The following is a 72,089-nucleotide window of genomic DNA, read 5'->3' on the forward strand; positions in this document are numbered from 1 at the left end:
AAGATGATCAGAGGATTGGATAGGGTGGACAGTGAAAGCCTTTTTCCTCAGATGGTGATGTCTAACACGAGGGGACATACCTTTAAATTGAGGGGAGATAGATATAAGACAGATGTCAGAGGTAGGTTCTTTACTCAGAGAGTAGTAAGGGCGTGGAATGCCCTGCCTGCAACAGTAGTGGACTCGCCAACACTAAGGACATTCAAATGGTCATTGGATAGACATATGGACAAAAAGGGAATAGTGTAGATGGGCTTTCGAGTGGTTTCACAGGTCGGCGCAACATCGAGGGCCGAAGGGCCTGTACTGCGCTGTAATGTTCTATGTTCTATAAACAGCAATGTGATAATGACCAAATAAACAATCTTTTTTTATGGTTATTGAGGAACAAATATCGACCAGGACACAGGAGATGACTCCCGTTTGGAATACTCATTTGAAATAGTGCCATGGGACCTCTTTTGACCACCTGAAAGACATCTCATCTGAAAGATGGCACCTCTGGCAGTGCAGCACTCCTTCAGTGCTGGGCTGGTATGTCTGCCTTGAATTCTGTGTTCAGGTCCGAGCGTGTAACTTGAATCCACAGCCAACTGACTTAAAGAAGGAGTGCTCCCAAGTCAACCATGGTTAACACACCACTTTTTAATCCTGTGATAAAAACAGAACATGCTGGAAAATCTCAGCAGGTCTGGCAGCATTGGTGGAGAGAGTCAATTCTGTTGATCCACCCGAAAAATGACAAGTGTAATTTTGGGCGGGTTTGGCAGGATGATTCAGGTTGGCTTTTTTGGTGATATCGCAGCCTCTATTCGCTTGCACTTCACGCATTTAAGCCCCCAAATGAATCTTGCCATGCACGACTCCCTTGCCGTCTGATTCACCTGACTCACGCCTCAGCTGCTCACCTCACCACTCACTCCCAGTCACTAATGACGACAGCATCACAGAGACCTGCGCCTCACTTTGGTGATGCGAATCTGGCCAGGCTTCTCGATGCTGTGGATGAGAGGCTGGATTGAGAGGCGGGACACCCTGTTGTCATGTTCTGCAGACTGGCCGATATGAATGATGCACTACAGAACATCTAATTTAAATAATTTATCAAGAAACAACTGCGTGGTAAAGATAACTGGAATAAATAAATAACAAACTACTAACACTAGCTAACTATTATGGAGCTACTGCAAAATACATCTATCCTCCGACACGACTTACTCCAGTTGGAGTAAGAGTATTGGAGGCAGCTGAAAGGGTTTGGTGAGTGGTGGTGGTGGAGGGTTAGGGTGAGAATGGAGGCAAAGGCAAAGGAAAATGAGTTCAATATCGTGCCGAACCTGAAATCCATTGAGGTGAGGTCATATGGGGTAAATCTGAGCCTTTTGCTGAACACAGATTGATCAGCGCAAGCAAAGGAATCAGAAAGAAAGGGAAAATAGTTCTAAAGAAGATTCCAACTGTATTTGAAAAATTGGGCCCGATTTCTCCACACGTTGCGCCCACCACCGGATGTTATGCCGGATGAATAGGATAGGCTGCAGCGTTTCTTCCTCCCTGACAATGCCTGTAGGGCACTGGATAACTCTATTAGACTAAGAGACAGCTGGAGTGGCCTCCAGAGGACTTTGAGTCATCTGGCTCTACAGTCCTGGAGGCACCATAATGTCAACAGGCTCAGTGATGGTCCTCAGTGAATCAGCCACGCACTGGAGTGTCACAGCAATCTCCACTTGTGTCTATGTCCTTCATTGACTGGTGCCGAGTGGTGTCCCGCAGAGTTCAGTGTTGGGGCCACAGCTGTTCTCTTTATATATTAACAATCTAGATGACGGGACTGAGGGCATTCTGGCTAAGTTTGCCGATGATACAAAGATAGGTGGAGGGGCAGGTAGTATGGAGGAGGTGGGGAGGCTGCAGAAAGATTTAGACAGTTTAGGAGAGTGGTTCAAGAAATGGCTGATGAAATTCAACGTGGGCAAGTGCGAGGTCTTGCACTTTGGAAAAAAGAATAGAGGCGTGGACTATTTTCTAAACGGTGACAAAATTCATAATGCTGAAGTGCAAAGGGACTTGGGAGTCCTAGTCCAGGATTCTCCAAAGGTAAACTTGCAGGTTGAGTCCGTAATTAAGAAAGCAAATGCAATGTTGTCATTCATCTCAAGAGGCTTGGAATATAAAAGCAGGGATGTACTTCTGAAGCTTTATAAAGCATTAGTTAGGCCCCATTTAGAATACTGTGAGCAATTTTGGGCCCCACACCTCAGGAAGGACATACTGGCACTGGAGCGGGTCCAGCGGAGATTCACACGGATGATCCCAGGAATGGTAGGCCTAACATACGATGAACGTCTGAGGATCCTGGGATTATATTCATTGGAGTTTAGGACGTTGAGGGGAGATCTAATAGAAACTTACAAGATAATGATTGGCTTAGATAGGGTGGACGTAGGGAAGTTGTTTCCATTAGCAGGGGAGACTAGGACCCGGGGGCACAGCCTTAGAATAAAAGGGAGTCACTTTAGAACAGAGATGAAGAGACATTTCTTCAGCCAGAAAGTGGTGGGTCTGTGGAATGCATTGCCACAGAGGGCGGTGGAGGACGGGACGTTGAGTGTCTTTAAGACAGAAGTTGATAAATTCTTGATTTCTCGAGGAATTAAGGGCTATGGAGAGAGAGCGGGTAAATGGAGTTGAAATCAGCCATGATTAAATGGTGGAGTGGACTCGATGGGCTGAATGGCCTTACCTCCGCTCCTATGCCTTATGGTCTTATGGACCCCACCCTCTGGCCTCTTCCCGGCTCTTGGTCTTTCCATTGGGAACTGTCAGTGCCACATTAGCCATCTTAATTTCTCTGCTCTTCGCATCCACTCTCAGGTGTATCCCTCTAGCCTGGTTGGATTCCATCCTCTCATATCTAACTATGAGTTTATTATCAGATTTGCTGACAAGGTTAGTACTGTTGTTGTCTGACATACTGACCTCCACTTTGTAGAGGCTGGGCACCAACACTTGGACACATCTTCCTACCTCTTCCTGGGCCATGACCCCACTACCAAACGTGAAGCCATGGTTTCCAGGTCTTCACTGACCTCATCCCGTCTGGAGAATTTGTGTCCACAGTTTCCCACCTTATACACCCCAACTTGAATAGCTTATTTCTACCTCCTTCCCAAAATCCGCAAACTGGACACTCTTTGTAGACCCATTTTTTCAGCTCATTCCTATCCACTGAACTTATTTTGTCCTGTATTCTACCTTTGAACAGTGTTTTCCAACCTACATTTGTGATTCTTCTGATGCCCTTCATCATTTCAACATTTTCCAGTTTCCTAGCCCAAACCACATTATATTCACATTGAACATCCAATCCCTCTACACTTCCATTTCTCATCAAGACAATCAGAGGTGTTAATATCCTAGCCCATACCAAACTGTGAGGAAATAATACTTCACCCCAGCAGTAATGACTGACCAATAAGTATCTTTTATGTCAAAACAAACTTTAATTTAAACACAGAATTAACCACATTGACATCAAAGAATATAGTTTATAATTATCAGTTGAGCAATTCTTAGACACTATCTCCTTGCCATTAACTCCAAGTAAAAAACCCCAATATAGTTCAAATGCCAATTATAAATAAAATTACCAAATAGATTACCTGCTTATGTGTGTGGAAACTTTTTGGAGGGAGATCCTTTCAAGAACAACCTGAAAATCCTTTTGTCTTATCAGAAGCTCCTGCTGAACCTGACAGCATTTGGAAAAACTGCTGGTCAACTTAAAAACTTCTAGCAGACTGCAAAACTACAGACAGACCTGGCTCCTCCCAGTAATTTCATCATCTGTATCCAAATGTGATGTTCCATCACCTGCTTAGCTAGGACTACAGAAAATCCCTCATAAATGATCTACTATCCAGGGAATCTCCAGCAACCATGAATGCAATGCGACATGAAACGGTTGAGGCCGTACTCATGTATGGGACCTTGGATTCATGATTCATTGCTTTCACGCCCCACCATCTGGCCTGGGCTTGCGAAATCCTACCAACTGTCCTGGATTGAGACAATTCACACCACTTTAACCTGTGATTATCCCTCTCTTCAGTCGCTCCGCCTGGCCCTGTAAAGACTTAATTACCTACAAAGACTCGCATTCAAAGTATCATCTTGCATCTTTGACTTTGTCGATGTATATGTTTCTGGAACCCACACCTTCATTCACCTGAGGAAGGAGCTGCGCTCCGAAAGCTAGTGATTCGAAACAAACCTGTTGGACTTTAATCTGATGTTGTAAGACTTCTTACTGTGCCAACCCCAGTCCAACGCCGGCATCTCCACATCATGGCTACCCTTTATCTGTAACCAGGTAAGTGGTTGGATTCAAACATGACCTCAGCTTTTACAACTCTTAATTACAATATTAGCTGACATATAATTTGGATACCTTAACCAAGGTTCTTTGATAATATTAATGCAAAAAATATATACCTTAACCTAGGCTTTTAATAACATGACTGCTCCAAACATAAAATATAATGAGCGGAATTATGCCCCTTGCAATGCCACAAACACGAACCACGATTGGGCAGAGAATTGGGCGATCGGCCAAAATCAAGGTTTGTGCCTAAGACCATAAGACCATAAGACATAGGAGCGGAAGTAAGGCCATTCGGCCCATCGAGTCCACTCCACCATTCAATCATGGCAGATTTCAACTCCATTTACCCGCTCGCTCTCCATAGACCTTAATTCCTCGAGAAATCAAGAATTTATCAACTTCTGTCTTAAAGACACTCAACGTCCCGGCCTCCACCGCCCTCTGTGGCAATGAATTCCACAGACCCACCACTCTCTGGCTGAAGATATTTCTCCTCATCTCTGTTCTAAAGTGACTCCCTTTTATTCGAAGGCTGTGCCCCCGGGTCCTAGTCTCCCCTGCTAATGGAAACAACTTCCTTACATCCACCCTATCTAAGCCATTCATTATCTTGTAAGTTTCTATTAGATCTCCCCTCAACCTCCTAAACTCCAATGAATATAATCCCAGGATCCTCAGACGTTCATCGTATGTTAGGCCTACCATTCCTGGGATCATCCGTGTGCATCTCCGCTGGACCCGCTCCAGTGCCAGTATGTCCTTCCTGAGGTGTGGGGCCCAAAATTGCTCACAGTATTCTAAATGGGGCCTAACTAATGCTTTATAAAGCTTCAGAAGTACATCCCTGCTTTTATATTCCAAGCCTCTTGAGATGAATGACAACATTGCATTTGCTTTCTTAATTACGGACTCAACCTGCAAGTTTACCTTTAGAGAATCTTGGACTAGGACTCCCAAGTCCCTTTGCACTTCAGCATTATGAATTTTGTCACCGTTTAGAAAATAGTCCATGCCTCTATTCTTTTTTCCAAAGTGCAAGACCTCGCACTTGCCTACGTTGAATTTCATCAGCAATTTCTTGGACCACTCTCCTAAACTGTCTAAATCTTTCTGCAGCCTCCCCACCTCCTCCATACTACCTGCCCCTCCACCTATCTTTGTATCATCGGCAAACTTAGCCAGAATGCCCCCAGTCCCGTCATCTAGATCGTTAATATATAAAGAGAACAGCTGTGGCCCCAACACTGAACCCTGCGGGACACCACTCGTCACCGGTTGCCATTCCGAAAAAGAACCTTTTATCCCAACTCTCTGCCTTCTGCCTGACAGCCAATCGTCAATCCATGTTAGTACCTTGCCTCCAATACCATGGGCCCTTATTTTACTCAGCAGTCTCCCGTGAGGCACCTTATCAAAGGCCTTTTGGAAGTCAAGATAGATAACATCCATTGGCTCTCCTTGGTCTAACCTATTTGTTATCTCTTCAAAGAACTCTAACAGGTTTGTCAGGCACGACCTCCCCTTACTAAATCCATGCTGACTTGTCCTAATCTGACCCTGCACTTCCAAGAATTTAGAAATCTCATCCTTAACAATGGATTCTAGAATCTTGACAACAACCGAGGTTAGGCTAATTGGCCTATAATTTTCCATCTTTTTCCTTGTTCCCTTCTTGAACAGGAGGGTTACAACAGCGATTTTCCAATCCTCTGGGACTTTCCCGGACTCCAGTGACTTTTGAAAGATCATAACTAACGCCTCCACTATTTCTTCCGCTATCTCCTTGAGAACTCTAGGATGTAGTCCATCTGGGCCCGGAGATTTATCAATTTTTAGACCTCTTAGTTTCTCTCGCACTTTCTCCTTTGTGATGGCTACCATATTCAACTCTGCCCCCTGACTCTCCTGAATTGTTGGGATATTACTCATGTCTTCTACTGTGAAGACTGACGCAAAGTACTTATTTAGTTCCTCAGCTATTTCCTTGTCTCCCATCACAAAATTACCAGCGTCATTTGGAGCGGCCCAAAGTCAACTTTTGCCTCCCGTTTGTTTTTAATGTATTTAAAGAAACTTTTACTATCATTCCTAATGTTACTGGCTAGCCTACCTTCATATTTGATCCTCTCTTTCCTTATTTCTCTCTTTGTTATCCTCTGTTTGTTTTTGTAGACTTCCCAATCTTCTGACTTCCCACTACTCTTTGCCACATTATAGGCTTTCTCTTTTGCTTTGATGCATTCCCTAACTTCCTTTGTCAGCCATAGCTGCCTAATCTCCCCTCTGATAACCTTTCTTTTCTTTGGGATGAACCTATGTACTGTGCTCAATTACTCCCAGAAACTCCTGCCATTGCTGTTCTACTGTCTTTCCCACTAGGCTCTGCTCCCAGTCGATTTTCGTCAGTTCCTCCCTCATGCCCCTGTAGTTACTTTTATTTAACTGTAACACCTTTACATCTGATTCTACCTTCTTTCTTTCAAATTGGAGATTGAATTCTACCATATTATGATCACTGCCTCCTCAGTGCTCCCTTACTTTAAGATCTTTAATCAAGTCTGGCTCATTACATAACACTAAGTCCAGAATGGCCTGTTCCTTCGTGGGCTCCATCACAAGCTGTTCCAAAAAGCCCTCCTGTAAACATTCAATGAATTCCCTTTCCTTGGGTCCACTGGCAGCATTATTTACCCAGTCCACCTGCATATTGAAGTCCCCCATGATCACTGTGACCTTGCCTTTCTGACATGCACTTTCTATTTTGTGGTACATTTTGTGCCCCCGGTCCTGACCACTGTTAGGAGGCCTGTCCGTAACTCCCATTATGGTTTTTTTGCCTTTGTGGTTCCTCAACTCTACCCACACAGACTCCACATCATCTGACCCTATGTCATTTAGTGCTATTGATTTAATTTCATTCCTAATTAACAAGGCAACCCCGCCCCCTCTGCCCACCTCCCTGTCTTTTCGATAGGTTGGGAATCCCTGGATGTTTAAATGCCAGTCCTGAACCCCCTGCAACCACGTCTCTGTGATGCCTACCACATCATACCTGCCAGTCACAATCTGGGCCACAAGCTCATCTACCTTGTTCCGTACACTGCGGGCATTTAAATATAGCACCTTTAATTCACTATTGACCGTCCCTTTTTGTTTTCTTAGTGTGGTGGACCTTGGTTTACTGAGCCTTTCCATACACTGTGTCATATTTTGTGGGATGGGGACTATCGTAACCTCTCCTGAGTTTTGTCTTTTCGTGCTTTTTTGTATTCCTAAGCAGCTACGCTTCCCACTGATTACTTCACCTCTTGGTTCCCTGACTTTCCCTTTCCCTGATGCCAATTTGGGCACAATGGTCCGGCCCCTCACTGGTGGCAATAACGACGTTTGCACCCTGTGCCGGTGGCAGCATGCAAAACCGGTACTTGCATGCATTTCAATATGAGTAGCAGGTTCGACACAGTATGCTCTGCCCTTCCGCATTACTCTGCTCCTCACAGACAGAAGTCTCGCGACGTGAATAACTACAAGTATTGACAAACGTGGACTGGGTGCCATGGTAGCAGAGGAGGAGTGGGAATCATGGAATCATAGAATTTACAGTGCAGTAAGAGGCCATTTGGCCATCGAGCCTGCCTGGCCCTTGGAAAGAGCACCCCATCTAAGCCCACACCTCCACCCTATCCCCATAACCCAGTAACCCCACCGAACCTTATTGGACACTAAGGGCAATTTATCACGGCCAGTCCACCTAACCTGCACATCTTTGGACTGCGGGAGGAAACTGGAGCACCCGGAGGAAACTCAATCAGGCACAGGGAGAACGTGCAGACTCCACACAGACAGGGACCCAAGCCGTGAATTGAACCTGTAAACCTGGAGCTGTGAAGCAACTGTGCTAACCACTGTGCTGCCGTGCTGACCCAATGCTAAAACAACACTGAAAAAACCATTGAAAACTGCTGGGCTTGCTGAGGGATGGCTGCCAGGTGCGGGGCGGTAGCGGGTAGTCACTTGGTGCCAAGTCTGTGGGCTTGGGGTATTCTCCTCGCGATAGCCTGGCTCAGACCACCATTATTGCAGTCTGTCTTTGAAACACAACCCTTTGATGCTATTTACAAGCTCCTGGTAGCTGACAATGCTGAGTGTTGCCTGTGTCCTTAAATGCTCAGAAGGCCTCTGGTCATCTGGGAGCCCATGCAGGCTGCCCCTCTGGCCACGCTCATACCCAAGCTGTATCGTGAAGGGATAAGCACAATCAGGAGCCCACCAGGTGTTTGCACTACTACTCACCTGTGACCCCCACCCCTCCAGCTCATCAGCTGTCTCCTCCTGGTGAGACTGCCAGAGCTGAATGCCTCTTCCACCACCTCCCAGGCAGTCTTCAGGAGGGCAGGCTTGAGTCTGTAGTCCACCCTGGGGAAGAGGGTGCCCCTCTGCTCCTCACTGGCACGGAGCTGTTGCTCCACAATGGAGTCCAGAACTCAGGGGGGCAGGTCTTCTCTGAGCTTTCTTGGTGGCTACAGTGCGTGTGTGGTAAGTGGAGCACTTAAACACAGCTCCAGCTTTGAGGCCTTTTGAGCTGACTCTGGCTCCAGAGGTTAGAATGCCTGCTGGTCCGGGAATTGCTCAGAATTCACGCCAGCGGTGTGCTGACCTATTAGCATGTCCTGAGTTGCTCCCGAATAGTGGGCATGATTCTCCACTCCCACGCCAGTTGGGAGAATCGCCTGGGCCGCCAAAATTTCCGGGGACTCCGGTCCGACGCCCTCCCGCAATTCTCCCAAGCGGCAGGAACGGCCCGGTCGGGTTTCGCGGGCCACAGGATGGAGAATCGCCGGAGACACCCAAAATGGCGATTCTCCGGCACCCCCGCTATTCTCAGGCCCAGATGGGCCGAGCGGCCAGGCCAAAACGGCGGGTTCCCCCCGGTGCCGTCCACACCTGGTCGCTGCAGTCGTGGGCGGTGTGTGAACGCTGGGGGAGCGGCCTGTGGGGGGGCGACGGGGGCTCCTGCACCGGGCTTCACCTGGAATGTGGGGTGGCCCGTGATCGGTGCCCACCGATCATCGGGCTGTCCTCTCTGAAGGAGGACCTCCTTCCTTCCGCGGCCCCGAAAGATCCGTCCCCCATCTTTTTGCGGGGCGGACTTAGAGAGGACGGCAACCACGCATGTGCGCATCCCTTCATGATACAGCTTGGGTATGAGCGTGGCGCGTGTAGATGACGCGGCCCCGATACTGGCCCATTGTTAGGAGAATCCCGCCCAGTGTTTTCAATGGGAACGCAAACCACATGCAATTCAATCCCGACGTCAACACTTAGGGCGGGATTCTCCACTCCCACGCCGAAGTGGCCGCGCCGTCGTGAACGCCGTCGAGGTTCACGACGGCGCGGAACGGCCCCAGTCCCGACCGATTCAGGCCCTGACAATGGGCCAGTATCGGGGCCGCGTCATCTACACGCGTCAGGCCTTGTCACCCGCGTAAAAGCGGCGCCGCATAGATGACGCGGCCGGCGCCGCATAACGGACGTTATCCGCGCATGCGCAGGTTGGCCGGCGCCAACCCGCGCATGTGTGGTTGCCGTCCTCTCTAAGTCCGCCCCGCAAGAAGGTGGGGGACGGATCTTGCGGGGCCGCGGAAGGAAGGAGGTCCTCCTTCAGAGAGGATGGTCCGACAATCAGTGGGCACGGATCGCGGGCCACCCCACATTCCAGGTGAAGCCCGGTGCAGGATCCCCCCTCGCCCCCCCACAGGCCGCCCCACCAGCATTCATGCACTGCCCACGACTGCAGCGACCAGGTGTGGACGGCGCCGGGGGGAACCCGCCGATTTGACCTGGCCGCTCGGCCCACCCGGGCCTCAGAATAGCGGGGGTGCCGGAGAATCGCCATTTTGGGTGTCTCCAGCGATTCTCCGGCCTGCGGCCTGCAAAACTCGACCGGGCCGTTCCCGCTGCTTGGGAGAATCGCGGGAGGGCGTTGGACCGGCGTTCCCGCAAATTTTGGCGGCCCAGGCGATTCTCCCAACTGGCGTGGGAGTGGAGAATCGCGCCCTTAGTCTCCCAAATGGAGAACATTGCTGAATATATAACAATCTCTACATTCATCACAGAGGGCTCCCTGCTTCTTCCTAGAATGGAGGCCAGGACAGTGCGCATTTACCACCATTCCGCAACCTGGCAGAACTTGTTCTCTCATAGAACAATTTCTCTTTTAACTTGTCTCACTTCCTCCAAGTGAAAGGTGTGGTTATGTGGTCCCACAAGGGCCTGAGTTACACCTGTCTTTTTGTTAGGTATGTGGAGCATTCCTTGTTTCAGTCTCAGGCCTCCTAACACAACTATTTTTACAATTCATTGGTGACTATATTGGTGCAAATTCCTGTTGCCATCTGGAACTGGAACAATTCATCAATTTTGCTTCCAAATTCCACCCTTCTCTCATCTTAACAAGGTCCCCCTGCCTTCCCTTCCCTTCCTTGACTACCCTGTTTCCATTTTTGAGAATAGACTGTCTACTAATTTTCATTGCATTGCAAGCCCACCAACTCAGGCAGTTATCTCGCCTATACTTCCCCATACCCTGCTTGCTATAAGGACTCCATTCCATTCTGCCAGTTTCTCAGTCTCCATCGTATCTGCTCTGATGATGTGACATTTCACAACGCCACTTATGCCATTTCTTCCTTTTCCCTCAACTGAAGATTTGCCCCACTGAGTTCACAGAGTTCTCAATTGTGTCTGACCAATTTCCCACACTTCTGCCCACACCCCTTTTTCTCCCAGAACCATGATAGGGTCCCTCTTGTCCTGACCTTCCACCTCACCAGCCTCCATATTCAAAGGGTCATCCTCCACCACCACCCCGACCTCCATCATGATGCTAGTTCTGAAGAAGCGTCATTTTGGACTCAAAACTGTTTCTCTCTCCACAGATGCTACCAGACCTGTTGACTTTTCCTAGCTCTTTCTGTTTTTATTTCATACCTCCAGTGTCCACAGTATTTTGCTTTTCTTATTTTATTACGTATGGCAAGATCTACTTCATTGATGCACTAAAACAAATGTAGTGAATATTTAGAATTTAACACTGAAAGAAAACACAAAATTAATCTAAGATGTGGCTTTTCTAAGTCCGAACATTCGAGCTTGTAGAAAACTTGGGGCTGGCTTTAAAGGTCCCCACTTCTCCCCCACCAGGTAAAAAAGCTGGGATGAGCTCGTCCATGGTCCTGACTGTCCTGCAGACACTTAACAGCCAATTGATACTGCAGCGTGGCCTACAGGAAGATGCTCTGTTCGGGAGCCCAGACCAGAGGTAGGTCTGGGTCTAGAATCCTTAGAATTCCTTTAGTGCAGCGACCATTAGGCCCATCGGCCGGGATTCTCTGATCCCGCCCCGGTTCGGACAATCGGCGGGGGGGGGTGGGGGGGGAGGCGAGAATCGTGCCACGCTGCTCCAACGCCAGTCCGCCGATTCTCTGGCGCCGATTCTCAGGCGCCCTCAGGATCACCGCCGCACCGGTCAGGGGCCGTTGAAAGCGCCCCCCCCCCCCCCGGCGATTCTCTGTGCCTCGACGGTCCGAGTGCCCGCCAAGTTCGGCCGAGTCATGCCGGCGTGGGTTACATATGGTCCCACCCGGTGTGACCTCAGATTTCTGGCTGCGGGGGTCGTCCTGGTTGGGGGGTGGGGGGGGGGGGGGGGGGGGGGAGGGGTGGGGGGGGGGGGTTGGGGCAGGGAACCGACTCTGGGAGGGCCTCCACGGTTGTCTGGTCCGCGATCGGGGCCTGCCGATCGGTGGGAGGGCTAGTTACGTGGGGGACCTATGTTCTTCCACGCCAGGCCCCTGTAGGGGTGCGCCATATTGCCCAGGAGCCAGCGCGGCGAGGGGAACCCACGTGCACGCGTGGACTCGTGCCGGCCGTGGTGCACCGGCTTTCGAGCGCCGGAGCAGCAGACAGCACTCTGTCGCCGTACTAGCCCCATAGGAAGGGGTGGATACCTGGGCCTGGAAGCCCGTTGACGCCGGAGTGGCTCGCGCCGCTTTTAATGCCGGTGTCAGAACTTGGCCGTGGGATCGGAGAATCCCAGCCATCGAGTCTGCATCGACTCTCTGAAAAAGCATCCTGCCCAGGCCCATTTTCCCACCCTTTCCCCTTCACCCCACCTATCCTGTAAATCTTTGGACTGTGGGAGGAAACCGGAGCACCCAGAGGAAACTCACACAGGCATGGGGAGAACATGTAATATTCACTCAGTCACCCAAGGCCAGAATTGAACCCGGGTTCCTGCCGCTCTGAGGCAGCAGTGCTAACCACTGTGCCACTGTGCCGCCCTAAGCTGGCAGGCCCCGTGAGGGAGATGAGAGCCTTTTGAAGAAAGGCCCCTGGGGTGTTAAATGGATCCAAGACAGGTGGTGAAGCATGAGAGAGGACAAAGATAACTTTCTTGTTAGTAGGATTATCCTCAAGATGCCATTGTAAATCTCTTCCACCTAACTATTAACTCAGTGGACCAGCTTAATCTCTTTAAATGTGTTCTCAATCCTTGATCAACAATGCTCATCAACTGTGTACCACTAACAACATAATCAACCATTCATTAATAGAGGGGAGGGAGGAGGGGAACTTTCATGTGGGAAATTAGACCTCGCTGGGGCCTCTTCAATGGACAAGTGACCACTTCCTCTTCTTACTCCCAGCTCGAGGAGGGAAATTTGCCTGTCTGGATGCTCAGGCTGGGCCTCTCCCACTGCTGGTTAAATGCCAGCAGTGATGAGAAAATGCCCTTATGTGAACATTGATTGACCAACTTAAGGCCTTCAATTAGCTCACGGGCAGATGGGGCACCCAACGTGCCCACCCTGCTGCTTGTAAGATTGCGGTGGGGCAGGGGAAGATAGGCAGGTGACAGGTTTGGAGCCCACTGGATTGTACATGTGGCCACAGCATTCATGCGCCTACGTGTATCAATAGGGGAGACAAACATTTCAGGTTCTGAACGCATTTGAATTTTACCAACAGGCTTCAGGTATTGAATAGCCCCTCTGTTGTAGCCACCCAGCTTGCTTCTGTGAAAAATCAGCCTCCTTTTATGTGGAGCCAATCATCAGGTAGGGAGGGGAGTGAATTCTTGTGGGGGTGGAAGAGGGATGAGAATGTGCCTACAACAGATCTCTGTGGGCTCCGGAAGAGCATGGATGTGCTCCATGGAGATGGAAGATTTTTCTGTCTGGATAGTAAATTTAAATAACCTCAGCGCAAAGTGCTTGAGGAATTGGATCTCAACTTGGCTTCTGGTCCATCTACATCAAAGTTATGAGAAAACTTCCAGCAATAGCTATGTGAAAATTGTGATAGCGGTAATTAATTTAGTTTGGCTTGAGTTGTACTCCCAATTGAGGAAGTTAAGGGATGAGCTGATTGAAGTATTTAAGATTCTGAGAATTTACAGGGGCAGAGAACATTTCCAACTGTTTACAGGGGAATCCAGGGCACAATATTAAAAGTAGAACTGAACTGCTTTCGAATAAAACCCGGAAAAAAAGGAGTTGCAAGCATGTGAAAAACATTTCTGCCCCAGAAGTTTACTTGGGATGAAAAAGTAAGTAAATTAAAAAATGTTCATTCTTGACTTCAAATTTCTGCATTGCCTCACCTTACACTAGCTTATCACCTTCACACTCTGAGCCCCTCCTAAATCAGTTACTGCAGTTGCAAAGGCAAGCACTGGAATATCAGGAAGGGAAGACAATTGTCTTCCTCAGTTTGCAACACATGATTAAGGAGTCCTTTCGCCTTCTTTCTGAGGTGATTGTGCCATCATGCCAATGCACCGGGGCTCAACTCAAGTAGGATGACATCAGCCATAGAGACCTTGGACCAGGGCATTGGTTCTGCACTGCTGCAAGAGATGTACTTCATTGGTGTAGACATTGATGGCATTCGGTGTCAACACGAGAAGGATGCTGTACACCTCGGTCTCACTCCGGCTGCCTCTTCTCCTCAACGAATCATCCAATGGCCTTTACTCACCCATAGGGAGGATTAGGCCCTCCAGAGGATACCAACCAAAGTCAACACAGACAACAGGGAGTAGCAGTCAGCAGGTTGCCTCCGCCTCTGCTGCGAATGTGAATGGGGAAGCACCTGAATGTAGCAGTAGGATTAGAGAATCAATAAAATAATATCAGAACAACAATGTCATCATTGCTCACATCATTTATCTAATGTTCACAACTGCAAATAGAATCACATCTATTCCACATCGCATGTGTTTGCCTCCGTGTTATGATGAGCTGTGTTGCAATCACTCAGGTGACATACCATTGTCCCTTCTCTTATTTATTTTGTATGTCACCATTATATCACCATTTTACCAGTGTGTGACTGTTCCAGATCAATGCCAAAATCAGTGATTCCTCGGCCTTACTTTTAAGTGTGCATATGGGAAGGCACGTCATCCACATGCATTTCTGGGTCCTGTCATGTTCACTGCTGGCTGTGTAACATAGAAAGGAGTCTGACAACACCAGGTTAAAGTCCAACAGGTTTGTTTCGAATCACTAGCTGTCGGAGCACTGCTCCTTCCTCAGGTGAATGAGGAAGGAGCAATGCAAGGAACAGTCCATGCATTTTTCAGTTGCATGGACCATTCACCTGAGGAAGGGGCAGCGCTCCGAAAGCTAGTGATTCGAAACAAACCTGTTGGACTTTAACCTGGTGTTGTAAGACTTCTTACTGTGCTCACCCCAGTCCAACGCCGGCATCTCCACATCATGTGTAACATAGAGGCATAGATGTTGTCCCATCTTGTCTCCATGTTTGAAAGATGAAGGTTTAATGTAAAGAACGGATGTGATAACGCATGGAGAATGGTCATATATCTGGAAATTCTATGTACCCTCTGTCATCTGCCAAGGCCTCCATGCTATGTCGCATACTCAAAGCTCATGTGCGTTCCTGTCTGACAAATGCATTTGCAACTTTCCACGTGTACATCTACTCAGCTCACCAACAAGTCCAAGCACCTTGCCACCGCAAGGTGATAGAAATTAACCACTCTTGCCTGAATTTGTGTTCTGGCCGTGAACGCCTCTCCCCTGTTGTTGTCTGTATCGCAGGCACAATACCTTTGTCATAAAATAGGAGTGCAGAACTGTGTGTCCCCTCGCATGTATGCTGGCTGAGATGAGTGATTGCAATTTCAAATGCTCATTCTGGTGGGCAGTGGAGCCTTTGAACATGCTCTGGACGCACACATCATTGCTTCAATAATAATAATAACCTTTTATTGTCACAAGTATGAAGTTACTGTGAAAAGCCCCGAGTCGCCACATTCCGGCATCTGTTCGGGTAAGCTGGTACGGATATTGAACCCGTGCTGCTGGCCTTGTTCTGCATCACAGACCAGCTATCTAGCCCACTGAGCTAAACCAGCCTAAACGAGCAATGCCGAGGGGAGCAATGGGATAAGAGCAAGGATGAAGTGAAGTTAAAGTGTGCTCCCCATTAGATACGATGCATGACCTTGGGAGCCTCTTGGTGTCTAAGCATTTTCAGTCGCATGGACCAGGGCTGGCTATGAGGGCACTATGTCTGTGTTAAAGAGGAGGCATTTTAATATCTGGCAGCCAACTGGTTGAACATAGTCATCCTCAGGTGATGCACATACATATTAAGGTGAGGATAAATGTCGGCCAGCATCCCATCCTCCTCTTGAACTCTCGTGGCCATGAGGCCCTCACTAGCATACCTGCCTCATCCGGCTCCGGCCCATGATACATTTTCTTTTGCATCCAGAGCATGTTCAAAGGCTCCACTGCCCACCAGAATGAGCATTTGGAATTGCAATCACTCATCTCAGCCAGCATACATGCGAGGGGACACACAGTTCTGCACTCCTATTTTATGACAAGGGTATTGTGCCTGCAGCCTCAGATTCCTCAACCTCATCGCCCTCATCCCCTTCAAGGTTCTCCTCCTTAGCTGCTCCACCATGTTGGCATCCCATTGTTTTTGTGGTGGATATCTGTTTGGTATTCCCTGAGCATTCTGAGGTGGAGGTGCCAATGACCCCTCCCCATCCTGAAGCCAATTGCACAGTTAAACATGTGCCCCACTCACACACACACACACACACACACGCTGGGATAATCCCCCTTCCCCAGTCTAGCTCTAGTGCTGGAGCACATCAAAATTCTTCCCCCTGGCCTGTGAGATCCCCTGAAAGTGACATGGTGCTGTCTGAGGCATCTGGTGCTGATGATCATAAATGCTGCACGAAGCTCGAACATGGGCAAAATGCAGGTTCCCAAGTGCATTCCACTTCTATACCATTTGTGAGGCATGTCAGTGTAACTGACTTAAAGATTCAGCACGGTGGTGGGGGTGATGATTCCAGCATGCAGGGCTTAAAATGGGATGGAAATGTATTACAATGATGTTCCCAATGTGCCATGGTGGGAAACGCAGCCAACCATTGACGAGTGGAGCAGCCAATCACAAGCTGGTTTTATGCCAATTATTGCGATCGCACCATATTTTCTGCCTGCCATGAATGAGGGTGGAAAATCCCAGTCTAAACCTCTCCCCGAAGCCTCCCATCTATCAAAACATTCTCAAAACCCACCTTTAAAGCAATAACCCAGTCACCCCCAATCTCTTCCTCTATAACTTGGCAACTTTTTCCTACTCCAATATTTTTTCTCTTCTCTTGTGTTAAGCTCTGTTCGAGATGAGAGTTTGGATCACCCCACGTTCTCCTGGGGACTGTAAAATAAGCCTGAAAAAAACTGCGACTCCCACCTCATTTGTTGCCATGTTAAAAACGAACTATGCAAATGCAAATTATTGCTACAAGGTATATTAAAAAATGGGCATGTTGGAAGAGTTGGCACAGCTAACCTCGATTCTGAGGAACAGCAATAAAATGGCTGAACCTCTTCATAATGTCTTTGACTATCATTGTTTCATTATAGATGAGTGTTCCTGAATGATTTATAGTTTAAACAGAGGAAGGTGCTACTGACAACACCAAATGATGTTTCGCCTAACAAACCCTTGCTGAAAAAGCTACCGGCTGGATTCTCCCATCCCTCAGCCACATGTTACTCGGCAGCGGGAGGCGGCGCGCTGTTATCTGGGGCCCTGGCGCTGTGAAGCAACAGTGCTAACCACATGCCGCCCATAATATTCATAAAAATTTGATGCCAGTGGAATAAAGGATTTCTTTTCCTAACCTTTGTGCAGTCCATGTGCTTAAATTGCATTTAACACTGAATTATAAAAAAGAATTCACTGTCCCTCATTTATGCCATATTTGGTGGTATATAGAAATAACTGGATAACTGCTTTTCTGTAATATATTTGCAGTTAGGACTACTTGAGTTATTGTTAATCTAATAACAATTTACCCTCATGGACCCTTGAAATTTACCTCAAAGCCACTAAAAATAGATTGCATTTTTTCTGCTCGTCTATAAAGTTTTACTTTTAACGTTTCACAGAATTTTACACACTTCAGTAAACTTGTCCCAGCAATAAACTAGTCTAATAAGGTAAAATGAGAATTTCGATCGCCTCATATTCTCCAGAGGATTGTAAAATCTGCCTGAAGATTTCATTAGCGGCTGGTGATATAAAACTGTAGCTTAAACCTCAGTCTTTTCACCCTCAAATTTTATTTCCACCTAGTGAGTTGATATTCAATCACATCCCCATTTTTAATTTTAAACACGCGATTTGCTACATGGCTTTATTTACCCTGTCAAGCCAGATTAAATACTGGAATAAATTTAAATAAATCCTATCTCTTATAGCTGCCATAATATCTCTCTGCACTAATGCCTCCTATAATTTTACACAGCGTGCATGACAGAAATTCAGTGAAATTACATACACGTGGACAAAGTGCAGAGGTCAATTGAATACAATCATAATTGGTACTTTGGTGACGTTAGTCCAGACACTGCACTCATTTAAACTTGTCTTCCTTTTCACAGCATTGCTATGGTATCACTGTGTTGGCAGTAACCAGTGGAAAAAAAATGCAGTGATTTGTGCAGATTGGTTATGATTGTTCCTGTGGAAGGGAGAAATGTTGGTGGCTGGAGCAATAAAAGGTGAGTCAAACCAGTCAGATTAGGCTTCGCTTGTTTGTTGAAAAGGAGAGAACACCTTCCGTTATTGTTGCTTTAATGGTAGTAAGGGGCATCTTGACAAATACATGAATAGGATGGGAATAAAGGGGTATGGACCACGGAAGTGTAGAAGATTTTAGCTTAGACGGGCGGCATGCTCGGCGCAGGCTTGGAGGGCCGAAGGGCCTGTTCCTGCGCTGTACTTTTCTTTGTTCTTTGTTAATGTTATCCTGAAACAATCCAAATTAGCAGGAACTGATGTAATGTTTGCATGCACAGAAGTATAAATATTACAGCCAGTCTATTCAGTAATGTCATCTTTTAGTCTTGATGGTGACATCCTGAGTCAACTTTGATCCACTATCGAGAGTTCCCTCATTCACATTGCATGCGATTTAAGTAAAAAAATATAGAGTACATTCTGGGCGGGAATCGAGGGATCACCGGCACATATGTGACCAGGAACAACCCCGCTATCTTACAGCACCTGACTACATACCAGCAGGGCATCCCCTGGAGTGGGCAAAATGCCAGCTTGGCACCTTAGCACTTTCAGCCTGGCAGTGGCCCTGCCAGTCTGGCAGTGCCAAATGGACAGCCTGGCAGTGCCAAGGTGGCACCCGGGAGCCAATGCAATGGTGCCAGGATGACACTTCCAGGGTGCTAGGCTGGCAGGGCTAAGGTGCCCGGGTGGCACCAGAGTGTCAAGTTTCCAGCCTGGCCAGACGTCAACCACCCCGATCATCTGAGAGCCCCCCCCCCCCCCCCCCACTCAAGTGCCGTTCCGTCTGATCCCCATATGTGGGGACCAGTACTAATCGGCCCTCGGCTGAGGTCTCCTTGGCAAGGCCGAAAGATATCAGGTGGCCATTCGATCGGTGTCAGTATAGCTAAGTGAGCTTTTAGGTTCTTTTATCTATGCGAGTCTGCGTCCGCCCATTGTTGGCGGGATCCAAATCGCAATGTCTCACGCAATCGCGTTAGATCCCGCGAGGCATAATGACTGTCAGGAATCCCGGGACCTCCCGACAGGCGTTCCATCTCGATTATGGCAGGACATGGCGGGTAAATTGCACGCATTATTGATAGATTGTAAATAACTGAGGCGCAATCAGTGATCCTTGCAGTACCGAATTGACTACACCCTGTTAACTAAAAAAGTCCTGCTTATTCTGAATCTGTTTCTATCTGTTAACCAATCCTCATTTCATACCAATATATTACCCTCAATTTTATAGAATCACAGAATCGTTGAAATGCATGGCATAGAATTAAGCCATTTGGGTCCTCATGTGGGCGCAGACTACATAACAACTTATCTCATCTAAAATCACTTTCCAACTCTTCCAACTATGGACAGCATGGTGGCACAGTGGTTAGCATTGCTGCTTCACAGCTCCAGGGTCCTGGGTTCAGTTCCAGCCTTGGGTGAATACCTATGTGGAGTTTGCACTTTCTCCCCATGTCTGTGTGGGTTTCCTCCAGGTGCTCCAGTTTCCTCCCCCACAGTCCAAACATGTGCAGGTTAGGTGGATTGGCCATGCTATATTGCCCCTTGCTGTCAAAAAGATGAGGTGGGGTTCATCGACTTCTTCCAGGAGAATTGACCGTCAGCAGGGGGAGGCATGGAAGTGACGAATAAGGGCAGGGAATCTAATGTATGGGTAGTTAGGGATTCGGGCTGGGGGGAATTGGGTATGTTATTGTAGGATTTTTGCGTGTGTTGGATCTCTCTGTTGTTTAAAATGTTAAAATTATAAATGCCTCAATAAAATATTTTCAAAAAAATAAGGTTAGGTGGGGTTACTGAGTTATGGGGATAGGGTGGAGATGTGGGCTTATGTAGGGTGCTCTTTCCAAGGTTTGGTGCAGACTCAATGGGCCGAATGGCACGCTTCTGCACTGTAGGGTTTCTATTCTATTTGATTCTAACTTTAAGTGCACAACCGAGTATGTTGATGAATGTTTCGGCCTCTAGTGATCTTTCAAACAGTGCATTCCAGATTTTCACCACCCTCCGAGTTAAAAATAAATCTCAACTCCTCTCTACCCTTCTTGTCATTTATTATATATCTGGGCTTCCTTGTTTCAATTCTCTGCTGAGGAAAATAGGTCCTTCTTTGATACTCACCCCATCATAACTAAATGGATCTCAATGAAATCTCTTCTCAGCTTCTTCTGTTCCACAGAAAAGGAAACTGCGGGATTCTCCCTCGGCAGGATCTACGTTTCGCTGGTAGCGCACCCACACCCGCGGGCTTCCTGAGGGTGTGGGGTGGCCACAATGGGAAACCCCATTGGCGCCAGCTGCGGGAACAGAGAATCCCGCTGCATGTGGGGGCGCCCGGGCCGGAAAATGGGGCTGGCGGGTCAGAGAATCCCGTCCAAAATCTTTCCTCAGATAAAATTCTTCAGTCCTGGCAAAATTCTGAAATCTCCTCCGTACCGTCTCGAGAATGAGAACATCCAACCTATAATATGGTGACCAGAACTCTGTGCAGCTGTGACCTAGCACCGGAAAATCCGGATAGGTGAGCCACGCAAAATACCGTACACATCGGCGGGGTGGGTGGACCTCTCCACCCTGGAAAACACGCCATGTGGGGTGGGGGGAAGGAACATCCCTTCCCAGAGTTTTATACAGCTGGGGCATAATCTCCCTGATCTTTTAGTCTATGCCAAGGCTACTAAAGAAAAAATCCTAGATGCCTTCTGAACCACCCTGCTCTACTGAATTAAAGGATCAATGGACAGGCACTCCATGGTTCCTCTATTTGTTGACGCTGCTCAGAACTCTACGTTTTAATTAAACATTTCCTTGCCCTGTCCCACCACCCCCTTCCTCTCTATCCTTTCCAGTACAATCTGCTGATCAATCTTCACCCCAGCCATTATATAGAACATGTCATAATATACACCAGTATATCATGGTGCAGACACACAGTGGGACCAATCAACATACACAACACCGCAGCCAATCACCAGATAAAGACAGGGGGCATCAGAGTTCCCGCTCATTCGAGTAGCAGCTAGCTAGGAGCACAGAGCTCACAGCCTGCAACACAAACATCAACTGGTTAGAACAAGGCAAAGGTCTTTAGTTAAAGCTAGTATTGTATTTACCCACAGTTCAAGTATGTTTAAATAGTTAACCTTTCAATAAAATAGTGTTGCACTACTTCAAGTGTTGGTGACCTGTATGTGATCCAGAACACCCAACACATCAGAACATAGAGCATAGAACAGTGCAGCACAGTACCGGCCCTTCGGCCCACGATGTTGTGCCGACCATTTATCTGACATCTCCGCTTCAACCAATATTTTGTCAGCATCCTCTTCCTCAGTAAATGCCAACAACGTACTCTTTTAAGTATTTCCTATAATCCCAGAGAATCCCCACAGAGTGCAGAAGGAGACCATTCGGCCCATCAACTCACATTTACTCACATTTCTCCAGATTGAGTTCTATTTGACACTTTTTCTACCCACCTGACCAATCCATTGATATCTTCGCACAGTCTCCAGCTTTCTGCTTCACCATCAATCAATGCTTCCAACCACTGGGTCAATGTTGCATCCAACTTGCCTCGTTCCCTTTCGTTTCACAGAAGTTTTCTTTTCTGACCAGTTTGTCATGTGATCTTGGAAAACACATGTAGACAACATCAACCTCGCTCCTCTCATGGACCTCCTTCTTATTGCCTCAGAAATGTCAATCGCATTAATCAGACATAACTAATCCAAAAATCTTCTGTCAAAATATGATAGTGAGCAAGTAGTATGAGGAGAGTTGGGCCTGTTCGGGATAAAGAGGGCAATATATGCTTGGTGGCACGGGCAAGGCACAGTGGTCAGCACTATTACCTCACAGCGCCAGGGATCCGGGTTCAATTCCAACCTTGGATGACTGTGTGGAGTTTGCATCCTCGTGTCTTCATGGGTTTCCTCGAGGTGCTCCGGTTTCCTCCCACAGTCCAAAGATATTCAGGTTAGGTGGATTGACCATGCTAAATTACCCCTTAGTATCCAAAGATGTGCAGGTTAGGTGAATTGACCATGATCAATGCGTTGGATTATGGGGATAGGGCGTGAGAGTGGGCCCAGGTAGAGTGCTCTTTCGGAGGATTGGCGTAGTCTGTCTTTCATAGAATCCCTACAGTGCAGAAGGAGGCAATTCAGCCCGTCGATTCTGCACAATCCTTTAAAAGAGCACCCCACGCAGGCCGACTCCCTGCCCCATCCCCGTAACTCCACCTAACGTGCACATCCCTGTGGGAGGAATCTGGAGCACCCGGAGGAAACGTATGCTGACATAGGGAAAACGTGCAAATTCCACACAGGCAACCACCCAAGGCCAGAATCGAACCCAGGTCCCAGCCGCTGTGAGACCCTTGAATTCAGAAAGCAGCAACTAAATCAAATTCCAGCAACTTACTCCTCTTCAAACTTTGCTGTTCGGCAGCAGTTGTTTATCATTACTTCATAATCAGAACTAAAATCGGATTCAGAACTCTCGTCTGACTCTTCATCACTTCTATTACTATTAGGTTTGGACTCCTGCTTCTTAGGATCACTTTCAGTCTTGGAGTTCTCAGAATCTGGTTCTTTGTTTGATTTTATCTTTGACAAATAGTGTGAGGAATCATTCTTGCAGAGATAATTTCATTAGTTTCAGCAGAATCAGATTCACTACCATTGTCATTTGATAATTGATAAATGTCTTCCAGCATTTCTTTCTTTGAATAATTTAATGCCGAATGAGCTTCCATTGCCATTGGTATCTCATCTGCTGTCTGCAGTACTTCCCTCGGACTCTCTGTAACCATGGGTGAAATTATTCCACCAAATCATTCCTCAAAAGAAAGTCCACTCTGTCCACTGTGGATTTCTTAACCATCCCAATCAGTACTGGACCTGGCACTAAATTACACTCCAGTTGTACTTTATACAATGGAACCGGGATCTCATCTCTACCTATCCCATTCACTAATACCTTAGCTTTCATTGAGAGCGTTTTGCTGATTTGCTTCAGGAACCATTTCATATACAGCCTGAATAGCCGTTTTTATCTTATTGTAATTCTTAGATACATGCTCTGACAGGGAAGCATAAACTTCCTGTTCCAACACCATCAACTTATTTTGCCTGGGTTATAGCCACGTTTTTCTTGGCCACTGCACTTGGGTTGCTATTTTCTTAAAAACTCTAAAAAAGGTTTACACCACTTTCTCTTTGAATTTTGGGAGGGCCTATATAAATTTAAACATATCACAACTGGGTTCTGTTCTAAGATTACGTTTTTCTCTAATTTCCAGTGCCTTAAGCTGGAAGTTTCTCTCTTTTGCTTTTTCCTCTCCCTCTAATTCCAGCCTCCTCATTTCCATCTGCATTTCTTTTTTTTGCTTCATCTCCATTTCCTTTTTCTGCATCTCCCTTTCATGCTGGAACTGCAACCAAATTCTCTCCAGCTCAAGTTCCCCACCAGATAATGCCCATGATGATATATTACTTTGTGGGCTCCCCAGTGTTCCTAGCATCTCTTTCAAATTTAAATGTTGTATAATAATCATCTTTATTGTCACAAGTAGGCTTACATTAACACAGCAATGAAGTTACTGTGGAAAGCCCCTAGTCCCCACATTCTGGTGCCTGCTCGGGTACACGGAGGAAAATTCAGAATGTCCAAAGTACTTAACAGCACGTCTTTCGGGACTTATGGGAGGAAACTGGAGCACCCGGAGGAAATCCACGCACACACGGGGAGAACTATCAGTCTCCCCACAGACAGTGACCCAAGCCAGGAATCAAACCTGGGACACTGGCGCTTTGGAGCAACAGTGATAATGTCAGTTATCTCCACATTCCCAGCTCCAGCTGGTTCCTCTGTTTCTAATTTGATTAGCCAGTTTTCTTTCAAAACTCTTTTGATAAACCAGAGACAAGTTGTCCATCTGAAGAAAACCCTTAGCAGTTTCCAGAGCCGTCCTATTATATCAGCACAAACCTGGTGTCTTTTTTTAATTTAGCCTGCAACCCAAACTTTGGGTTGCAAATTTATATAAACCCAAAAGGGTCCCGGACTCTAGCCCCACAAATTATATTATGACACCTGTGGTAGTGTGTGGTCAATTCCAGCCACACTTGACCCAGAGTCACAATGCAAGCGAATTAACCAATAATTATTTGAATAAAAACCATGGGCGAAATTCTCCCCCAATGGCGGGATGCCCACCGACTGGCGCCAAAGCCGGCGCCAATCAGACGGGCATCGCGCCGGCCCAAAGGTGCGGAAGGCTCCGCATCTTTGGCGGCCTAGCCCCAACATTGAGGGGCTAGGCCGACGCCGGAGGGATTTCCGCCCCGCCAGCTGGCGGAAATGGCGTTTGTTGCCCCGCCAGCTGGCGCGGAAATGCGGCGCATGCGCGGGAGCGTCAGCGGCCGCTGTCAGTTTCCCAGCGCATGCGCGGGAGCGTCAGCGGCCGCTGTCAGTTTCCCGCGCATGCGTAGTGGGGAGAGTCTCTTCCGCCTCCGCCATGGTGGAGGCCGTAGCGGAGGCGGAAGGGAAAGAGTGCCTCCACGGCACAGGCCCGCCTGCGGATCGGTGGGCCCTGATCGCGGGCCAGGCCACCGTGGGGGCACCCCCCGGGGTCAGATCGCCCCGCGCCCCCCCCCAGGACCCCGGAGCCCGCCCACGCCGCCTGGTCCCGCCGGTAAATACCAGGTTTGATTTACGCCGGCGGAACAGGCAATTTCTGGGCGGGTCTTCGGCCCATCCGGGCAGGAGAATCCAACGGGGGGTCCCGCCAACCGGCGCGGCCGGATTCCCGCCCCCGCCCAATCTCCGGGAGCGGAGACTTCGGCGGGGGCGGGGGCGGGATTCACGGCGGCCAACGGCCATTCTCCGACCCGGCGGGCGGTCGGAGAATGACGCCCCATATGTGTTTGGCTCCTGGATTCCAGTCACCAGGTGAATCCAGCGTGCGGGTATTTAAATATGCTGATCTGGATCTCGCCCAGGTGAGACCCCACTGGATGACTCCCACAAGCGGCCCGGCGGGGAACCTGATTTCTGGGGTAAGGCGTGAATTGGAACACCGACACCTGAAGGCTTTAAGAAACCTGTGGATTTGAAAGTGTCCAATGATTCCTTTGCTCATCCAAGGAACACTGCAGCAGGGTAAAAATGCTGCAACCGTGTCTCCTGTGCTTCAGTCGCGGTTAGTGACAAACCCCTGTCCACTCTTTGTCCAATAATTAGTCTTTACCGACAACAATCTTTGACACAGCATCAACTCGGTCAGCCTATCCCAACCAAACAGATTTAATACACCACTTCGCTGTACACTGAGGCGCCAATAAAGTCCTCTTGTCTTGTGGGCCGAAACTCGAAAACTCTGCCCATGTCGAAGCCTGCTAAAATGGTGCAAAGGGCTGGAAACCGGTTTACTGTTATTTTGAAATGTCTGCACCTGACTCAAAACGACAGCACAAATGACAGGATTGCCCAGCAGGGGTTGCCGTGTGTTTCTGGTGTGGCAGGACATGACATCTCCAGGCTGCTGCTCAGAGTCTCCAACAAACAGGTCAAACAATAGCGCCATGAGAAGATGACACATATTTTGCATTCCTAGGCGTAGCTCGCCAGCATTTCCACTTCCTCTGGCCCATCCCTTCAGATATATTACTTGAAGTAATATGTGTTACTCGTTTGTTTATGCCGAGAAGTTCTTAACTTTGATGATGATGAATACTCAAAGTCATCCAGTGATAACAAATAATTTATTGAGTAACTAATCAATTAACTTGTGAGTCGATTCTTTAATACTTTAAATTAAACAAGGTGGAATTATATTAAACTATAAATATTATACTTGCACTCTGAGCTAACTTTACACTTCTGTTCTCTAGTCACAATACACCCTAAGAGAGCGGGAAAACAGATTGAGCTTGTATTTATACCCCCTGTTAGTGTTGCCCTCTAGTGATCATCTGACTGTACTGACAACACATTAACCCTTTATGTATGTACCTATACAGAGATCACTACACCCAATACACTTCAAACTTAACACAGGTACAGGGCTACCTTTACTGCTGATTAACTTCATGGCTCCACACAATTCCTCTTCAGAATTCCAATATAAAACTCTCGGGGTCAGGAGGAACAATCCCACATGTTAAGCATCGGATTGCATTCACAGCATGCTACAAGGGACAACAGATCATAAAGACCCTCTATATGCAATGCAAGCAAAACCTTTCCCTGCTTAACAGGAGCACATGTGTATAATTTGACATCGTACAGAAAGTAAATAGGATTTTCCCATCGGACACCAGGGTCACATTCCACCAGGAATTTCCACAACTTTTTCAAGGGTTGGGGGAGCTGAAAAATATCATATTTTTTTCTTCCAGCCACCATGCCAGTGTGCCTGTTCACCCCAAGGAGGGTTAAACTGAGGGTCAAGGAGGAACTATCGTATGTTACACACGGGCGTCATTGCCCCAGTAACACAACTAACCGTTGGTGTTCCAAGTCTCACCACCGTGCCAACCCCAAAGGTCCCTTCTGGCTTTGAATCATAGAATCATAGAATTTACAGTGCAGAAGGAGGCCTTTTCGTCCATCGAGTCTACACCGGCCTTGGAAAGAGCACCCTACTTAAGCCCACACCTCCACTCTATCCCCGTAACCCACCTAACCTTTTTGGACACGAAGGGCAATTTAGCATGGTCAATCCACCTAACTTGCACATCTTTGGACTGTGGGAGGAAACCGGAGCACCCGGAGGAAACCCACGCAGACACGGGGAGAACGTGCAGACTCCGCACAGACAGTGACCCAAGCCGGGAATCAAACCTGGGACCCTGGCGCTGTGAAACAACTGTGCTAACCACTGTGCTACCATGCCACCCACATCTTACACAGCTTAATGAAGCACTATGGAGGGAAGTTCACCGCTGATGTTGACAGGGGATTATTTGACTAAGCTTGCCAACATCAGCCTTTTCTCGAAGCCTGATCAGAACAGGTTTTGGTAAATACAACTTAACAAGAAATCTAGACTGCTGATGACTTCTATCATGCCCTTCAGTCGATTTTGCATGAGCTGCCTTCTTTTCAACAATTTTATTCCTGCCTTCCTCTATTTCAACATTTATTTTCTGCCTCTGAGATATTTCAACAGACCACGTCAACAATCCTCAAGGGCAAACAAGGTGTTATCTGACATCCGACAACCTCACACATTGCTCTACAAGAGTGGAACATGATCATTGTGTATAAGAGGCCCTCAAGTCTCTCCAGGAAGCAGGCCTCAAAATGAAATACATAAAATTCCTAGGATACTTCATCTAATGGCATGGTATCATGGTCAATCCACAGAAAATAAAGGTCATTACTGAGCTTCCCAAACCGCATCGCTGAAATTTAATATTTTCTTGGAATGGTTGAACTAGATGGGAAGGTTTAGAGAATCATAGAATCCCTATAGTGCAGAAGGAGGCTGTTCGGCCTATCGAATCTTCACCGATCCTTCGAAACAGGACCATCCTTACTGGGCCTAAACCCCCACCCTCTTCCTACAACCCTACCATAGGAGCAATTTTGGTATGGCCAATCCACCTAGCCTGCAAAGCTTTGCACTGGACTGTATTGGGTTGGAATATAGCTAGCTTGGTCACACTCATCGAGTGTAGTCGCTGAAGTCATGTGTACGCATAACCTCAGAACAATACCCTGAATCTCTCCAATCCAGTTACAAAGAATAAAGAACAAAGAAAAATTACAGCACAGGAACAGGCCCTTCGGCCCTCCAAGCCTGCGCTGATCCAGATCCTCTATCTAAAACTGCCGCCTATTTTCTAAGGATCTGTATCCCTCTGCTCCCTGCCCATTCATGTATCTGTCTAGATACATCTTAAATGACGCTATCGTGCCCGCCTCTATCACCTCCGCCGGCAATGCGTTCCAGGCACCCACTACCCACTGCGTAAAGACCCTTTCACGCATATCTCCCTTCAACTTTTCCCCTCTCACCTTGAACTCGTGACCCCTTGTAATTGAGTCCCCCACTCTGGGAAAAAGCTTCTTGCTATCCACCCTGTCTATACCTCTCATGATTTTGTAAATCTCAATGAGGTCCCCTCTCAACCTCCATCTTTCTAATGAAAATAATCCTAATCTACTCAACCTCTCTTCATAGCTAACACCCTCCATACCAGGCAACATCCTGGTGAACCTCCTCGGCACCTTCTCCAAAGCATCCACATCCTTTTGGTAATGCGGCGACCAGAACTGTACACAGTATTCCAAATGTGGCCGAACCAAAGTCTTATACAACTGTAACATGACCTGCCAACTCTTGTACTCAATACCCCTTCCGATGAAGGAAAGTATGCCGTATGCCTTCTTGACCACTCTATCGACCTGCGCAGCCACCTTCAGGGTACAATGGACCTGAACACCCAGATCTCTCTGTACATCAATTTTCCCCAGGGCTTTTTCATTTACCGTAGAGTTCGCTCTTGAATTGGATCTTCCAAAATGCATCACCTTGCATTTGCCCAGGTTGAACTCCATCTGCCACTTCTCCGCCCAACTCTCCAATCTATCTATATTCTGCTGTATTCTCCGACAGTCCCCTTCACTATCTGCTACTCCACCAATCTTAGTGTCATCTGCAAACTTGCTAATCAGACCACCTATACCTTCCTCCAGATCATTTACGTATATCACAACCAACAGTGGTCCGAGCACGGATCCCTGTGGAACACCACTATTCACATTTCTCCATCTTGAGACACTCCCTTCCACCACTACTCTCTGTCTCCTGTTGCCCAGCCAGTTCTTTATCCATCTAGCTAGTACACCGTGGACCCCATGAGACTTCACTTTTTCCATCAGCCTACCATGGGGAACCTTATCAAATGCCTTACTGAAGTCCATGGAAATGACATCTACAGCCCTTCCCTCATCAACAAACTTTGTCACTTCCTTAAAGAATTCTATTAAGTTGGTAAGACATGACCTTCCCTGCACAAAACCATGTTGCCTATCACTGATAATCCCATTTTCTTCCAAATGGGAATAGATCCTATCCCTCAGTATCTTCTCCAGCAGCTTCCCTGCCACTGACATCAGGCTCACCGGTCTATAATTACCTGGATTATCCCTGCTACCCTTCTTAAACGAGGGGACAACATTAGCAATTCTCCAGTCCTCCAGTACGTCACCCATGTTCAAGGATGCTGCAAAGATATCTGTTAAGGCCCCAGCTATTTCCTCTCTCACTTCCCTCAGTAACCTGGGATAGATCCCATCCGGACCTGGGGACTTGTCCACCATAATGCCTTTTAGAATACCCAAAAAATCCTCCCTCCTTATGCCAACTTGACCTAGAGTAATCAAACATCAATCCCTAACCTCAACATCCGTCATGTCCCTCTCCTCGATGAATACCGATGCAAAGCACTCGTTAAGAATCTCACCCATTTTCTCTGACTCCATGCATAACTTTCCTTCTTTGTCCTTGAGTGGGCCAACCCTTTCTCTAGTTACCCTCTTGCTCCTTATATATGAATAAAAGGCTTTGGGATTTTCCTTAACCCTGTTTGCTAAAGATATTTCATGACCCCTTTTAGCCCTCTTGATTCCTCATTTCAGATTGGTCCTACATTCCCGATATTCTTCCAAAGCTTTGTCTGTCTTCAGTCACCTAGACCTTATGTATGCTTCCTTTATTCTCTTAGCTAGTCTCACAATTTCACCTGTCATCCATGGTTCCCTAATCTTGCCATTTCTATCCCTCATTTTCACAGGGACATGACTGTCCTGCACTCTAATCAACCTCTTTTTAAAAGCCTCCCACATATCAAATGTGGATTTCCCATTACACATTCCCCAGCTCCCATACACATTCCCCAGCTCCTGCCGAATTTTGGTATCGTTGGCCTTCCCCCAATTTAGCACTCCATCTTTAGGACCACTCTCATCTTTGTCCATGAGTATTCTAAAACTGTTGGAATTCCCAAAGTAATCCCCGACTGAAACTTCAACCACCTGGCCGGGCTCATTCCCCAACACCAAGTCCAGTATGGCCCCTTCCCGAGTTGGACTATTTACATACTGCTCTAGAAAACCCTCCTGGATGCTCCTTACAAATTCTGCTCCATCTAGACCTCTGACACTAAGTGTATCACAGTCAATGTTGGGAAAATTTAAATCTCCTATCACCACCACCCTGTTGCTTCTACATCTTCCCATAATCTGTTAACATAATTGTACCTCTATCTCACGCTCGCTGTTGGGAGGTCTGTAGTCCAGCCCCAACATTGTTACCGCACCCTTCCTATTTCTGAGCTCTGCCCATATCACCTCACTGCTCGAGTCTTCCATAGTGCCCTCCTTCAGCACCGCTGTGATATCCTCTCTGACCAGTAATGCAACTCCTCCACCCTCTTTACCTCCCTCTCTATCCCGCCTGAAGCATCAATATCCTGGGATATTTAGTTGCCAATCATGCCCTTCCCTCAACCAAGTCTCAGTAATAGCAATAACATCATACTCCCAGGTACTAATCCAAGCCATAAGTTCATCTGCCTTACCTACTACACTTCTTGCATTAAAACAAATGCACCTCAGCCCACCAGTCCCTTTACGTTCATAACCTGCTCCCTGCCTACTCTTCCCCCTAGTCACGCTGATTTCATGATCTAGTTCCTTACAGGCTTAAGTTACTACCTTCTTACTGTCCACTAACCTCCTCATTTGGTTCCCATCCCCCTGCCACATTAGTTTAAACCCTCCCCAACAGCGTTAGCAAAAGCACTACGCCAATGTCTCCCAAATTCCTTTTGGAAATACAAGTATACCACATCCACAGGTTCACCTTTATCCACCTTGTTTGTTACTTTCTCAAAGAATTCCAGTAAATTAGTTAAACATAATGTTATTTTCACGATACCACTTTGATTCTGTCTGATTCATTATTATGTTCTAAATATCCTGCTTTTTCCTCCCTAAATAATGGATTCAAGCAATTTCCCTGTATTAGATGCAAAGCTAACTGGCCTATCGTTATTTAAAAAATTTATTGTGCCCTATTAGTTTTTTCCAATTAAGGGGCAATTTAACGTGGCCAATCCAACTAACCTGCACATCTTTGAGTTGTGGGGGTGAAAACCCACGCAGACAGTGGGAGTATGTGCAAACTCCACATGGACAGTGACCAGGGACCAACTGGCCGACAGTTACAAAGGCACCTGAAATCAAGGCGGGATGTGAAAATTCAGTCTTGTGGAAAAGACAATAGGAACAGAGATGAACGAGCAGTCGCAGATATAAGAGAGAGATAGAGAAATGTGTGCAGAAATGGAATTGTTCAAAAAAATTGAGAACATAAGGATTCGGCATTTGTAAAAACTGTAAGCAGTGTGGGTAAGATTTTAAGACGTCATATGAAAAAATTAGAAATGTCCGCACATTTTGTCCGGATGTTGAGGATGATTGTTGTTTTCAAAGACGCTTGACAAGAATAAATAATGATTTAGTAACTATTACTCTTGAAATATTAGCTAGAGGGTTTTAATGTTAAGCTATACGTCAATAAAATATTAATGTTCATATAAATCCACTTCACCACAGTCGAAGAAACAGTGGCTGAATGTTGTATTCATTGTGAAAATATTGCACATTTTGCAGCCCTCTGAGAATGATATGGAAGTCTCAATGGATCTCTATTGAAGTTTAAAATTTTAAATACAAACAGAAAATTTTAGAAGTGGTAGAAGAACAGAAGTAGGTTATATATTCCAGAATGCATTGCATAAGGAAACAGTGAATGATATGATGCAAGTAATTTATGTTAAAGGCTGAACTTTGCACAGTACACAATCCTGAATACTTGACAGAGGATCTATTTTGAGATCACAAATCACAAGTGAGAAAAGGAGACAGAAAGGAAAAGTAAAAGAATTCAAAATGTCAAATTGGATTGGATTTGTTTATTGTCACATGTACCAAGGTACAGGGAAAAGTATTTTTCTGCGAGCAGCTCAAACAGATCATTTCGTACATGAAAATATAATAAAATAAAATACATAATAGGGCAACACAAGGTACACAATGTAAGTACATGGACACCGGCATCGGGTGAAACATACAGGAGTGTAATATTAATCAGGTCAGTCCATAAGAGGGTCGTTTCGGAGTCTGGTAACAGCGGGGAAGAAGCTGTTTTTGAATCTGGTCATGCATGTTCTCAAACTTTTGTATCTCCTGCCCGATGGAAGAAGTTGGAAGAGTGAGTAAGCTGGGTGGGAGGGGTCTTTGATTATGCTGCCCGCTTTCCCCATGCAGCGGGTGGTGTAGATGGAGTCAATGGATGGGAGGCAGGTTTGTGTGATGGACTGGGTTGTGTTCACGACTCTCTGAAGTTTCTTGCGGTCTTGGGTCAAGTAGTTGCCTTACCAGGCTGTGATGCAGCCAGATAAGATGTTTTCTATGGTGCATCTGTAAAAAGAGTCAGTGTGGACATGCCGAATTTCCTTAGTTTCCTGAGGAAGTAAAGGCGCTGTTGTGCTTTCTTGGTGGTAGCGTCAACGTGAGTGGACCAGGACAGATTTTTGGTGATGGAATTTGAAGCTAAAGTTTGATCATTTTAAAATCTCCATCGACAATTAATACCAGAGAAAATGATGCTCGACAATTGTAATGGTTAATTTTCAGTGTCAGACAGATTCATTGATAGTAATTAATGCTCATTGCCATTGTTGAATGAGTATTTACAGTTGAAGTGACAAGACTTTACTTTCTGTGGCAAGTTTAGCTTGTAAATAATGGACAAATACAGCAACTTCACGCTGTTCAATGTATTTCAATCATAAACTTCAATCAATTCTGAGAGCAAAATCTGCCCATCGGGGGGTACGAGCTTCATTATTTTATATTACTATTTACTTTCGGTTGCCAGTTTTGGACAATGATTAAATGCAGGTTTATGTTTTAGATCCAAGTGCTTCAGTCTGTAACTCTCTTTATTGTTGCATGCTGTTCTGTTTCATGTCGTGTAATTGGCCTTTTCATTTCTAAAAATGTTTAGGTTTGATCTGCCCTTGTAGTTTAATTCACTTTTTTGTTGCAAGTAGATGTTATGCTTTGTTTCAGTTCCTTTGAGCAGCTTTGGTACAGAGAACGTATCTCAGTTAGTTCACATCCTTCTGTCTAATTAGTATGCTTGCAGTACTTGGAATGCTGAACGTTAGATGTTTCCTTTAAAAAAATGAATCAGCGTCACATTCTGAAAAGAATAATGCTCTCTAAATTCACCTGAAAAGCTGTTGGCCAAGAAATTGGATTGTGCAAGTGTTGTTTTCTGAAAATGTTGCAAGAAGCATGTGCATGGTTATTCCACACTGAGCGAAACTGTGTGCCAAACTCCAAGAGTTATACACAGTAAACAATTCTAACAATAGACCCCTCGTCTAAACAAGATCAAACATTCATTCCAGGAACCTTTCAAATTCTCAATCTCCGCACGTGACAATGTTATGGCCAGGAGAGGGTTTAATCTAAACAACCCTCATTCCTGAGAGAGGGTTCTCCCAGTGAGCCAGAGAAGACACAGCCAGAGTGAGATACAGCAAAGAGGAGTTTGGGAATTTGAAGCTGGGTGGGAATTGAATTAAATTGAATTCAATCGGTAAGACTGTTCCTTTTTAAATTTCAGGAATTTAAATTAATCTAGAATTGTGCTGTGAAGGTTAACAAGGGCTGCCCCACCCACTCACATAACTGGTTGGCAGTTAAGTGTCAGTCACCTTAATCTACTTTGATCTAAAAGTAGGTGAGGGTGTCAACTCAGGCCAATTTAAAAGAGCAACTTGTAACTCACTCCCAGTGAGTTCTCCCAGTGAGCCAGAGAAGACACAGCAAACAGTGAGTTTGGGAATTTGAAGCTAGGTGAGAATTCGAAGCTTGGAGGGAAGGAGGTGCTTTTTATCTCTGGTAAGTGACTGGTAAGTAGTTTTTTTTATTTTTATTTTCATTGGTATATTTATTCAGTTACAAGTGGCGTACCACAAGGATCTGTTCTGGGGCCGTTGCTGTTTGTCATTTTTATCAATGACCTAGAGGAGATCGCAGAAGGGTGGGTGAGTAAATTTGCAGACGACACTAAAGTCGGTGGTGCTGTCGACAGTGCGGAAGGATGTAGCAGGTTACAGAGGGACATAGATAAGCTGCAGAGCTGGGCTGAGAGGTGGCAAATGGAGTTTAATGTAGAGAAGTGTGAGGTGATTCACTTTGGAAGGAATAACAGGAATGCGGAATATTTGGCTAATGGTAAAATTCTTGGAAGTGTGGATGAGCAGAGGGATCCCGGTGTCCATGTACATAGATCCCTGAAAGTTGCCACCCAGGTTGATAGGGTTGTGAAGAAGGCCTATGGAGTTTTGGCCTTTATTGGTAGAGGGATTGAGTTCCGGAGTCTTGAGGTCATGTTGCAGCTGTACAAAACTCTGGTACGGCCGCATTTGGAGTATTGCGTACAGTTCTGGTCACCGCATTATAGGAAGGACGTGGAAGCTTTGGAGCGGGTGCAGAGGAGATTTACCAGGATGTTGCCTGATATGGAGGGAAAATCTTATGAGGAAAGGCTGATGGACTTGGGGTTGTTTTTGTTAGAGAGAAGAAGGTTAAGAGGAGACTTAATAGAGGCATACAAAATGATAAGGGGGTTAGAGAGGGTGGACAGTGAGAGCCTTCTCCTGCGGATGGAAATGGCTAGCACGAGGGGACATAGCTTTAAACTGAGGGGTAATAGATATAGGACAGAGGTCAGAGGTAGGTACTTTACGCAAAGAGTGGTGAGGCCGTGGAATGCCCTACCTGCAACAGTAGTGAACTCACCAACATTGAATGCTTTTAAAAGTTTATTGGATAAGCATATGGAGGATAATGGCATAGTGTAGGTTAGATGGCTTTTGTTTCGGTGCAACATCGTGGGCCGAAGGGCCTGTACTGCGCTGTATCGTTCTATGTTCTATTTATTTATTTTTTGTTTTTTGGGGGAATTGTAGTTCTATAAGTTAACCGAAGGTTGAAGACATGGCAGCATATCCCAGACCTGTGTCATGCTCCTCGTGTGCGATGTAGAAGCTCAGGGATATGTCCACTGTCCCTGGCTCCTTCACGTTCAAGAATTGTGTCCAGTTGCAGCTCCTGTTAGACCGCTTGACGACTCTGGAGCTGTGGATGGACTCACTTTGGATCATCCACGATGCTGAGGATAGCACATTTAGTGAGTTGGTCACACCGCAGGTGAAAGATACTGAGGGAGATAGAAAATGGGTGACCAAAAGACAGAGCAAGAGTAGGAAGGCAGTGCAGGTGTCCCCTGCAGTCACCTCCCTGCAAAATAGATATACCGCTTTGGATACTGTTGAGGGAGATGGCTCACCAGGGGAAGGCAGCAGCAGCCAGGTTCATGGCACCGTGGCTGGCTCTGCTGCGCAGCAGGGCAGGAAGAGGAATGGCAGGGCTATAGTGATAGGCATCTCAATCGTAAGGGGAATAGACAGGCGGTTCTACGGACGCAATCAAGGCTCCAGGACGGTATGTTGCCCCTCTGGTGCAAGGGTCAAGGATGTCTTGGAGCGGCTGCAGGACATTTTGGGGGTGGAGGGTGAACAGCCAGCTGTCATGGTGCACATAGGCACCAACGATATAGGTAAAAAACAGAAACTACAAGCTGAATTCAGAGAGTTAGGAGTTAAACTAAAAAGTAGGACCTCAAAGGTAGTAATCTCAGGGTTGCTACCAGTGCCATGTGCTAGTCAGAGTAGGAATGTCAGGATAGATAGGATGAATGTATGGCTCGACAGATGGTGCAAGAGGGAAGGATTCAAATTCCTGGGGCATTGGAACCGGTTCTGGGGGAGGTGGGGCCAGTACAAACCGGACGGTCTGCACCGGGGCAGGACTGGAACCGATGTCCTAGGGGGGTGTTTTGTAGAGCTGTTGGAAAGGGTTTCAACTAATGTGGCGGGGGATGGGAACCAATGCAGGAAGTCGGAAGGTAGCAAAACAGGGACAGAAACAAAAGGCAGTAAGGGGGAAAGTGTAAGGCAGAGAAGCCATAATCAAAAATCAAAAAAGACGACAGTACAAGGTACAGTGACTGAGGCGAGCTCAGTGAATAAGCCCAGAAATACTAAAAGGAATAATACGGGAATTAAAAACATAAATGGTAAGCGACGCGGCAGGTTGTTACATGAAGATATGGGTTCAACGGCATGGAAAATTAGGAGAAACGTTAAGAGGAAAAATAACTTAGGAGAGGTTACTGATCGAGGTGTTACGATTCAAAACAGAGGTATAAAAGCCAACATAAGTGTACTTTACCTGAATGCCCGTAGTATTCGGAATAAGGTAAATGAGTTGATGGCGCAAATTATCGTGAATGACTATCATAGATTATCATAAAATTTACAGTGCAGAAGGAGGCCATTCGGCCCATCGAGTCTGCACCGGCTCTTGGAAAGAGCACCCTACCCAAGGTCAACACATCCACCCTATCCCCATAACCCTGTAACCCCGCCCAACACTCAGGGCAATTTTGGACTCTAAGGGCAATTTATCACGGCCAATCCACCTAACCTGCACATCTTTGGACTGTGGGAGGAAACCGGAGCACCCGGAGGAAACCCACGCATACACGGGGAGAACGTGCAGACTCCGCACAGACAGCGACCCAAGCCGGAATCGAACCTAGGACCCTGGAGCTGTGAAGCAATTGTGCTAACCACTATGCTACCGTGCTGCCCTATGATTTAGTGGCCATTACTGAAACATGGTTAAAGGATGGTCAAGACTGGGAGTTAAATATCCGAGGGTATCAAACTATTCGGAAGGACAGAGTGTATGGTAAGGGAGGTGGTGTAGCTCTGTTATTTAAGGATGACATCCGGGCAATAGTAAGGGATGACATCGGTGCTATGGAGGATAAGGTTGAATCCATTTGGGTGGAAATCAGGAATAGTAAGGCGAAAAAGTCACTGATCGGAGTAGTCTTTAGGCCACCAAAGAGTAACATTATGGTGGGGCAGGCAATAAACAAAGAAATAACTGATGCATGTAGAAATGGTGCAGCAGTTATCATGGGGGATTTTAATCTACATGTCGATTGGTTTAACCAGGTCGGTCAAGGCAGCCTTGAGGAGGAGTTGAGAGAATGTATCCGCGATAGTTTCCTAGAACAGTATGTAATGGAACCTACAAAGGAACAAGCAGTCCTAGATCTGGTCCTGTGTAATGAGACAGGATTGGTTAATCATCTCATAGTTAGGGATCCTCTCGGAAGGAGCGATCACAATATGGTGGAATTTAAAATGCAGATGGAGGGTGAGAAGGTAAAATCAAACACTAGTGTTTTGTGCTTAAACAAAGGAGATTACAATAGGATGAGAAAAAAGCTAGGTAAGGTAGACTGGGAGCAAAGACATTATGGTGAAACAGTTGAGGAACAGTGGAGATCCTTCCAAGCGATTTTTCACAGTGCTCAGCAAAGGTTAATACCAACAAAAAGGAAGGACGGTAGAAAGAGGGAAAATCGACCGTAGATATCTAAGGAAATAAGGGAGAGTATTAAATTGAAGGAAAAAGCATACAAAGTGACAAGAATTAGTGGGAGACTAGAGAACTGGGAAATCTTTAGGGGGCAACAGAAAGCTACTAAAAAAGTTATGAAGAAGAGTAAGATAGATTATGAGAGTGAACTTGCTCAGAATATAAAAACAGATAGTAAAAGTTTCTACAAATATATAAAACAAAAAAGAGTGGCTAAGGTAAATATTGGTCCTTTAGAGGATGATAAGGGAGATTTAATAATGGGAGATGAGGAAATGGCTGAGGAACTGAACAGGTTTTTTGGGTCAGTCTTCACAGTGGAAGACACAAATAACATGCCAGTGACTGATAGAAATTAGGCTATGACAGGTGAGGACCTTGAGATGATTGTTATCACTAAGGAGGTAGTGATGGGCAACCTAATGGGGCTAAAGGTAGACAGGTCTCCTGGCCCTGATGGAATGCATCCCAGAGTGCTAAAAGAGATGGCTAGGGAAATTGCAAATGCACTAGTGATAATTTACCACAATTCATTAGACTCTGGGGTGGTCCCGGCGGATTGGAAATTAGCAAACATGACACCACTGTTTAAAAAAGGAGGTAGGCCGAAAGCGGGTAATTATAGGCCAGTGAGCTTAACTTCGGTAGTAGGGAAGATGCTGGAATCTATCATCAAGAAAGAAATAGCGAGGCATCTGGATGGAAATTGTCCCATTGGGCAGACGCAACATGGGTTCATAAAGGGCAGGTCGTGCCTAACTAATTTAGTGGAATTTTTTGAGGACATTACCAGTGCGGTAGTTAATGGGGAGCCAATGGATGTGGTATATCTGGATTTCCAGAAAGCCTTTGACAAGATGTCACACAAAAGGTTGCTGCATAAGATAAAGATGCATGGCATTAAGAGTAAAGTAGTAGCATGGACAGAGGATTGGTTAATTAATAGAAAGCAAAGAGTGGGGATTAATGGGTGTTTCTCTGGTTGGCAATCAATAGCTAGTGGTGTCTCTCAGGGATCAGTGTTGGACCCACAATTGTTCACAATTTACACAGATGATTTGGAGTTGGGGACCAAGGGCAATGTGTCCAAGTTTGCAGATGACACTAAGATGAGTGGTAAAGCAAAAAGTGCAGAGGATACCAGAAGTCTGCAGAGGGATTTGGATAGGTTAAGTGAAAGGGCTGTGGTCTGGCAGATGGAATACAATGTTGACAAATGTGAGGTTATCCATTTTGGTAGGAATAACAGCAAAAGGGATTATTATTTAAATGATAAAATATTAAAACATGCTGCTGTGCAGAGAGACCTAGGTGTGCTAGTGCATGAGTCGCAAAAAGTTGGTTGACAGGTACAACAGGTGATTAAGAAGGCAAATGGAATTTTGTCCTTCATTGCTAGAAGGATGGAGTTTAAGACTAGGAAGGTTATGCTGCAATTGTATAAGGCGTTAGTGAGGCCACATCTGGAGTATTGTGTTCAGTTTTGGTCTCCTTACCTGAGAAAGGATGTACTGGTGTTGGAGGGTGTGCAGAGGAGATTCACTAGGTTAATCCCAGAGCTGAATGGTTGGATTACGAGGAGAGGTTGAGTAGACTGGGACTGTACTCATTGGAATTTAGAAGGATGAGGGGGCATCTTATAGAAACATATAAAATTATGAAGGGAATAGATAGGATAGATGCGGGCAGGTTGTTTCCACTGGCGGGGGAAAGCAGAACTAGGGGACATAGCCTCAAAATAAGGGGAAGTAGATTTAGGGCTGAGTTGAGGAGGAACTTCTTCACCAAAAGGGTTGTGAATCTATGGAATTCCTTGCCCAGTGAAGCAGTTGAGGCTCCTTCGTTAAATGTTTTTAAGATAAAGATAGATAGTTTTTTGAAGAATAAAGGGATTAAGGGTTATGGTGTTTGGGCCAGAAGGTGGAGCTGAGTCCACAAAAATCAGCCATGATCTCATTGAATGGCGGAGCAGGCTCGAGGAGCCAGCTGGCCTACTCCTGTTCCTAATTCTTATGTTCTTATGTTCCTCCTCTCACGACACGGCCATAACCAGAAAGGTGTTTTTGATTTACTTCCCCCTTTATAAGCCATATCGAATTTCCCAACCTCTCAGTTTTGGTATGATCCAATTTCTATTAATAACCTGTAATAGGACAAACACAAAGAATTAGTTTATTTGCACACACTCAAATGCGAGAGGAGGGCCGCAGTGTGGCAGCCTATTCACTCACACAATAAAAGGGGGTGGGGGATGAAGAAATGAAGATTTACAGAGCAAAGACCACAGAGAAAACAGTGAGTCCAGAACCAAAGGTCCAGTGGTGTATTCCTTCACAGAGGTCGGCAGACTGTGAACTGCTGCTGGATAATTTACTTTTCAAGGAGAGTCGACTTCCATGCTGAGAAGACCATCAAGCTGAAATAGGGCCATTTGCGGACCGTACCATTTGAAGCCAAAGTGGGACATATCAAAGGCATCCTGTGAATTAATGGCAATCTTTATCAGATCATTTTACACTGCTTATCACATACACTGAAAAACAGGCGCAAGTTCCTGAAAAGTGCCCAGTCTACCTCAGATTACCCTGGAAGGGCAAGGCAATCCAAATTTGAGCAAGAGATAAAGTTGTCATGCAATAGCAATCAAGTGGTATTTGCCACATACAAGATGCTTCTGTCAAACTGAAAAAGCCCATTCGAATCATAGAATCCCTACAGTGCAGAAGGAGACTATTCGGCCCGTGGAGTCTGCCCAAACCCTCTGTAAGAGCACGCTACCTAGGGCTACTCCCCATCCCTGTAACCCCATAACCCCACCTAACCGGCACATCGTTGAACACTAAGGGTCAATTTAGCACGGCCAATCCACCTCACCTGCATACCTTAGGACGGTGGGAGGAAACCACAGCATTGGGAGGAAATCCACGCAGACATGGGGAGAATTTACAAGCTCCACATGGACAATCACCTAAAGCAGGAATTGAACCCGGGTTCCTGGTGCTGTGAAGCAGCAGTGCTAACCACTGTGCCACCACACATTCTGCCTATCACACAAATAAGTCAGCTGACAACCAACGTTATATTGTCTTTTGGGCTCGCAGTGTGGCGTATTTGTGCGTACTAGAAGCTACATATATTAGTACACAGGGCCTGTTCTTTCTTTGCAGACAGAATGAACATGTTAACACATTGCGCCTGTTTCAGCTAAACAAAATAAGTGATTGCCATTCACTGGTTAATTCCTGGGGCAATGTCTCGAACAATTAGAGTCAAGTTGCCTGGTTTAAACTTCAAACTATATTTGGGAGTTAACTGTCAGTCACATCACTTGTACAAATACCTCTACCTACCACTTGCCAACCAGTCAGCACTCTCTTCTCCTGCAGAATGATTGTTCCCTTTGCATTTGGTATTCTTGAAAGTTGTCCTGATGAGTGCAAGAGGCAAAGCTTCAACAAAATGTCTCTTTTTTCAGCAAAACTCAGGTTCCGTGCTACCAAACAATGATAATTTAATTGCGTGAATCATCGAACATTTGGAGAAACTGATTAATATTTATCCCTTTAAAAGTTTGATAATGACAGTGCATCATTGAATGTTTGGACTTCTAGGTCGGACGGTAATACAGTGCTTAGTACAGTTGCTTCACAGCTCTAGGGTCCCGGGTTCAATTCCCACTTGGATCACTGCCTGTGCGGAGTCTGAACATTCTCCCCATGTCTGAGTGGGTTTCCTCTGGGTGCTCCGCTTTCCTCCCACATGACTGAAAGATGTGCTTGTTAGGTGAATTGGACATTCTGAATTCTCCGTCTGTGTACCCGAACAGGTATTGGAGTGCGGCGACACGGAGATTTTCACAGTAACTTCATCGCAGTGTTAATGTAAGCCTACTTGTGACACTAATAAAGATTATTATTATTAATGATGACCTGGCAAGGGATTAGCACTTAAAAGTTGAAGGTATTGAGCTCATTTCAGGTTAAAACTGATGTGAATTATAGAAACCGAGTGGTTTCAATAACAGACAGCTGATCCATAATAACAGTTTGGCAAATTGAAAATGTAGCCTGCCATCTCCAGTTCATCATGCAGCAGGTAACACAATTCTATGGTGTGAATGTGGTGTGAATGAGCTTTCTCTAACTGACCGCCTACAGAACCCTGAGCAGTGAAGGGGCTGGTATAAACACTTCAAGCTTCTCACAAATTTATCTCCCTCATCTCAATCATGCAACATGTTTGGAATTCCCAAAGGAATATCACCCGCCACATCTTTATAAGGTCGTAGTCCAAAGCCACGAGTCAGGACGAAACAAAGGAAAGTATTGCTGGGAGTATTATTGCAAACTGTGTGTCTGTGCTACAGCTTTGGATGACTGTGCTTCCTGAAAAAGACCCACACCCTGTGAGGTATTTTCTTCTGTGGACTGTAGAGGTAATGTTGGTGCTGTATAAAATACTTGTTTGGCCACAGCTGGAGTTCTGTGTGCAGTTCTGATCACCTCACTGTAGCAAGAGTGCAGAGAAGATTGACAAGGATTTTACCTGGGCTGGAGAGTTTCAGCTATGAAGAGAGGTTGATTAGGCTGGGGCTGCTTTCCTTAGAGCAGAGAACGCTGAAAGGGGACCTGATTGAGATGCACAGAAGTATGAGGGACATAGATAGGGCAGATAGGAAGGAGCCTTTCCCCTTAGTAAAGAGGTCAATAAACATAGGACATGGATTTAAGGTACATTTTAGAGAGAATGTGAGGAAACTCTTCCCACCCACAGGGTGGGAGCATTTGGGACTCACTGCCTGAAAGGGTGGTCGAGGCAGGAAACTTCCCAACATTTAACAAGCATTTAGATGAGCACTTGAAGCTCCACAGCATACAAGGCCACAGACCAAGTGCTGGAAAATGGGATCAGGATAGGTGCTTAATGGCTGGCGCAGGCAGGCTTGGTAGGCCAAATGCCTTTCTGTGCTGTAAAGCTGTATGACTCTATAGAGCCGGGATCGAACCTGGGACCTCGGCGCTGTGGGACAGCAGTGCTAACCGCGTTGCCTAAATTTTTAATTTCATGGTGCTCCGAATGAGCCTTGACATTTTTTACATTGTAATTGCAATTGTATTGTGCTACCTTCTTTCCAGTAAGATCCAGGAAAGGGAAGCGATATGGTTTCATTCCAAGTTTACATGATAGCTCAGCATTCACAAAAATGATCGTTATTCAGGAGAGGGATGATCATTCCAATGGAGATTCTGAAATATAGAAATATTTATGGGAATCTTGTCAATTAATTATGCTCCAACTTAATTTATTCCCTCTTTCACATATATAGGTGGTGCAGTGGTTGGCACTGCTGCCTCACAGCTCCAGGGAGCCAGGTTCAATTTGGGTGATTGTGCGGAGTGTGCACTTTCTCCCCGTGTCTGCGTGGGTTTCCTCCGGGTGCTCCGCATTCCTCCCACACTCCGAGGATGTGTGGATTGGGTGGATTGGCCGTACTAAATTGCCCCTTAGTGTCCAAAAGGTTAGGCTGGGTTATGGGGATAGGGTGGATGTGTGGGCTTGTTGTGTGCTCTTTCTAAGGGCCGGTGCAGACTCGATGGGCCAAATGGCCTCCTTCTGCACTGTAAATTCTATGATTCTATGATCCTATGTTTCAAAGCACCTGGTGGTGAGGGAAAATGGAGAAGAGAAAGATGAGACTGAGATGCTCGATAATAGCAGATGACAGGCATCACAATGAGATGTAATCTGGTCAAGCCGAACATGTCCAAACTTGGAAACTTACAGTTTAAATTTATAGTGAATTAAAATGTTCAACTGAGGACACAGACAATGGTCAGACTACATTCTGGCGCCTGTTCGAGGAGGCTGGTACGGGAATTGAACCGTGCTGCTGGCCTGCAGCAGCAACAAACGCACAAACGCAGCAAACTTTTGAAACTCACAAGGAGTTTGGTATCTAGCTCTGGTTTTCATGAAACTACCGGTGGAGTGATGAAAATCATCCTTTATTTTGAGGCAATGTGCAACTCAATGCATCTATCTTCCTTGTCCGATAGCTGGGCTATGTACACAGTAATAGCAGTCATGGTCATGTTTTTAATGAATCAACATTTACGGTTTTTATTTCTAAGCACCTGAAGAAAGAAATATTTACATTTATATTGCATATTTCATGACACGTCCCACGTCACATGAACGAATGAAAACAAATTGTCATAGTGGCTTGCAACATTTCATTCATGAGGTAGACTCTCCAAATCATTTCTTTCCATGCTGAACTTCCTGACAGCCCCATCTATGCTCATACGTGACACTCATCCTTACGCAAAGAATAAACACGTGAACATACAAACATATAAATTAGGAACAAGAGAAGCCATTTGGCCCTTTGAACCTGCTCTGCCATTTCATAAGATCGTGTCTGATCTGATTGTGGCTTCAACTTCACGTTCTTGCCCACTCCCAATACCTTTTGATTCCCCTGATAGTCCAGAATCTATCTACCTCTGCCTTTAAAATATTCAATGACCCTACCTCCACCATTCTCTGGGGAAGAGAGTTCCACAATCTCATGAAAATAAGCAAAATACTGCAGATGCTGGAATATGAAACAAGAACTGAGGACACTGGAAAACCTCAGCAGGTCTGCCAGCATCTATCCAGAGTTAAACAGAGTCAATGCTTCGAGCCATAGGGTGCAATTTAACACTGCGTTGTGGCCGGCGCATATCTGGGCGTGCGGGTAAATAGCAAGAAATGCCAATATTGAGATTCGCTCCGGGGGTGAATCAGTTTGCTGCCTAAGCGCCCACTCCTGCTGGCGACTTCCAGATCTCGCCCAAAATTGGTGAGCACATCATTAACCCTCAGGATGGTTGGGCTTGATTAGGGGGCTGAAGTGTTCTAAGTCGGTGATCGCTCCTGGGCAGGGAGGTAAGAAGCTTTGCGCCATCTTTTAAAATTGTGTCGACCTATAACAGGGGCAACTACAGCTGTGGCCTGTCTGTTCTGTGAAACATTTCCAGGCCAGAGCCCTCCTGTGGGTTACCTCATGAAAGACAATTTCACCCCCTTTGACTGTGACCAGCCTCTAGCTTCACAGGGTGTGCCCTGGTGCTTCTAATGTGCTCCCTCAAGGTGGCTGCTGCAGTGGAGCTGTCTCAGGGAGCTGCAAACATCTACAAATTAAATCCTAATGAAAAAACGTAGCAAATGGTTTCTACGCAGCACATTCAAACATAATCAACATTTCATCCCGTTCTGGACCAAGGTGGCAGCTAAAATGTAAAGGCCACCTGGCCAGTCTGCTCATCTGCCAACCATAAAAGCAGACGGGCCACGTAAAATTGCAATCAATTGGGCGCATAATGGGCTAAATTGCCTGCTTGATTGTCAGCAGATGCACTTGTGCACCCGCTGACCAAAATATTGCTCGAGTGCACGATGATGTCGGGACACAATATCTTCTGACACTTCCAGGTCAGGCGCGTGTACGCACTTTAAATGTGAAATTCTGGCCATGGAATCAGGTCCTACTTGTATTGAAGCCATCGGTTATGGCTTGATAGCATGAGAACAACATGCAAGATGGTTAAAGGGATATAACCAAATTTATGCCTTCCATGTTAAACATCTCAAACAGAAGTTCCACTTAAAGGTCATGGACTAGACCGGCTTTAACTGGGCACAGTGCTCTGTGCAGTTTGGGGCCACTCCTTCCTCATGTGTAAGTGGTGGTCAACTCCATGAAAATACTTGTGGCCTCAAGCGTTTTGCAACATCTGAGTGCAATGTCTCTGCCTTTATTGCAGCACAAGCGGAAGTCACCCAATGCCTGAATTATGCAGTGGAAGCCCATTTTGAGGTTATGAGGCCACTGCTTGCTGTCAGACCGCTCCTATCACGGTTACAGATTCCATTGCTCAAAGAGGCTTTCAAGGTCTCACGGTAATCCAGCAATATGTTCACCAGCAGATTACGAGGATTGTCCTGGTGCACTCCAAGGCAGTGGCTGTGGCTGTGTCAAAAACAAACATTTTACACTCTCCCAGGATGAGAGCAAGTGTGCTCCAATGAACTACTCTGCTTGTTCCCTTATTGTTTCCAATCACCAGCCAGCTCAGGCAGCCATCACCCATCTTGAAGTGGTTCAGTTTTAAGTGTCCTTCCTGTTTATTTCCTTTGTTCCCATTTCTTTTATGTTACTTTATTATTCTGGTCTGTGGACCCAAAATCAGAATGTGCCCTTGAGTTGAAGCAGCCTGCTTAATCGGACACTGTGTTCCCAGGATTTGATTTTTGAGGGGAAAAGCACCGAGTGGATCTTAGGAACTAGATTTCGAGGCAGTCGGATTGATTGATTGGTTGCCGGCCGGTGGATTGGCCAGGGATGGAGTTCTGCCTGACAGCGGTCAGTGATTGGCTTCTGTATGATTTTTTTCTGAGAGAACTGGGCAGAAGTATTTAGACCTTTGAACTGAAAGGAACGCTACCTCTCTCGCCTGTTTGCTGAAGTAAAATACATGCTTTATTGTTATTTGCTGTCAACCTGAAGTTGCTGAGTCTGCAAAGATGGTAGACATACTTGCCAGGGAAAACCATCTCGAGCCTAGAGAAGACACTAACTAGAAATCTTCCCAGTGCTTCAAAGATCTTTATCCTTTTATTTTTTTTAATATTGTATTTTCCTTTCCCCTCTGTGTTGTTTGTCTGTGGGTGTGTAGAGAGTGCGGGTAGTTAAAAAGGGAAGGGTGTTTGGGAAATGGGGATTGGACAGTCAGTTACATTTTCTGTCCATTTAATTATAATACTATACATAATAAAAGGTTACTTGTGTTAAAGTTACAAACCTGGGACGGGATTCCCCCTAAACCGGCGGGGTGGGCCACTCCGGCGCCGAGGAGTGGCATGAACCACTCCCGCATAGGGCCACCCCAAAGGTGCGGAATCTTCTGCACCTTCAGGGGCTAGGCCGGCGCCAGAGTGTTTGGCGCTGCACCAACTGGCGTGGAAGTGCTTGACGCCACGCCAACTGCGCCGAAGGATCTCCCCCATCCAGCGCGAGTTGGCGTATGCACGGGAGCGCCAGCATGTGCTGGAGTCATCTCAGCGCATGTGCAGGGGGGGTTCTTCTCCTCGCCGGCCATGGCCGAGGTTGACAGCATGCGGTGCGGAGGGAGAGTGCTCCCAGGGCACAAGCCCGCCCGTGGATCGGTGGACCCCGATCACCACGGGCAAGGCCACCGCGGGGGCACCCCCCGGGGCCAGATCCCCCGCAACCCCCCCCGAGGACTCTGCAGGCCGCCCGTGGCGCCAGGTCCCACTGGTAAGGACCAGTTGTGATTTACGCCGGTGGGTCCTGCCGAAAACGGGCGGCCACTCGGCCCATTGCGGGCCGGAGAATTGTCGGGGGGGGGGGGCCGCTGCCAGCGGCCACCGATCAGCGCGATTCCCGCCCCCCCCCCGCCAAAACCCAAGAATTCGGCAGCCGGCAGGGGCTGGATATACATCACCCCCCGGCGATTCTCCAACCCGGCAGGGAGTCAGACAATCCCGCCCTAGTAACTGCAGTTTATTGGGCTCAACCAACGACCTTGGGTATTATAAATAAAATTTCATTTCACCTGCCTTGCACTGGCCCAGGGTGTCGTGACACAGTATGAAGCCGTGCCCTCTATGCCCTGAACTGCTCACGCTCAGCCAACTGCTATCTTCCCTGGAGAAAGTCAGCAATCTTCCGCTGTGAATGTCAGTAATCATCCACCAGCCTTCTGCAGCCACAGGGCTAACACTGTGTAGGGGAACCAAGCCAGGAAAAAAACACACGTCATACTCACAGGAAGAAAAAACACAAACATGAGTGGCTGAAGAAGTTGATAAGGAAGAAGTTTTTAGTGGTGCCTTTTATTTTAGCATTGTGGCCAAGAAGACAGTGTGATGATGTGTGACACAGGGATGGTGAGGCTGTTTTACAATGGAGATTCATATTCAGCAAGTTGAAACATTTGCGATTGTGTATACCCTGAACCATTGGTAAGTATGTGTCACATTATCAGCCCCATTGATGAACAGTGGACTGGATTCTCCGCTGTCGGGATGCTCTGTTTTGCCGGCAGCCCGGGGTTTCCCGGCGGCGTGGGGCTGTCCCACAAAGGGAAACTGCATTGACCAGCCGGCGAAATGGAGCATCCCGCCGGTGTGCTGAACCAGAAATCTGGCGCTGCGGGATGGAGAATCCAGCCCAGTGGATCCATTGTATCCTCTACTGGGTTGAGGGCATGCACTGTATCTACTCTTTGTCGGTCAACTTCTGCCACCTCTCATTGTGCACTGCTTTGTTTTGCATGAGAGAGGGGATTCGGTCAGTCAGTGATGTTGGGGATGTGGCTGCCATGGTGGAATAGCTGGAAGTCTGTACAATCTGAGATAGGGAGACTCTGCCTGCTAAGTGGATACGAATGGGTCATTAGGACTCATTTGCATCCGTTACCATCTTCCCGCTAGCGTACGGGTGCGAACCCCGATCCCACTGTCAACAAGGGGCCCATGATAGCATTTGGTTCCACACACGCCGCGTGCCTCGATTTCATCGGGATGCCCAGTTCTGCACCCGATCGCAATTTGCAGTCCCGGCTTCGCGGGACAGAGAATCCCGGCCATTATCTTTCTTGCAGCAATGTATGCAGATCCTCAGAACAATACTGTAGGCATTGACCTCTATGGGTGACTGCTCCAGTCTCTTCTCAGCACTTGTCTGGAGGATCTCCTAGCTCCTATGGCAAAGAGATAGCTGTCTCTTTATCACCTCCTGTGCCAGGGCCTTGAATGGCGCATCAGAAAATCTTGGAGCCTGCTCTCTGTCATGTTCCACAATCTTCATGACTCCAACATTGGATGGATGGTGGCTCTTTACCCAAAGACCTTCTGTTTGGTGAACTGGCGACTGGGTCGTGACCTCCTGGTATCCATAATGCTGTAACAAGGACACCTGCAAGTGAGAAATTAGGATGGTGAATATTTACACTGAGAACCTCTTCCCCACTGACCTCCAGTGTCTGCTGCAGACAGAATGCACCTCGGCCCAAAGACACAAGCCGGTGTAGTAGTGCAGGCTAGCTTTAAGGGGTGTTTGCTTCAAATAAATTTGGGGCCCCCCCCTCAGATATGCAGCCACTCAACGGCCTGTTTAGGGCGAGGCTAGCCACAACTTTTGCCATGAAGTTTGCATGACTAAGAATTGGCACGGAGTAATCGCGCATAATCCTTGTGCCTGTACGAAGGGGCTATGATATTTTTCACCTCAAGTTTTTTCACTATTTTGTCGACTGAAGTTTAAACCAGTTGTATTGGTTGGATGGTGGAACGGAACCTGATTTAAACCCTTTCTGTCATTATTCATTAATTTCTCTCACTGCTTGTTGCACACAAACCTGTGGTTAATTTTATTTTTCTAATGAGCTGCTGGTTTCTGCGCATTGTTTCCATTTTGTGTTTTCTTTCTCCCCCCGAAGAAACAACGGGGAATAGATAGAACATTTATGAGGCGCCTTCCACAATTTCAGAACATCTTACCATGAACAAATTACTTTTGAGAAGTAATCACTGTTGTAATGTTGGAAAATGTGGCTGTGGGTTTGCATAAAGCAAAATGCCACAAACAGCAATGAGATAAGTGACGAGATAATCTATTTCAATAATGCCGGTTGAGGGATAAATATTGAGCAGGACTCTGGGGAGAACTCTTCTTCTCTTCTTCAAATATGGCCGTTGAATATTTTACATTTACTTGAGAGGCAAGGCAGAATTTTAGTTTAACATCTAATCCAAAAGTCAGTACTTTTGGCAGGAAATCAGTACCTCGGTAATTTACTGAGGCATCAGTCCACATTATAATAATCTTTATTGTCACAAGTAGGCTTACATTAACACTGCAATCGAGTTACTGTGAAAAGCCCGTAGTCGCCACATTCTGCTGCCTGTCCGGGTACACAGAGGGAGAATTCTGAATGTCCAAATTACCTGATAGCACATCTTTCGGGACTTGCAGGAGGAAACCGGAGCACCCGGAGGAAACCCACGCAGACACGGGGAGAACGTGCAGCCAGTGACTCAAGCCGGGAATCAAACCTGGAACCCTGGCGCTGTGAACCAACAGTGCTACCCGCTGTGCTACCTTGCCGCCCACATGTGCTTCAATCAATGGAGTGAGATTTCAAACAGCCTCTTCACTGCACTCCTCTATTTTTGGTGAGACCTGGACAACATATGCCAGGCAGGTGAAAAGGCTGAACAGTTTCCACCCTCACTGTCTCAGACGTATCCTCTGCATCTCTTGGCAGGACAAGGTCACCAACTCAGAGGCCTGTAACGTGCTCATGCCATCACAAGACAGCCATTGCTAAGTCATCTGCACTGGCCCGACCATTTTCATTGGATGGGTGATGGCTGTTTACCAAAGACCTTCTGTATGGTGAACTAACCACTGGATCACAATCTCCTAACACATATTAAGTAGGGTGCTCTTTCCAAGAGCCGGTGCAGACTCGATGGGCCGAATGGCCTCCTTCGGCACTGTAAATTCTATGATTCTATGATTCTTTACTTCCACCACATGGAGACCTGCAAGCAAGAATTTAAGATGGTGGATATTGACAGTGACAACTGGGAGATGTGACCTTTGGAGAGTAACTGTTTGGACGGGTATTGGAAGATGCGAGAGAAGGAAAAGCTCAGCTGTCGAAGAAGAGGGCCTGGAGCAAACAGAAGCCTGAGAATTGTGCACTTTCTCAGCCCACTGTCTTTCTCTGCGGCAAATCAGGCAGACACTGCCACAGAGTGGGGCTCCTGAATGGTGCTTACTACAGAGCTTCCAAACCATTACCTTACAAGAAGGAAAGCTGCCGCAGGAACTTCAATCCACAGCTTTCTGGCTCAGAGACTAGAGAGCTACCGTCGTCATGATTATCAGCTTAGAAGCTATGCATAACAAAGAGCATTGCAGCATTGATATTATATGTGTCAAAGAACTTGCTCAACTTATACAAAGCTTTGAGCCTAGCTGTTCACATCTTTTTGAGATAAGGAGAATGTACCCTTTATATTTTGCTTCTTCCCTGCATTCCAGAATTACCAGAGCAAATAAATAAAAGACAAAGTAGAATTGGACAGGTGAATTGTCAATTATATTAAAGAATTGCTTTGATTGAATGTTTTGTTACATTTATATTGTGAATATTTTGGCCTATTTGTGGGTAGGTTAACCTGTCTGGCTATGTTCTGCTACAATGTTTTCAGTTGGTTTCCTTTCTCGTATTAGTGTCCCCTCCATTGCCATGGGGTAAGGTGGAGGATATCGCACATGTCTTCATTCGAGAGGATCAACAGGCATGGGGAGATATAAGGAGCGACATTAATAAACAATAAGATGAACGATTGCATTTGCTGACTGGAGGCAATTTCTCAGGTCAGATGAAAGCACAGGATTCAGGTGCCATTCTTGCATCTCCCTAATTTATGCAGTTTAGAGTTTTTAATGATTGTTGTGTAGATTTTAATTTCAGTAAAATAAAACATGCTTACTTGACAGAAGCAAAAAGGCATCATGAGGGGAGAGCTTATAATTAGTGACACTAGCACACAAATGAATGCTTGTTACATTTGAACGACTTTGCTATTTAAAACAAGAACATTAATCTTCATTACCTGTGGTGAACATATTGTACCAACCATTCACCACTGTATCACATTGTGTATCACATTGTATCATGCTGTTGCCCATGTGGGCTCCACCTATGGACCATTGTACTGTACTACATGGAATGTATCATGTTGGTGCCCTTGTGGGCTCCTCCCCTGGCTCCGCCCCCTTGAGGGGAGGTATAAAGAGCAGCTGCCCTGTAGGTGGCTCTCACTAGCAGAGAAATCACAGGCAGGCACTGTTCTAATCGATTAAAGCCACAGTTCACTTCCACACACTGTCTCGCGTGAATTAATGGTCGCATCATTACCCCACCTGACACCCCATCTAAAATCATTGTGACAGTACCACTACCTCAAGGAGTGCAGCCATTCAAGGATAAAGGTCCATCACAACTTTCTCAGGAAAACTGGGATGGGTAGTAGTTCTAGCCTTGCAGGATTTCCCACATCCCGAGACCTAACCAATCTGAATTAGAGGGCTATTTTAAATAGGTTCACCCCTTACATGTTAAAATCATGGGAGTAGGAATGTCACACCTTCCGCTGGGGCAATTGAAATAATTTCACATTGTGATTGATGCCTAGATTAGTAGCTTTGAAGTAGGCAGATGTAGTTAATGAGCATTAACCACGTTAAAAGTATAGAAGCTCAGTAGGCCCGAGGAGGTAAATCCAAATAATAATTTATTTTCTGCCACAAGAAAAGGCTGCAACACGATGTGAAGCACAAACTGGTACTACCGACCATGCTGTTCCTAAGCTGGGCCAACTTTTAGGAGGTGATTTCCATGAGCCCCAGTCAATGCACTTCCACCCATTTACGGGGGAGCGCGTTTTCCTCGAGCCCCATTGGGAGATCAATCGAGGTTGTTCCCATGGGTCTTTGAAGGTTTATTTAAAAAAGAGTAATTATACAAGTACAATGGTGTGGGAAAGCAACAATCATAAACTTAATGACCTGCACAGATGGGTAACTTACTTAATAATTGACTTAATAATCTGTATTGTCACAAGTAGGCTTACATTAACACTGTAATGAAGTTACTGCGAGAAGCCCCGAGTTACCACGATCCAGCACCTGTTCGGGTTCACAGAGGGAGAATTCAGAATGTCCAAATTACCTGACAGCATGACTTTCGGGACTTGTGGGAGGAAACCGGAGGAAACCCATGCAGGCACTGAGAGAACGTGCAGACTTCGCACAGGCAGTGACCCAAGCCGGGAATCGAACCTGGGACCTTGGCGCTGTGAAGCCATGGTGCTTACCACGATGCTACCGAGCTGCCCAAATGTGTGATAAGAAGCACAGATTCCAGCTATTCTCCCAGTAAAGGGGCGGCACGGTGGCACAGCGATCAGCACTGCTGCCTCACAGTGCCTGGGATCCGGGTTCAATTCCGACCTCGGGTGACTGTGTGGATTTTGCACGTTCTCCATGTGTCTGCGTGGGTTTCTTCCCACAGTCCAAAGATGTGCAGGTTAGGTGGATTAAGTCTCCTTCTGCACTGTCGGGATTCTATGAATACAGCTGCAACCTCTATAATTCTGGTCATTTCATGAAAAATGATAACCAAAATATATAATTGTGTTACAGCCTTTGTATCGGGGAGACACCATGGTGAACCAGGCAGTGTCTTCCTGGCCCGGTTGTGAATAAAGGTCTTGGTTACTGGAACTCACAGATTTGATTGGTTGAATCTTTTACCCCAGAACACTGGTATGCTTGAGCCTGCACTATCACCAACAATAATTTCTCATGTTACATGTTAGAAGATGCTTAAAATTCAGAGCAGGTAGATTAATGTAAAATAAACAGTTTAATGTCAGCATGTGACCCATCTCATAATAAAGAATAATAAAATTTTACTGCTCAGTTGTGCCGTCGTTTTTTTTTTTAAACAAAATTCCTCTGGAATCAGCGTAACCGATGTAAAAGATCTTGGGTTTTGTGCACACACGATGCTAAGTGGGATCCAAGATGGGTGCCGGAGCGTGGCCATTCTCTGCGAACTCTCCCTCACAGATCCTCTTCCTCCATCTCTTTTAACCATACTAATCTTTTAAAACTTAAGTCTAAGACTATTACTATCTCTAACCAGGCTCTGTTATGTTTACTTACAGGACTGGAGATCTTCCAACGTCCGTGGACCGACCCACATGACCTGACACAACTCGACCCTGCAGCGACCTGACCTCGACCTGGAAGAGGAAGAGGCCCGACGTAGAGGTCAGATCCCGACTTCGAGTAGAAATCAACCCGGCTCCTGGAGCGTCAACCCGTCGTACGAAGCGTCCTCGGCTTCTGAGGCGTCCCATCCAGCTCTCGGAATGCCGCCCGACCCGACCCGACCCGGAGAGGCCCACCTCGCACCAAGACTCGCCAGCAGGTGGAGAGGAAGAGAATCGCGTGAATAGGCACGACCAGGCCTCGACCGAGGCCTAACCTCAGGAACGCCCCACCCGACCACCAACACTGGAACCGGCGACGTCACCCATCCCAACCTGACACAGGAAGACCCTGCCAGCGACCCAAAGCAGGCCTGAGCACCCCCAAAACAGCGAAGATCCCATGTGTGGACCCGAACACGTTGAAAGGTAGACCCATCCTCACAGAACCCTGGTACCTGACTGGATCGCTAACATTCCTCCCCAGCCCCCCAGTGACCCTGAAATCGCACCCAGGACCCTTCCAGACACAACAACTTACCTTCCACAAGGTCAGACTTGTCCCATCTGACTCCGGGACTACCCAGAAGCAGCCGCTGACATAGGAAGCGAGGAAAATACCCTGGTCTGCAGATCAGGTTAAAACAACGTTTCAAGAGCAACTTTGTTCTGTTTTACAATTAAGAGGAACTGTTTTGGATGCCAGGATACTGGTAGCCAACCTTGAAAAGTTTTTAAATGGTTATGTTTTAATCTGCTAAGAAACTGACTATGATACACTCGTCTAACCAGAAAATAGTTTTGTATATATTTTTTAGCTTGTCCTCAGGCATTTAAAATCAACTTACTCATAGGTGATGCTCGACACCGTGATTTAAAATACATATTTCATCTTCAACTATATTTTAAAAAGTGCACCAAGTTCCACTCTTCGATGTATTGAAGTTTTTAAAAAGTTTTTAAAGGCTGCTCAATGGGTTATGTCAGATTTTGCACTTGCTGATATGGAAGTAAATTTGAGCAGAAACCCAGAGGGAAGAGCCGGAGTTTTATCAGGCCAGTAAGCGCCAATGGGGTCCGTGAAACGAAAACAAAATGAGATTGGCTGGAAGCCCAACATTGTGACTCACATAAGCATTTTATCAATCACGTGATCCATGGAGAGTGGACTTCTGACATCAAGGCAATAGAACACAAAGTGAGGTTTTTAAAAGACCAATTTACCTGTAATTTTACAGGGCGATTTGGATTTTTATCAATGTTGGGCTATGGGTCTTCCGAGTCCTGCCTGGTGAAATGTGACAGCCGCCAGCCAGTAGATGCAAGGGAGTGGGGGAACAAGTCCTTTCTGTCCAACGAAGCCATCAGGAGAGCCAGCATGCAATGGCTGAGAGAGTGGTGCGTAAGACAGTAGGAGAAGTCGGCTGATGTGTAGAGAAGGCCCCAGGAGTGTTTGTGGCCAGGATCAGATTTGAGTGCTTGCAGTTTCCCTGAGGAGAGGACTGAGGAGAAGGTTTGGGATGTGGGAGTCCATCTTGGTAAAAGGCTGACGGTTCAGAGAAATGCCACCTTCCATGGACCTCAGAAATAAAGGCATGTGTCCCCTGTTAAGAGGTTAAGACCAGTGAGACACATAACAAACCTCACAAACATGAAGAGTGTTGCCCAGGGTGGGCAGGACACAGAAGTGCACAAAGGGGCACAGCAACAACCATGTCTGCACAGAAGAGCCTATCCTGAGGAGAGAGTCCACTGCCCAATGCTGAACTTTCTCTAAATGTTGAGTGGCAGTGTTAGTGAACAGGGTAACTCTCCATGGAGGCTCTCACTGATCGCTGCGCCATGTTGCAGGATGAGCTGAGATTCATGGGGTCTGATTGACATCCATTATCAGCAGCACTTAATATCAACTACAAATATCTCACAGTCTGCATGCAGCCCACTAGTACATCAAGTAGGTGACCAATGGTATGTTCAAGAGGGTCAGTGCCTATGTGTGCTACCAAACATAAACAGAGAAGCAAGCAGAGAGATCCATTGGGTTCAGGGCCATTGCTGGATTTACTCTGGGTGCAAGGTAACAACATCTCTTTGGTAGGTGAACCTGAACTTCTACTCTTAAACTCTTAAAGTACAGACGCTTCTCTGAACCCTTCCAGTGTGGTAAAATAATCAAGATTCAGAACTCAGTACAACTCAGCATTTTGTAATGGTTTACTGCAACACTGATAAATCACACCCATTGCAATGATTGTTGTAACCCCTTCCTGCCCCCGCCCCTCCTTTAATTGAATGATCTTAAATCTTGCATACATTCCGCAACTTGGGTTTGTGTCTAGGCAATTAACATATAAAAATGTTTCAATGGGCAATGTTCTAGACTTATCAGCAACATTGGATTGGTAAATGAATTTTAACCTCTGAAGCACGTTTGGAATTAGTGCTTCTAAGGGATGTGTGCCAATTCAGACGTAATGGAACTATAGCTATTAGCTTGTAAGCACTATTTAAGCTTGGCCACAGGGATTCATTGGTCAAGGCAGTCACTTAAATCGGACAAACACATAGCATTGTAAGGTCCGACTGCGTTAGAAATTCTGGTTCACATGAAGTCATTTTGTGCCTCTGAATAATTTTATTTCAGATTCTGTTGTTATAGGATATGCTGACATCTTCAAGGGGCGTATCTTAAAGTATCGTCAATCATTACTACCTCGGCAAAATATGGAGCGGGATTCTTCGCCGATGCGATTCTCTATTCCGCCAGCAGCGCACCCAGGCCCACGGGTTTCCCGCCGGTGTGGGGCAACCACAATGGGAAATACCATTGACAGAACATAGAACATAGAAAATACAGCACAGAACAGGCCCTTCGGCCCACGATGTTGTGCCGAACCTTTGTCCTAGATTAATCATAATTGAATTTACAGTGCAGAAGGAGGCCATTCGGCCCTTTGAGTCTGCACCAGCTCTTGGAAAGAGCACCCTACCCAAACTCAACACCTCCACCCAACACCAAGGGCAATTTGGACATTAAGGGCAATTTATCATTAGCCAATTCACCTAACCCACACATCTTTGGACTGTGGGAGGAAACCGGAGCACCCGGAGGAAACCCACGCAGACACGGGGAGGACGTGCAGACTCCGCACAGACAATGACCCAAGCCGGAATCGAACCTGGGACCATGGATCTGTGAAGCAATTGTGCTATCCACAATGCTACCGTGCTGCCCTTAAGAACAAATAAATCTACACTATATCATTTTCCCGTAATCCATGTACCTATCCAACAGCTGCTTGAAGGTCCCTAATGTTTCCGACTCAACTACTTCCACAGGCAGTGCATTCCATGCCCCCACTACTCTCTGGGTAAAGAACCTACCTCTGATATCCCTCCTATATCTTCCACCTTTCACCTTAAATTTATGTCCCCTTGTAATGGTGTGTTCCACCTGGGGAAAAAGTCTCTGACTGTCTACTCTATCTATTCCCCTGATCATCTTATAAACCTCTATCAAGTCGCCCCTCATCCTTCTCCGCTCTAATGGAGGGAATGTAGAATCCTGCTGTCGTCAAGGGAGCATCGCCGAGAAACACATGGCTCATGGCCGGGATTCTTGGGAGAATCCCTCCCAAGATATATTAGTCCCATGACATGCTGTCAGTCAACCAGCAGCAATGGTCAAGGTCAGATGTGAGTGCAATAGCCTCCCAGTTAACTCTATTTACAGAGTCTTCAACATTATTGTTTCAGCAAACTTTGTAACATGGTGGCTTCACAGATTTTGAAGATTTGACAAGGTCTGTGAAGCAGACTCACCGGCGCCGCTTCCCCTTATTTGGAAAGGCATACATACTTGGGGCAATGGTAACTAGGACCCGCCCAGCCATTGAGGTACCCGCCCCTAATTGGCCAGAATCGATTATGGTGATCAAGACCCTATCGATCCATTGGATCCTGAGTTAGCACCGCCCAAAAGGGCGCAAATAATGAGAAGGCGCAATTAGGGATCGATCTTTTTTGGGACCGGCCTGTGCCCACACCAACTGCAGCATAACGAATAGCCAAGTTCAAGACCCGCTATCGCTACCTGAGAGAGACGAGCTGCAGCCGAGAGGAACCTGACGACTTCCAGTCGACACATGTGGGGATTCAGATAAAGGCCTTATCTACCTGCAAAGAGCTGGTCATCCAGAAGTTAAGTAAAGGTCATCTTTGTTGATAGGTGTAGTTTAATGCGTAGCCGTGTGTATCATTGCACAGAGAGATGAGTCTTGTGTTTAATAATAAACTGTCTTTTGAACTAACATACTGGTTGTGTGGTCGTTTGGTCAATACAAAAAATATACTCGCAGCTTGTGTGGTTATGATTAGCAACACTCCGCCCTGGAATCACACCTCATTCCAAGCAACATGTTTTAATTCCCAGTAAGATTGTTTGGATTTGGGAGAGCATAATTTTTTTAAGTCTATCAGCTGCGAAATTCAAGCAGGAACAGGCATAAAAAAGAAGATCTGAAGGGTCTCATTTTGAGCAAAACTCACAATAGCAGAATTCATCACTGCTGAAGTGAAATATTGCAATCTGGACTGAAAAGGAAAAGTCCAGCCAGTCACTGCTTCCAAAAGCCAGAAGAAGCCGGTTAAAAAAAAAAACTTTCTTGACTGTGCGTTTTCATTTTCGAAGTCCTGCAGAACATTCCCCTGCCTAAATCACTGCTTGGTGGGTGGAGCTTAGGTTTTAAGCTGGGAAAATTAATAAAGAGATAAATACCGCCCGCCACACTTGCAGTCAAGCAATAAACTATGACCACAATGCATCCAGTTGAATTGAAAAGTAACAGATTTCATATCTGGGTTTATTTTGTTCCAGTAAGTGTCGAGCTACACAAATATTCCTGAATCAGAAAAACAAGCTATGAAAATTGAAATTTCTATAGGCAATGAAGGCCTCCACAGACTGAACATGTCAGGTCTATCTGACAACCTTCTTAAAAATCCAAGTAATCAAATAAAAGATGGTCAACACTTGGAAGATAAACCCCCTCCCCCTCCCTCCCCACACAACTCTCCAACCCCTTGTTCCATTTAGACGTCATCCCTCGTGAACTTGAGGCTGCATGCCTGGACGCATACAGAGGCTGCCCTCCGGTACACCATCCCATGCCCACCCCCCCAGCCCAGCCATGGGAGCCTTGCGTCCCCAATATTGTTATGCATCTTTCATCTACAGGCTGGAGATACCTCCCCTGATCATGCCTATCCCATCATGACCAGCTCAGTGCTGAGACAGCCAACCCCAGGATTACCATGTGTGAGGCACTGACAAATTGTGTACATCTCCCATTGAGCATGCAGGCCTTGCTCCTCCCTGAACTGGAACCACGACATGCATGCCATGCGTAGCTCTATAGAATGGCCCACAAAGCTCCAGGTCTGTCTTTAATCTTGCAACCTGGCCTTTTGTCCTCACTCCCGGGACAATGACTTTCTGTCTGCCCCTTATTTCCCAGTTAACACTGTTAAGTAATGGGTTAAGAGACATTGCAATTAGTTGTCTCATTTGTGTTAAGTATCCATTAATTGACACTGATATGAAAAGGGGCTTCAGGTGGCCTCTGTCAGGTGATGTATAGTTAGAGTTTTGTGCAAAGGCTGTTGGAATGAAATAAATGTGTTTGTGGATGGGGATGATAATACTCTGAAGTCGCTGAAAAGAGTGGTGATCCCTTGCAATATTGCCGGAGTGAATCATTTCATTAGCACGGATGTTGTATCAAATGAGATACCTTTGCTTCTGAGCAGACCATTGATGAAGAAAGCACACATGAAACTGGATATGGAACAGGATAAGGCAACAGTTTTTGGAAAGACGGTGGACTTACAAGTTACACAGTCGGGACACTATTGTATTCCATTACTGAAAACTAATATTTCAAGTAGAGTGGTTAAGGATGTGTTAATGGCAGTTGAAAATGGGACTTTAGCTGATAAACTTGTGGGATTAAAACTGCATAGGCAATTTTCACATCCGTCTCCTCGGAGGCTGAAAAATGTATTAAAGGATGCAGGGCTAAGGGATGACGACTATATTAAACTGATAGAACAGGTTAGTGACCGCTGTGAAGTTTGTAGGAAGTACAGAAGGACACCAGCACGACTGATAGTAACCCTACCTTTGGCCAGGGATTTTAACAACATTGTGGCCATGGACCTTAAGATCTGGGATAAAGCAAATAATATATTTATTTTGCATTTTGTAGATTTAGCAACCAGATTTACTCAATCAACGTTTGTACGAAGTAAAGAAAAGAGAGTAATTCTGGATCAAATCGTGGAAAAATGGATAGGGACAGGAATGGTTCCACCGGCAAAATTCATTACGGACAATGGGGGAGAATTTGCTAATGATGAGTTTAGGGATATGTGTGAAAACATGAATATCAGCGTTATGAATACGGCTGCAGAAAGCCCATTTGGTAATGGTGTCTGTGAAAGAAATCATGCTGTCATCGATGACATGCTTCGTAAAATTTTGGCAGATCGACCAAATTGCAAGCTAAATTCAGCTTTAGCATGGGCAGTACATGCAAAGAATTCATTGCAGATGGTTGGGGGCTATAGTCCTTATCAATTAGTGTTTGGTAGAAATCCTAAAATTCCGTCCATTTTGGATGACCAGCCTCCAGCTTGGGAGGGGACTACAATTAGCTCTGGTTTTGCTGAACATTTAAATGCATTGCATAGCAGTAGAAAAGCTTTTTTGGAAGCAGAAGTCTCTGAAATAATTCGCAGAGCTTGGAGACATAACGTACGGCCATCAGATGCCGTTTTTCAGCAAGGAGGCATGGTATACGATAAGAGAGACAATTCTAATGAATGGAAAGGCCCAGGGAAGATCATAGGCATAGATGGCAAAACAATTATGTTGCAACATGGTAATCAAACTGTTAGGGTACATTCATCAAGGATAATGGGTACAGATTACAAATTTTCAAATTTAGACAGAGCAGACAGGCGTGAAGAGGAACCAGAGTCATCTGTTACGCATGTGTTACAGAACTATGAAGACCAATTAACTGATATAGACAGGGTTTCTGTGGAGGAACACAACACTTCTGATGAAGTAGAACAGGCCATTTTTCTGAAAGGGCAACTGCCAAAAGTTGGTACAAAAGTGACATACTTGCCTGAAGGGTCTAGTCAATGGGAGTGTGCAACTGTTTTCGTTGAGCAGGGAAGGCCACTGGAAAGTATAAACATTGGTTGAATGTACAGCATTCAGGGGAAGGAGTCAAGACAATGGATTGGGAAAACGAAGTTCAAAAACGGAGGGCACAGAAACGCAGTGCCAGTTCAGATAGTACATCAGATAGTACATCAGATAGTGAACAGGTCCACAGGAAAAGGTCGAGATCTATTGAAAGGACATCCCACAGCAGAAGGGAAAGATCAAGCAGTAGCAGTACAGAACGAGATACCAGGCGGGAGAGGGGACGTAGTTTATCAAGATCTCGGAACATGAGTAAGACTATGAATACTAATAGGAGTAGAAGCCCGCACGCACGTGAGATTTTGGTGGCTTCAAATTAATTAGATGAAAAAGTTATCAAAGAAGCTAAACAGCAAGAATTGCATCGTTGGAGTGAATTTGGGGTATACACGGAAGTACCGGACTGGGGACAAAGAGCTCTATCCCACAGATGGATTTGCATGAAAAAGGTTCTTCGGGATGGAACTTATAAGGCAAAGGCCAGGCTTGTGGTAAGGGGCTTTGAAGAAAACTTAGAAGATCAGGATTTAATGGTAGATTCACCTACAGCAGGAAAGGTTATTTTAAAGATCTTCTTGGCTCTATTAGCCACAAAGGCATGGGAATGCATATCTATAGATATAAAAGTTGCCTTTTTGCAGGGGCATCAGCACCAGAGAGACATTTTTTTCCGTCCTCCTAAAGAAGCAGCTAACACAGAAGGGGTACTCTGGAAGTTGAACAAATGTGTATTTGGATTAAATGATGCATCTAGAGTCTGGTATTTTTCGGTCAGGTCAGTTTTGTTAAAGTTAGGTTGTTGCCAGTTGAAAGCAGATCCTGCAATGTTTTACTGGCATTATAAAGGAAACCTTTCTGGCATTTTTATGATGCATGTCGATGATTTCTTGTGGGGTGGGACTAGTGATTTCGAAGCTATTGTAATCTCTGGTTTGAGGAAAGAATTCAGGGTTGGAAGTCAGGCTTCCGGTGCATTTAAATATAGTGGACTAGAAATCGGACAGACTAAGTTAGGGGCAACTTTACGTCCGCAATCTTATTTGGAAAGCATCAGCCCAATAGCAATTAGTCGTGGCCGGGTTTCACAATAAGACGTAATGGTTTCAAAGATAGAAAAAGAGCAACTGCGAAGTTTAATTGGGCAACTGAATTGGCTAGGTAGACAGACTAGACCGGACGCGAGTTTTGATGTCTTAGAGTTGAGTACAAAAATGAATGATACCAAAGTGGAAGACATAATAAGAGCAAATAAAGCATTGACCAAACAAAAAATGCAGGAGTGTGTTTTGAAGTTCCCGGTTTTAGGTGACCTTAGGCACTTGATACTCATTGTATATAGTGATGCGTCCTACGCAAATTTATGCGATGGGGTTTCAAGTGCAGGAGGTTTTATAATTTTCCTTTTGGGGAACAATGGTAAATGTTGCCCGCTTTTGTGGGAAACAAAGAAAATAAGGAGAGTGGTAAAAAGTATTTTGGCTGCTGAGACGTTAAGCCTTGTACAGGCGGTGGATATGGCCTTTTATATAAGTATGATATTGACAGAAATTTTGGGATTCGGGGATTTGGGTAATATACCTATTGACTGTCACATTGACAATAAATCCCTGTGGGAAAATGTGCACTCTACAAAAAGTGTCAATGAAAAGAGGTTGCGGATAGACATCGCAAGTTTGAAGCAGATGTTGGACAGAGGGGAAATAACAAAAATTAAATGGGTCGACAGAAGCTATCAACTGTCAGACTTTTTTAATGAAAAGAGGGGCGAGTTCAAAGAAACTTTTGGATATTGTTAATGAAGGGTGCTTGTTTCTGTGACTGTTTTTTTTTCTTTCTTGTCCAAACAAAAAAAAAAAGGGGGGAAATCATGTGTGTGTTTTTGAGTTTCTTGAAATTTTGTTTTCACCTAATTATTATTTGTTCTCCAAGGAAGGGGAGACTGTTAAGTAATGGTTAAGAGACATTGCAATTAGTTGTCTCATTTATGTTAAGTATCTATTAATTGACACTGATATGTAAAGGGGCTTCAGGTAGCCTCGGTCAGGTGATGTACAGTTAGAGTTTTGTGCAAAGGCTGTTGGAATGAAATAAATGTGTTTGTGAAAAAGGAACAGAACTTTAGACTCTTCATATCACAGCAGCTAAAACGTCTAATAATTGGTAGCAGAGGATGGTTGCTGTGTAAATGTGAAGGGTTGAAAGATACAACCTTTCCAGATCAAACCAAGGAGTGAGTGAGAAAAAAAAAAAGGGATATATGGCTGAACCGAGGATAAAGATGGCTGGATATGACTATCCTCCCTTATTTTCTGAAAGGGAATCGTACGACCAATGGAGAAGTGCAGTAGTTATGTGGACAAAGTTAACTGCTTTGGGAAAGAGAAAACAAGCTATGCATTGGCTCTTTCTCTACCATATGGCAGTAAAATCCGAAACAAAGTGTTTTCTGAGCTGGAATCGGAAGAGTTAGACTCAGAAGAAGGTCTGGAAGTACTTTGGCTGCTGAGACGTTAAGCCTTGTACAGGCGGTGGATATGGCCTTTTATATAAGAATGATATTGACAGAAATTTTGGGATTCGGGGATTTGGGTAATATACCTATTGACTGTCACATTGACAATAAATCCCTGTGGGAAAATGTGCACTCTACAAAAAGTGTCAATGAAAAGAGGTTACGGATAGACATCGCAAGTTTGAAGCAGATGTTGGACAGAGGGGAAAATAACAAAAATTAAATGGGTCAAAGTACTTTGGCTGCTGAGACGTTCAGCCTTGTACAGGCGGTGGATATGGCCTTTTATATAAGTATGATATTGACAGAAATTTTGGGATTCGGGGATTTGGGTAATATACCTATTGACTGTTTTTGAGTTTCTTGAAATTTTGTTTTCACCTAATTATTATTTGTTCTCCAAGGAAGGGGAGACTGTTAAGTAATGGGTTAAGGGACATTGCAATTAGTTGTCTCATTTGTGTTAAGTATCCATTAATTGACAATGATATGAAAAGGGGCTTCAGGTGGCCTCTGTCAGGTGATGTATAGTTAGAGTTTTGTGCTCAGGCTGTTGGAATGAAATAAATGTGTGTTTGTGAAAAAGGAACAGAACTTTAGACTCTTCATATCACAGCAACTAAAACGTCTCACAAACTCTATCTGTGTAAAGTCTTATCTTCAAATAAAGAACCCGCATTTTGCTTTATGAATCCTTGCATACAATTGGTATATTTATACTTTGAGTAGAGAGAAATATATCAGCTTCCAGCTTATTTTTCTTAAAGAAAAAGTTCACTTAAAAGTCTTGTTCTTTGTTGGGATATGAAACTCTGCTCATTTCTCATGTCTGCCAATGTCAGCTCCCTTTGAGATGCAAGCATTCTTGCAGAAGGATTGCCATGGGTTAACCTGGATGACCATGGAGCAAGCCATTAACCTTTTGGAGGTATGATCCAGACACTTCGATCAGTTCCATAGAATCCGGACAGTGCAGAAGGAGGCCATTCAGCCCATTAAGTCTGCACCAACCCTCTGAAAGAGCATCCTACTTAGGTCCACTCCCCATCCTATCCCCGTAACTGCACCTAACCTGCACATCTCTGGACACTAAGAGGAAATTCTAGCATGGCCAATCCACCTAAACTGCTCATCTTTGGACTGAGGGAGGAAACCGGAGAACCCGGAGGAAACCGACGCGGACATGGGGAGAAAGTGCAAACTCCACACTGAGAGTCACCAAAGGACAACATTTAATCCTGGTGCTGTGAGGCAGCAGTGCTAACCACTGCGGCGCAGCAGAGACCTTCAGAGTGCCCAACAAGGGTCTCAGATATTGTGGTGGACTGCTATGCACTGCAAAATCTTGCACTGTGAAGTGGGGGGAGGAGGTATTGAACAATGAAGACCTCGCTGATTGTGACACCTCCTCAGTTGATAAGGCTGTTGGAGCCAGCTGACCAGATGATGCAAGATGAGGAATCCCTTGGACTACAGGCAAGGCAAGATGGGATTATGATAAGGGAGATTCGGTAATGCCCTGATTCAGAGCCGTTCTCTGTGACCCTTGCGTCCTTTCAGAAAGATTGCAATGAAACCTCACTTTTAATCAGCTCTGATGTCACCACCTTCATTGTGAACTCCATCGACCTAAGTCAAGGTGCAAAGTGGCAAGACTGAGGAGCTGAACAGATGCACCTTAGTCCACCTTAGCTTCAAGTCCATTGAAGGAGAGAGGGTGTAGCTGCGATCTTACAGGACAGCAAGAATTAGAATGAGAAGTAGCACGAGTCACTGAAAGATTCATTGATGCAAAGAAATGCAGCATCTAAGCAGTTAAATCACCCGTGACCCCCTCAAGAGAATCTAATTGCTTTTCTTAACTCTCTTACAGTGTTCTTGCGAGATGCTCCTTCTGTGTTTGTAGCTGAGGTGGAGGAATGTTGCTGATCGTGCTACTCCTGGGATGACCTTGACGCCAGTCCTCTGGCTGCCTGGGGCCTGGAGGACAACAGAATGTTGAGAGATTCCTGTCCACAAGTGTCGGACCCTCAGTTGTTATCTCGGTTTTTTCAAGCGATAGTACCACTGGCAGAGTGGTTAAGGAGACAGAGTTCACAGAAAGAGCACTCTACGAGGACCCCCCAGATGCAGAAGACAGCCTCATTTCCTTCTTTGCAAGACATGCTTCTATCTTCCTGCCCACCCGAGAAGGAAGAGGAGCTGGTGGAGAATTGTAGGATTGTGGAATTTACAGTGCAGAAGGAGGCCATTCGGCCCATCGAGCCTTCACCAGCCCTTGGAAAGAGTACCCTACTTAAACCCACACCTTCACCCTATCCCCGTAACCCCACCTCACCTTTTTTGACACCACGGGCAATTTAGTATGGCCAATCCACCTAACCTGCACATCTTTGGACTGTGGGAGGAAACCAGAGCAGCCGGAGGAAACCCACGCAGACATGAGGAGAACGTGCAAACTCAACACAGACAGTGAACGAAGCCGAGAAGCGAACCTGGGACCCTGGAGCTGTGAAGCAACAGTGCTAACTACTGTGCTACCATACTGCGACTTGTTGCCTTCTCGCCTTGCCAGTCGTGCATTAAGTTCATGGATAAACTGATGGTGTGCAAGCATCCACCGAGCCATCTGCTGAATCTGTCTCTCCAGGAAGGAAGCCAAGCATGCACCATCAGAGGCATGGCAGCACTCGTGACCAGGATGGACTCCTCGATCGTCCACACATGATTATGCATAGTTTTGGGAATCTCTGCAATCTGTTCCAGTACCTCCCACTACAGCCTCAGCAATTGTCATATCACACCTGACTTCAGAAACATGCCATCAATCTGTGACTCATGATTGGCCTGGTCTCCCACAGTAGCCTGATTGTCAATGGCCTCAGCCATTAAAACCTCTGTCAGCTGTTCAAGCAAGTCTGGTGTGCTCACCAGCTTGACCCTGACTCTACTTGTGAGTTGATATGCACTGCTGAGAGATTATCTGCATTTGTGGAGGGTGTGAGGAGATTATGTGATGTTACATCTTCTGAGGAACCCTCGTCCTCCTCAGCGGTGGTCAGTTGACTCCATCCCTCTCAACATCTCCTGACCTCAGATTGATCTTAGCCTGCACGGGAGAACATGAAAAGGGACGGGTTAAGAATTTCTCACAAGGCCACTTTAAAAGGATCTTGGAAGGGTCAGTGAACACAGTTGCGCACAGTTACCCTTAAATTATCCCACTAATAACAGCCCCAAGATTCTTCATCCTACCCGAGCCGATGCACTCAGTTGCGCTGCGGGTTCGATTCTCTGCGTTTTGACCTCCTCAGGTCGGGGTCTTCGTTTGCAAAGTTGGGCCTCGTACCCTGCATCCTTCAGTCTCTGGTCAGTGGTCCAAACATCTCAATTACCTCCGCACCCAGTCTTCACTGGGGAGGGTCCTGGGAGTTGATTCCTATACTCCTCCTCATGCCTTTCCAGAAAGCCTCGGGGAGGGTGGGGCAACCCAAGCTCTTGTTGGCATACCATCTGTCAAGCTCCTTGGTTGGTTTGAGCCTTCAATGAGGGGAGCAGAAGCAGCAGAATGATTGAAGGCAACAGGGGCAGGAAAACCCAAAGCAAAAAGAGCAGGACAACCCAAGGCAACAGGAGCAGAAAGGATTCCTTTTACAAACAGGAATGAATGAAGGACTGACAGCTCTTTATATATGGCACCAGCAGACACCGATTTTGTTGCCCCCATTCCCAGCTCAGGTTCAGGATTGAATGGCCCCTCACTTCTCATACACATTATGGGCTGCCGCGGGCTCAGGTGCAAACAGCTACCGAACTCACAAATGGAAATGGCACCTACTTTTGGAGCTGTTGCTCGGAACTTCAACATACGGATAAAATTCAGACAAAAGACTTTTCAAAATGAGCACATTTTTGGGTGCAATTTGTGCCTGAATCATCAATCATTGCCGAAAAGATAAAAAATGTGTTGTTGAACTAGTTACATAGATACAGAGAAGATAGGAGCAGGAGGAGGCCTTTTGGTCCTTCGAGCCTGCTCCGCCATTTATCATGATCATGGCTGAGTAGCCTAATCCTGCTTTCTCCCCATAACCATTGATCCCATTCGCCCCAAGTGCTATATCTAGCCACCTCTTGAAAATATTCAATGTTTTAGCATCAACTACTTCCTGTGGTAATGAATTCCACAGGCTCATCACTCTTTGGGTGAAGAAATGTCTCCTCATCTCTGTCCGAAATGGTTTACCCCGAATCCTCAGACTGTGACACCTGGGGCGCGATTCTCCGACCCCCCACCGGGTCAGAGAATTGCCGGGGGCCGGCGTGAATCCCGCCCCCGCCGTGTCCCGAATTCTCCGCCAGCGGAGATTCGGCGGGGGCGGGAATCGCGCTGTGCCGGTAGGCGGAAATCGCGCCGGTTGGCGGGCCCACTCACGGCGATTCTCCGGTCCGCGATGGGCCGAAGTCGCGCCGCTATCAACCCACGCCAGCAGGCGTGGATTGAACCACCTTTCGAACGGCGGGACAAGGCGGCGTGGGTGGGCTCCGGGGTCCTGGGGGGGACGCGGGGCGATCTGGCCCCGGGGGGTGTGTCCACGGTGGCCTGGCCCACGATCGGGGCCCACCGATCCACGGGCGGGCCTGTGCCGTGGGGGCACTCTTTTCCTTCCGCCTTCGCCATGGTCTTCACTGTGGCGGAGGCGGAAGAGACCCACTCCACTGCGCATGCGCGGGGATGCAGTGAGCTGCCGCTGACGCTCCCGCGCATGCGTCGCACGGCAAAGTCATTTCTGCGCCAGCTGGCGGGGCGCCAAATGGCCTTTCCGCCAGCCGGCGGGGCGGAAATCACTCCGCCGCGGGCCTAGCCCCTCAAGGTGAGGGCTTGGCCCCTCAAGATGCGGAGAATTCCGTACCTTTGGGCCGGCGCGATGCCGGACTGATTTGCGCCGTTTTTGGTGCCGGTCGGCGGACATTGCGCCGATTGCGGAGAATCCCGCCCCTGGTTCTGGACATGCCCACCATTGGGAACATCTTCCCTGCAGCTACCCTGGGTGGGATTCTCCGACCCCGCGGGGTCGGAAAATCGGTGGGGGCGGCATAAATCCCACCCTCGCCGACTGCCGAATTCTCTGGCACCGTGCCGGTTGGCGGGCCCCCCCCCCGGCGATTCCCCGGCCCGCGATGGCCCGAAGTCCCGCTGCTGTAATGGCGATCGTGCCACCGTGAATTAAACCATCTCCCTTACCGGCGGGACCAAGCGGCGCGAGTGGGCTCCGGGGTCCTGGAGTTCACGGGGCGATCTGGCCCTGGGGGGTGCCCCCACGGTGGCCTGGCCCGCGATTGGGGCCCACCGAGCCGCGGGCGGGCCTGTGCCGTGGGGGCACTCTTTTACTATGCGTCGGCCGTGTAGGTCTCCGCGATGGCCGACGCGTTGGTGACCCCCCCCTGCGCATGCGCGGGGATGAAATCACAGCCGCTGACGCTCCTGCGCATGCGCGGACTCCCGTCTGCTGGCGTAGTCCCTTCGGCCCCGGCTGGCGTGGCACCAAAGGCCTTCCATGCCAGCCGACGGGGCGCCAATCACTCCGGGGCGGGCCTAGCCCCTAAAGGTGCGGAGGAATCCGCAACTTTGGGGCGGCCCGACGCCGGAGTGGTTCACGCCACTCCATCCCACCGGGACCGCCCGCCCCGCCGGGTAGGGGAGATCCCATCCCATGTCTAGTCCCGTTAGAATTTTATAAGTCTCTCTGAGATCCCCCACTCACTCTTCTGAACTCCAGCGACAACAATCCTAACCTAGTCCATCTCTCCTCGTATGACAGTCCCGCCATAGTTCAACTGGGAAACACCGTTATCCCAAGCCACCCAAAATGGCGATTCTCCGCTGCACCCGCTATTCTCCGGCCCGGATGGGCCGAGCGGCCTGCCCAAAACGACGGCTTCCCCCCGGCGCCATCCACACCTGGTCGCTGCCGGCGGGAACAGCGCGGGAACGCTGGGGGGGGGGGCGAGGGGGGTTCTTTCACCGGGGTAGGACTCAAAAGGGGTCTGGCCCGCGATCGGTGCCCACCGATCGGCGGTCCAGCCTCTCTCAAGGAGGACCTCCTTTCCTCCGCGCCCCGCAAGCTCCATCCGACATCTTCTTGCGGGGCGGCCTCGAAGAGGACAGCAACCACGCATGCGCAGTTGACGCCAGTTACGCGGCAGATGACGCGGCGCCACTTTTATGCGGCGCCAATGCCCGGCGCGCGCTGACGACGCTGCTTTCGCGAACAACCCCCGAGTTTCTCGCGGCCCCGATCCTAGCCAATTGTCGGGCCCTGAATCGGTCGAGATCGGGGCCGTTTCACGCCGTCATGAACCTCGACGGCGTTCACGACGGCGTGGGCACTTAGTCGCGGGACCGGAGAATCGCGCCCATAGTCTGTGGGTTTAGATTCTGTTTGCGATGAGGGTTCACAGCTCCAGTTTTGATATCATGCAATTTGAGTTCTTTGTAAAGTCAGCATTAGCTTGAATCAAGGGAATTTAAGAATTCCCCAGCTAGTGCAGTCAGTTTTGAAGACAACAGGAAACCATTCTAACTGCCCCTGACAACTTGAGCTGCCATTTAGAAACCATTAAATATTTTCTTCAAATGTCAATACCTGGACTTGCGTCAAGATTTTGACTATGCCAATACAAATTGAATTTTTTACCTAAAATAAAAGGCTTTGAAGGTAAGGTTCACCATGTGCGGGGTTGCAAAAAGTGCCTGAGAGAATCAGCCGCTGTTATAGATCCCGCCCAATGCTCCTTCGCATCGAACCTTTTCAGATTGATCCACTCCAGCTAATCTTACTAGGTTTGCAAGTCTGGTGCTGACAAACATAATTCATTAAAAATGCAAGGCTTAGCTTCTGCCCTATCTGATATTGGTATATCAATCATGGTGTCCACGCAGGTCCTCTGCCCAGTGTATTTTACATTGGGGTGGATTTTCTGCTCCTGTTTTTTGGCGGGGGGAAAACATCAAAGGGAGCAAATTCCTTTATGTGCAGCAGCACTGAGTTGCTTTCCTTCAGTAATAGAACATAAAACATTACAGTGCAATACAGGCCCTTCGGCCCCCGATGTTGCGCCGACCTGTGAAACCACTCTCAAGCCCATCTACACTATTCCCTTATCATCCATATGTCTATCCAATGACCATTTGAATGCCCTTAGTGTTGGGGAGTCCACTACTGTTGCAGGCAGGGCATTCCACGCCCTAACTACTTTGAGTAAAGAACCTACCTCTCAAATCTGTCCTATATCTATCTCTCCTCAATTTAAAGCTATGTCCCCTCGTGCTAGACATCACCATCTGAGGAAAAAGGCTCTCACTGTCCACCCTATCCAATCCTCTGATCATCTTGTATGCCTCAATTAAGTCACCTCTTAACCTTCTTCTCTCGAACGAAAATAGCCTCAAGTCCCTCAGCCTTTCCTCATAAGATCTTCCCTCCATACCAGGCAACATTTTGGTAAATCTGCTCTGCACCCTTTCCAATGCTTCCACATCCTTCCTATAATGCGGCGACCAGAATTGCACGCAATACTCCAAATGTTTTGTACAGCTGCAACATGACCTCATGGCTCCGAAACTCAATCCCTCTACCAATAAAAGCTAACACACCGTACACTTCTTAACAACCCTCTCAACCTGGGTGGCAACTTTCAGGGATCTATGTACGTGGACACCGAGATCTCTCTGCTCATTCACACTGCCAAGAATCTTACCATTAGCCCAGTACTCTGTCTTCCTGTTATTCCTTCCAAAATGAATCACCTCACACTTTTCTGCATTAAACTCCATTTGCCACCTCTCAGCCCAGCGCTGCAGCTTATCTATGTCCCTCTGTAACTTGTAACATCCTTCCGCAGTGTCCACAACTCCACTGACTTTAGTGTCATCTGCAAATTTACTCACCCATCCTTCTATGCCCTCCTCCAGGTCATTTATAAAAATGACAAACAGCAGTGGCCCCAAAACAGATCCTTGTGGTACACCACTAGTAACTAGACTCCAGTCTGAACATTTCCCATCAACCACCACCCTTTGTCTTCATCCAGCTAGCCAATTTCTGATCCAAACTGCTAAATCACCCTGAATCCCATGCCTCCTTATTTTCTGCAGTAGCCTACCATGGGGAACCTTATCAAACGGTTTACTGAAATCCATATACACCACATCAACTGCTTTACCCTCATCCACCTGTCTGGTCACCTTCTCAAAGAACTCAATAAGGTTTGTGAGG

General features: G+C 46.6%; 3 long non-coding RNA genes across 3 annotated transcripts; 1 reads left to right on the forward strand and 2 right to left on the reverse strand.

The window, feature by feature from the left end:
- Positions 1 to 18,403: 18,403 nt before the first annotated feature.
- Positions 18,404 to 58,332, forward strand: LOC140391580 (uncharacterized). Its single transcript, XR_011935115.1, has 2 exons — positions 18,404 to 18,513; positions 53,978 to 58,332. It is a non-coding gene; the product is annotated as an uncharacterized lncRNA (long non-coding RNA).
- Positions 32,533 to 41,626, reverse strand: LOC140391579 (uncharacterized). Its single transcript, XR_011935114.1, has 3 exons — positions 41,509 to 41,626; positions 40,533 to 40,637; positions 32,533 to 33,802 (listed from the first exon to the last, which is right to left on the reverse strand). It is a non-coding gene; the product is annotated as an uncharacterized lncRNA (long non-coding RNA).
- Positions 44,252 to 54,132, reverse strand: LOC140391582 (uncharacterized). The gene is made up of 2 exons (XR_011935116.1): positions 53,976 to 54,132; positions 44,252 to 49,145 (listed from the first exon to the last, which is right to left on the reverse strand). It is a non-coding gene; the product is annotated as an uncharacterized lncRNA (long non-coding RNA).
- Positions 58,333 to 72,089: the final 13,757 nt, after the last annotated feature.

The sequence above is a fragment of the Scyliorhinus torazame genome, chromosome 15 (genome assembly GCF_047496885.1).
Source record: "Scyliorhinus torazame isolate Kashiwa2021f chromosome 15, sScyTor2.1, whole genome shotgun sequence".
Classification (NCBI taxonomy): domain Eukaryota; kingdom Metazoa; phylum Chordata; class Chondrichthyes; order Carcharhiniformes; family Scyliorhinidae; genus Scyliorhinus; species Scyliorhinus torazame.